The sequence below is a fragment of the Argiope bruennichi genome, chromosome 6 (assembly GCF_947563725.1).
Source record: "Argiope bruennichi chromosome 6, qqArgBrue1.1, whole genome shotgun sequence".
NCBI lineage: Eukaryota > Metazoa > Arthropoda > Arachnida > Araneae > Araneidae > Argiope > Argiope bruennichi.
Genome location: NC_079156.1, coordinates 24580874 through 24650627, shown reverse-complemented (window position 1 = coordinate 24650627; position 69754 = coordinate 24580874). Strand labels below are relative to the sequence as shown.

Below are 69754 nucleotides of genomic sequence, written 5' to 3'. Positions count from 1 at the left end.
GTCACTGCTTGACCACCTCTCAGTCTGTACTTTCACATACTCAAAAATTCAACATTTTAAATAAAAGCCATTTAGCATATGAACATGTTACTAAAACTGTAATTCTGTATCATTTTTATTTATTCGAAAACTATCAAACATTTTCATTTATTCGAATAATATAATAAATATAAAGCTATTTCATTTAATGGAATAATATAATACTATAAAACGAAACACAAAGCGCTCATTTGCAAGATTTTGAAAATAAAAATCTGAGTACTTGTGATCTTTATATTTTTGTCCAATTTTAAATGATGGAAAGATAATATATCATCTTTATTAGAGAGCATGCGGGGAAGTTCAGAGAGGGGCCATTCTCTTTGGTATCTTGTAAGTGGCAATATTGTTTGTGAAAATTTGAAACTGAAATCCTATTGTAATCTAAAACAAAGAATCCATTTGCATCTTTTCTTCCATATAAATTGCCCCTAATGCTTACAAATAATGACGGCTGAATAAAAACAAGCATGAAATCGATGAACTTTGTCTTTAACAAACAGATGTTCGTGACTATTTTAAAACTTTTAGTTCGCTTATGTCAATTCTTACATTTATATGAGTGGGAAATATTGATTTTATGTTGAGGTCTGATCCTATTACTACAGCTATATTCATATTATTTTATTTATTAGCTAGAATAAACCCTCGGTGAACAAGCATTTAATAATAATTGATTCATCCAGAAATAACTCGAATGAATATACTTTGAACAAATTGTATTAAATGAAATGTTTTTTCTTTGCTTAGTTTTATATGAAATACTAACAAAATAAATTTGAAATCCACAAGAATTTTGTCCATGAGATTCTGACCAATCTTCATTTCTTTTTACAAAAAGAAAGAGGGGGAGAGGAAAAAACACAACAAAATCTTTCATAATCATAGTAATTCAGCCAAATGAGTGAAATATGATACGTTGTTACAAATTGCAGGTCTGTATCAGATTGGGGGTGGGGGGTGGGGGTATCAGCAAAAAAATTTGAATGTCTGTTTATCTACCTGCATATGAACGCAACTATTTAAAAAAGCAATGAACCCGATAAATTAGACACACAGTTCATTCACAAAAATTTTAGATTTCTCCCAAATTTGGAATGAAGCGCGTCAGTTAGTTGATTCTCTTATCCATCTATATGATAATAGTTTTAAAACGCAACGAGTCAGTTTTTTAAAAAACTAGATTTGTGTTTTTAATACTAAAATTGTAAATTACATTACAATAAGTTGTATCATTATAGAAATTTTGCGGTGGGTATGCAATGAAAGAAGCCTAACATATTGGATAATGGAAAACAGCATTTTATTTCATAAGAAAATACAAAGTAAAAGTAGCAGAAACATAGCCAATGCGTACAAAAAAGCAACACTTTTATAAGCTCACAACGCAAGTAGATAGAAAATCGTTAATTAAAAAACAGTAAAAGAGCACGATTAGAGAATTTGCTCAGCAGTTAATACTTCTAAGAGATTAACTCCTGGTATAAGCAGTAGGCTTTCTATAACCACCCGACAGGATATGGAATTTTCTAGAAGAAACTTCAGATTTAGGTTTCCGATAGATATATTATAATAATTCTTGTATTTTTCAGTACTCTCATTTTTATCACTAAAAATGGAGACAAATTTGTTGCAAAGGTCAGAAGTTATTTATCTGCCATCCATTCAGTATCCGTTAAGAATAGGGGCCGCGGTGGCCTGGTGGTAAGGTCTCGGCTTTGGAACTGGAGGGTTTCAGGTTCGAGACCCGATTCCACCGAAGAACCGTCGTATAAGGGGGTCTGTTGCACGTTAAATCCGTCATGACCAAACGTGTGGCGTGGTGTGGAGAGGGGGGTGCCAGCTCAGGTGTCGTCCTCGTCATCTGACCGCGGTTCAAAATTACGAGGTCCGTCCCAAAATAGCCCTAGTGTTGCTTCAAATGGAACGTTAATATAACCAAACCGTTAAGAATATCTGCAAATCTCTTTTTTCTGCACTGATACTAACATTGCAGGAAAGTAATATTGCGAATTTTTAACATTACCTAATATTGGTGTCAAAATTAAGAGATCCAAAAGCCATAATCAGAAGCTAAATACAAAGCCATCAATATTGCAAAAATTCGAGGAAAGAATTATTCTTTGAGTTGATCAACTTTTCAAGTACTAGCCGTTTTTTTTTCATAGCATTTTCTTTTTTATCTCCAAAAGTATTAAGAACACGAATTTCGCTTAATAATTCAATTGTTTTTATTCTAAATCTTCAAAGAACTAGTATAGTAAGTATTGCTTTATTTGAAAAATTAATCTGGAAATCTAATTTATGATATAAAGAAAATGTTATTAACGGATGAAGAGAACAGAAACTTTTCCAAAACCATTTCATAACAATACTTTCCTCCAGGCCAAAAATAAAACTAAGGAGTATTCGTTTTAAATCTTAAATCCGAATTTATTGAAATATTTACAGCAATTTAAATTCTTAGACAAAATACCAGTTGAATAATTTCAAAACTTGTTAACCTTTGTTTTACTAATCAGCAGTTTGTGAGAAATGGAGAAGGCAATGCTTACAGCAAGCCCTAATAATTTCAAATGAAATGTATGTTTATTTCTTCAGTCGTTAATTAAAATTGGAGTGCGACGTGACAAAATTACGAAACAACTTTCGCATAATGGTTTAGAAACATGAAAGATGAAACTGGTCGTGTATGAAGTACGAATTCTTACTTTGTTATCCTTAATGCTATAAAACTGATTTTGTGATAAATTCCCTGCTTAACGTTTTAATCTTTTAAATAATATTTACTACATATAAAATTTAAATGCATAAAATACTAGATATAAATTCAGATATGTAAACTAATAAATTTAATAAAAGCGATTTATTATAGTATGCTAAAAAGAAAAGTGAAGATATTAATTGGTCTTTAATTTAAAATTTATTACCGTACAACCCCAGTTAACCGAAGTAAAAAGAGGTGAGGGATTCTGTTTCGTATTATGATTTAATTCACGAACACTCATTATTGTTTTGAATCCAATTGCAGACATAACTACGAAATAGTGTTAACGTAAAATTTATATCAGAACTCTCATTTTAGAATATACTTAAGTTCTTTATTAATGTTAATATTACATTTTTAAGCTAACGGGGCGTTACCAGGAGGGGGGGGGGGGTAGTGAGGTCGATCGTAGCCAAGGAAGCAGGTAGTGAAAAGTGGTCAAAGTGGAAAAGGTAAAAATATTTTTTGGCATGATCTGTACGTGCAATGAACTGTACGTTTTGGCATGTAAGTGCAAAAAAAGAATTCAAAAATAAGACTTCAACGGTTGATTAAAAACTGTTGAAAATTCAAAAATCTTTTTTAAAAAATACCACAATTTTTAATTGCAAATTACATATATTATTACTATAGTGATACGTTTAATATGTTTATCTTTATAAATTTATCATTCGTATTGAACTTTCTTACAAAATTATAAAATTTGCAAATCTATTTTTTTTAAAACTACAGAGAATTGTTAATAGTTTAATTTCTAGAGGGGAGGGGAATCATAGAGATGATAAAATAGTAACAAAAAAAGGAGTGATTGGATCCTTGGCGGTTCTGCCAGGAGTGCCGGATCATCTCGGAACGATCCTCATGACAATAGGTGCATCAATATAGTATGTTTATTCATTGTTTATAACATTTTAATTAATTCCGTAAACGCGGTAATTTTCGTTTGTCTTTTGTGTTTCGAAGCATTTTTCCGAGTTGCCATGTCCCGACATTTTTGCATTAAAAAAATATCGTCAGGTATTGGTTCACTACATTGTCCAACACATCCAAGGACTAATTAAAATAAAGATTATTCCCGTGCAATATCATAAGGCTTTTTTGGGGTGAGAGGTGATATCCGATTTCAGAAGTAACCGAGTTCAACTAATCTGTATTTACTACGTTATAAATATTAAGGCTTCTTATCATCAAGTTTTTCTCAAATTCACCACTAGGTGGCACCGCTCACAGAAAATCAAAATTTATTTAAATCATCTGAATAATTGGAAATTAATTTCAGAATGCAATATATTTTAAGCAAAATTATATAATGTACAAGATCTGAACAATTTTTCAGGAAATAACTGAATATTTATTTATAAATCTCCATCTCTTCATGTATAAAATAAGCTAATTTATATTTAAAAAATAAAAAAACGATTATTAAATATTGAATATTTTTTAAAGAATAGACTTTTTATTTAGACTTTAGCATAAATTTTACAAAGAAATCACATTTGCATTTTCCAAGATTATTGCTTATGAACAATATATATCCTGATGGAGGTATCTTAAAAGTGCTACTCAGAAAATTCTGGTATAGTGGTTGATTCCTGGTATATCGGTATAACAACGTTGTGGGGCCGAGTCACTTCCTGCCAATGATGGGAAGTACCTCTTAAGGGGGGGGGAGGAGGTACAGTGACCGGTGATGGATTAGGATGGATGATAATTAGAATTCACCCATAATTCCTGTCTATGCTATCGGTGTTCCAATCCACTCAATTTAACCATATACCTCCGAGTGAGTTGGAGTGGCTCAAACATTCTTATGAGTAATGCATCATATCTACTAATAATAAAGTGAAATGTGTGTGAATGTCTGTGTATGTATTGAATAATATAGGACAAAATTTTGACTGAGGACTACCAAATTTAGTACAGATTAATAAAAAATATAAATAAATTGTATTTAGTTTTCCATAAAGCTCGATATTTGAATCTAACAATATTTTATCCACGTGACTAAGCAGCGGCTAATCAAAATAACTCACCAAAATCATCCAATCCAAACCCAGAGCACTTATTAGTATTTGGATTTGATTTTGTATACTTATTTTTATTTATTGTTGCTATAATCATGTGTTAGAAAGACATTTTCATAGAATTGATGGCGTCTACCAAAGCATTGGGGGAGGGGGGGGGGGGAATTGAAAGATAATAAAAAAGTAGTACTTCGGGGGGCGCTTGCCAAGAGGATCCTTGGGGTAAAGTTTAGACCACTGTTCGTTGATAGTTACGCTCATATTTATTGTTTGTACGTATTTTAATATACTATACATTAAAAATTAGTAATATTAAAAGTAGCAGAATAAATCAAATATAATATTTCAATTAAGTTGTTATTTTTTGTTACATTATTACTATTTTCGTTACATTATTATTATTAATAATAATAAGTTGTTGCGCCGGCGTCCTGGCATGGGGTAGCGCGTCTTCCCCTTGATCTGGGCTTCCCAGGTTCGAGTCCCGGTTCTGGCATGGTTGTTCTTTAACTGTGAGATGTGTGAATGTACCCCCCTGTAAAAAGGGGTTGTGCAAGCAAAAGTGATACATTAATAACTAAGATGTACTCTTGGCCCTAGTTGGCACTACTAAAACAAGACGCGCTCCCTTTTCTTAAAATCGCTGACTTCATCAGCGAGCTTGTCCATGGCAAATGCCATTATAAACAACAATAAGTTATTGCTATTTTTCTATTTCCCTCATAATCAAATATGCTCATATATGTTTCTCAAATAGAAAATGCATATCTGAGATAAGGGATTAATTATTTTTCAAACTAACTACCGGAGACGCACTTTAATTATCACTTAACTTACGAAAAAACTTAATTTTTCGTGACTATTTATCACGTGCCAGGATGAATTGCATATCAAAATTCACGTTGGCATGCAATACCCTTGAACTTGCTTTTATTACTTTAACTTTAGTCACCTTATAGATGTTATGTATTTGTGCATTGCATATATTATGTATTTGTAATAAAGTTACACTAAGTTATGTTTCATGAAACGAATACTTTCATCTTTGAACTAACTGTGTCTTTTAAAAAAAATGTATAGATTCAATCTCCATTATTTAGTGTTCATTGATGAAAGGTTAATAAAAAATTTGGTGTGTTTATATTTTGCCAGCTGTTGTATGAATGAATTGATGTTTCTCTATGAAAAATATACATATGCTTTGCTATATTAAAAATTTAAAAATTACTAGAATTCTCATCAGTTATTATATAAATAGTAACCATTATATATCCAATTAAAACTTGTGCTCAAAACAAAATGTTTTTCTCATGTGTTTATATATATATATATATATATAAGATATTTTATATGTAAAAATGAGTGTTTTTTTATTCTTCTTTTCTTTTAAATTTCATTTAATTCTTTCGAATATATTCTGTATTTGAAACGTTATTCAAAATTTTGAGAATTCTTTTTAAATTAGATTCTACACTCTTTGACCTTCTAAAATGAAAAATTATCTTTCAATCACCATATAGCATCAAAGGAATAAATAACAATAATGTGATAATAATGCTGCTTTTACTTTCTCATATGATGGGTACAACTAGAAAGTATTGTATTCTTTACGACTGTACGATCATTGTACGACTAGAAAGTATTGTAGTCAGTATTTGAACTCGAGATTTTCACGAATTTCCTCGTTTCATATTCCCCCAAGATTAAAAAGCCTATTTTTGTAGTTATGCATGTCCTACTGTTTCTGAGCACGATGAATCAAAATTACTTTGTGCTAGAAGAATGAAATTTGGTATGTGGTCTGTACACTATATTTGCAAATATCTATCAAACTTTGAATGAAATGTATTCATATGAAGCATGCTTGTTTGTTTGAGAGAAAGTGGAAACGTAATTTCAAAGTAGAGAGCTACATGGATAAAATTTTTTACCGAAGTTCACATCTGAAGTGTAGATTCTGTATTAAATTTTGAATCAACTGATAAAATTTTGACCTCTGATTGGTTTGTACCTACGCATGTATGTAAAAGACATAACTCAAAAACATAGCGACTTTAATAAATGAAATTTGGCATGTGATCTTATTACTAAAATTGTTGTTCAGTGAAAAATAGTTTTAAAAAAACAGTCCAAAATGTATATTCGATTTCTTTAGTATTCTATGAGGTAGAAATCTCTTATGTGTTGAGACTGCAAAAATAAAAATCTGAGTACTGTTGGTCTTGAACAAGGTCCACATTTTTTTTCGAGTGGGAAAGGGATAGTAATTTTATTCAAGAATGCACGAGAAAATTTCAAGAAAACCATCCCTGCTTGTTCTGATTCTCTATTAAATTCGGAATTGAAAAAAATGTAGTCACTTGTTTCAGAGGAAACCTTATTAATGCAAATTCATTTGGGGCGAAATTATTTTTCGGTTTTATTAAATCAATTCATGCTTATGAGTTACACTTCATTTGTGCATCATCCATTTCATTTCAGAAATTTATTACAATTCATTGCTTAAAAATAATGATGTCATAATGTAATATGAGTTTTCGTATCAACCTTATTATCATTAAATCTCTGAAATTTATTACAAATCATAACACAACATCAATCATGTCATGAAATAATGAACGTTATTTACAAGAATTAAATATTTTATTAAATATGTGAAAGAAGCCTCTTTGTCCATTAATAACAATTTATGAAACTAAATTAGTTAAAACAAAAGACGGTTAAGAAATAGTTTAAACAGTTAAAAAATAGTTAAATATTACAGTTTTTAAATATTAAATAAAAATTAAAACGAATGATTCCTTTAAGATAGATTTCTTGTATTAAACTAAGATGAAATATTTTAAATAAGAAGGATTCAAAATAAGTCTTTTGTTTATTAAGATTTAAGATTAGAATCAATTTTTAGAAAAAAAACATTTATTGACAAATATTCCTCAAATTGAAAAGTTTGCTATGCTCTAAAATTGCTGGGATTGCTGAATTCTGTTAATAGCATTTATACAATTCTTTAAAAAATTATGCTCTAATTGGAATCTGTGGCTTTAATTGGATACTTGAATAAAATATCAATACATGAACATAAGAGGGATTATAAGTATTCTTAAGCCACAAAGCTTAATGATACAAAATTCTAAGTTTATTTAATCCCAATTAATAGACATGTACTGAATCTCACGAGTAAAACAGGCAAAATGCTACTTGATTCCCTTCTCCACATAACACTAATCAAATTGTTAGTACCTATTACACACTTTAAACTGGCCGGATTTATTAATTATTTTATTCAAAAAAAATGAATCATGTAATAAAATCTGTCAAATGGTTCTTGTCCCAAAATTTTACAACATTGGCATCCTATAAGATATATCGGGCATTTAAATATCCTGCTAAGGATTCGCAAACTCCTAATTGAAAACGCCTAGCACACTTTTTTAATCAAATTGACAAAACTTTCAATTTACATCTATTCTTGACTCATATTTACTAGTATATGTATTCAAACTTAAATTACCTGATGGAAATACCATTCCATTTGTTTTGTTGAAAACTCGAAAATTAATAACCATATTAAAACATGTTTCTATATAACCCCAAAAGAGGTCCTTACTCATGTTTTAAGGGATATTTTTATATAACTTTGCAATTAATTTCCAAATTCATATATCTCTGTAAATTCGAATTGATTGGCTTAATTACGTTTTAAATAACATAAATAAAATAAGATCTTATAAGGGATTGAAAAATTTTTTTAAATATTTCCTATCTATTCAGAATAAAAATAAACGTTTTGAGAGGACATCTAACTGAAAAATTGAATCTACTTTATTTTATTTGGTATCTGTGTAAAATAATCAAAACATGTCTCTATAGGATACCAAAAGAGATCACAATAAAAAATTTTCTCTGTAAAATATAAAGGTTTTGCAATGATATTGTTGATCTCTAAGCAGATAAACGATACGCTTTGTAAATTAACATCTAACGATAAAGTATGTCCCCATAAGGATCACAAATTACAGTTTAAGAACTTCTATATACTCTGAAAGATAATAAACGGCATCTAATAGAAAAAAAATATGTACGTTGACTTTTAATAGATACTTGAGTAAAATAAGCAAACCACGTCCTTGATCACAAAAGGGGTCACAAAAAAAAATTCTCTACATGGATCAATTATACAATTTGCAAATGGATATCTTTTCGAAAATTTGAGTGGATTGGTTTAACTATTCTCTTTACTCAGAATGATGATAAATGTTTTGAAATGATATCAAAGAGGGAAAATTTGAGTTTGTTGGTTTTCATTGGATCCTTGAGTAAAATAAACAAATCATGCCTCTACATGATCCCATAAAGGATCTTAATTATATTATAAGAACCCATATTTAAACAGAATGATAGCAAATGTCTTGAAATGATACCTAATTGGAAAATTTGAATTTGTTTGTTTTCATTGGATCCTTGAATTAAATAAACAAATCATGTCTCTATATGACCCCATAAAGGATCGTAAGTTAGAGTTTAAGAACCCTATATCTAGTCATAATGATACTAAACGCTTTTCAATGACATCTAACTGGAGAATTTGAGTGTGTCTGCTTTTATGTAAAATAAACAAACCATGTCTCTGCATGACCCCAAAAGGGGTCACAAGATATAGCTTTCTCTGTATAGACAATAATACACTTTGCAAATTGATATGTAACGAAAACTTCGAGCCTGTTGCCTTTTGCCGGCTTCTTGGGAAAAAGTAAACAAACCCCTGTTGCGCTTATTTTGAATCCAGGAAGGCACAATTAAATTAATGATCGCCTGTTAATCTAGTCTATTCAGCACAGATTAATGAATGAATGAATCATAGACATTTTTGGACTCACGTTTCATGTGTTCCCCCGTCGTGTTTGGCGCGTGGTATTTTCTTCCGTGCGTTTGGCCATTGAAACTGGAACTTTGTGTTCACTGCGACCTTAAGGAAATCCATGACGACGATGACGTCGGGATTTTAGAAAAGTCAAGATGATGAGAAGCCAGACCCTCGGGAAGACATGGGAGATTTTTTTTATGGTGGGTTTTTTTCGAACGAATTAGAGTCAGGGGGGCCCATCAGTGGGCAACTTTGCCCGCAGTCCTGTCGCAGCCAGCAGCATGGTGTTGAAGAGAAGCGGCCACGCGGAGCCTTTCCCGGCAAGAAAGGATCGATTCGAAAGTCCCCCATCCCTCTGTGCTCGCCCACCCCCAAACCTCACCCCGTCTCGCTCCGAATCGTTCCCCCTCATTCAGATCGGTCGGAGCACTTTTGTGTTTTGGCGGGAAATCTCGGGGTATCGGTACCGGATAGAACGTCCTCTGATTCGATGGATGGGGGTAGCGTTTCATGCGGCATGACAAGAGGGTATGTACCAGCCTGCCCTGCCACCTGCTACGGAATTCTACAACTGTCAGATTTATTTGTAGATCTGTCACAGTTAATGTGATTAATTGATTGCAATTAATAATAACTGGTAAAAAATTAATTGATTCATCAAATTGATCGTTATTAATAATATAACATAATCGCATTGGTCAGAATAGATCTATAGATATTATAATACGATGAATTCTATGAATTATAAATGTTTCTAACACCTATTCAAATAGTTTCATATGAAAAAAACAAAGCTTGTATCAGAAATCATAGCATACATATCTAATAACAATAACAGAGAGAGCAGTATTTTATGTATATTATTATTATTATTTTAATATAATTAAATAATATTATTAATACTTTTCTTCGATTGATTTTTTTTATTTGCCTAAATTTTAAGAAAAATTATAATGTGCATTAAATGTTCTAATAATGCATTTTATGCAAGTTTTCAAAAAAAATCGTTAATGTATTGTAAAATAAATTGATATCAAGAAAGGAACAGAAGGATAAAACTCGAGTAAATTTTATTGCTATTTTCTAACAAATTCAATAGAGGAAGAAATACTTTTTTCTTTTTGATTTTAATGTAGAATTTCTTTCCCTTTTAACTTTCTGTCCCCAAATTATATGGGAAAAAATGTTATAATCGTAAAAAGAAAAATCAAGACCTTGTGAAACTTTCCACTCTTTGAGTCTCTCTCTCACACACATATACAAACTGGAATTGGGCCTTTTCCTTGAAACTTGAGTAACTTGAAAACGCAAACAGCTATTTGTTTATACTTAAACTAAAAGCCAGTAGGACCCAATCTTTCATTAAACAAATTTTTATCTAATAAACAATCGATTTCATTCGTTACTAGTGCCCTCTGTTGACCAGTTGGTGTCACGGGATTAATAGTTGCTAAAAATTTCAGTTAAATAGTTTTGGTTACTACAAGTTAATTTTTGAGTTAAACATCAAAATATTTTTATCTTCAGATCTCGAGAGACACATAACTGACACTATTTTAGAAGCTTTACATTATTCTATCTATTACACTATGCAAGAACCTAATATTTTGTATATATCCTCATGTATACAATTGTGTCCCACAGGGGGGGGGGGGCACTTCGTAATTAAGGATGAGAATCCCTCGGCATGGTGGTTGGTTCTCACCACCCTTGTGAGAACACGAAAAGGGGGCGGTCTGGCTCCTCTCAACGATGATGGGACATACTTCCATAGGGAAAGGTTGTGTTGTGGCGGATGATGGTCCATAGAACTCAACCACAGTTCCCACCAGTGTTGCTGTTGCGGCGGTTAGGTCATTCAGATGTGTGTGTGTGTGTGTGTGTGTGTGTGTGTGTGTGTGTGTGTGTGTGTGTGTATCCTGTATGTATATATCCTTCGTTTGGGTCCATTTTTTTTCTCTACTTCAATATGCAATGAATATCAAATCATTATTATTAAAAAGCTTTTACACGAAGAAAGTTTTATGCATGTAGATAAAACCGTAGATATTTGAAAAATATCAGTTGTTCATTTGGCATAAAATAATAAACATTATTGTCAGAACGAGGCACTCTTATGTTCCTAGACTTAAGAACACATCTTTTTTATAAAATAAATTATTCAGAATGCACGAAAAGTATAGCCATTTGTTGCATTAATTATTTACTGTTCCTAATTCTCCCTTGATGAAAACTGCCATAGATAATTGGGGACATTATCCTATTTCTAAGAAGAAAAATCTAAAAGTAAAAATTAAATCTTACTCTAACCGTTATATCCCATAGATCCTAGAAATATGTAACTTAGGAACTTGTCTTGCAAATAACAGATTTGGGACACTTCGAAAAGTCTCGGTTTCACTGTTTGAAACACTGTTTCAACAATAGTAAACAAACGTTAGGAAATTTCATTGAAAAAAAAATTGGGGAAAATGTTGATTGTCTTAAAAGTAGAAAAAATTATTCAGCAAAATAATTAATATCATTGAAAGGAATACTTTTTTAACTGTAAGTTGATGTAAAAATCATTTCTGAAAATTTTATTGAAGATATGCCAAAATTTACAAATTGCATTTTCTTTTAAAAAAAATAGCTTACAGGTGCCCTTTCCCGTTTTCCAAAGTATATATGTGCCAAGTTTTGTAGCTTTAGATATGGCGGTCTAATCTGTAGAACGCTAACACACACATAAATACTCATTCCTATTTATTATGGGTAAAGAATCTATGATGCAAAGTAAAAAATTGCAGTAGAGTAAAATCTTATAACTTTAAAAGAGCAATTATATATATATACCTTTTTTTGAATCTCTGCCTGAGGATGACCCTTGAAAAGGTCTTCAGGCCGGATTCTTTTTTTATTTGGTTTAATTTGATTTTCCTATTAACTTGGATTTTATTACTTTTGTCTTTATATATATATATATATATATATATATATATATATATATATATATATGCGCGTGTGCGTGTGTGTGTGCGTGTGCGTGTGTGCGTGTGCGTGTGTGTGTGTGCGTGTGTGTGTGTGTGTGTGCGTGTGTGTGTGTGAGTGTGTGTGTGTGTGTGTGTGTGTGCGTGTGTGCGTGTGTGTGTGTGCGTGTGTGTGTGTGTGTGCGTGTGTGCGTGTGTGTGTGTGTGTGTGTGTGTATGTGTGTGTGTGTGTGTTATAATTTTATATTCAGATAAGATTTTGCTTTTTAATTTATCTGAATAAATGTCTTTCCGAAAAAAAACGATCTTTTACACACACAAAAAATCATTTTTTTTTTTATAACTAAATATTGACATGTGGCTTAAACAAGCGTATCGGAGATGGAATAGTGGTTAGTGCTTCATATTTACATGAATTTTTCTCCTGTTCGATCCTTTTGGTAATTCAATTACATTTCGTCTACAACTTTAAACGAGCCATAGGATATAAGGTTTTATTAACGATTAAAAAAAAAACTGGCGAGCGGTGCTTGGTCTCCCACGTATTATATTTTAATCGACAACAGCAAATAAATGATTTTTCCAAACAATTGCAAACATGATTCTAAAGCATCTCTGTTCACGTTTCTTGATGTTATATGTAGAAATTGCTACATGTGAAGTTCATTGTTTGTAATTGTCGAATTATCACTAACAGTTAAATCATTATACAAGGAAAATTATTTGAATTAAAACAACCACACTTAGTGTTATAATTTAGAAAAATTAAATTGGACTTTCAATTTTATCTTACTTACTACTGTAAGAAAGTTGAACCGTTCTTACTATGATGGGATATGACTTCGAATGTCTGTCTGTCATTAGAGTTTTAAAAATATCCATTGTGCATTCAACGACGCTTCATGAATTCATAAGTTCAGTCTGTAATATATATTTTTTTAATTCTGTAATCATTCTTCTATTTTCGTTACTAACTTTTCTGGCCTCCTTATCGTTTTCTCCCTTATCGATTAATAAAAAGGCGTTCTTTACTATTCTAATTACGCAAGATTAGAATAGTAAAGAACGCCAATGAATTAATTCCTTTAATATTCTACGATACATGAAACGTTCATGTATGAGACTCAAAATATAAAATTCTGTGCAGTTGTGGCACTCAAGGACTTGCCCAGGTTTAACAATTTTTATGAGGTTACGAGCGGTGATAGCACCCTTATTTAGAAGCAATGCTAGAAATGTTCGGTGATACTACTGCTACTGGCTATCTGTTTTGATTATTTATTTAACTATTGCTATTCTGTAAAATGAAAATATTAAACACGTCTATTCACGTATAGTCAAGAGTTTTCTATATTTAAAAATCAGTCCCATAAAAAAATTCTGGAGATCAAAGGAAAAAGAATCCTCGAACCTATCCCACTTCAATGTAAGAAGAGTTTCTTTCATTTTGCTAAATTTAAAAATAATTCTTTTTTTCCTAATATTAACTTCCGAAATTATCCTGGAATGCATTTAACCCTTTAACTGTTTTATTTTCTTTACTATCTAATAAGTTCCCCCCGGGGGGGCACCTCGAAATGAGGATGAGATGCTTCTGGCATGGTGGTTGGATCTCGCCACCCTGGAGGGTACACAAATAGGTGGGGGATCTGACTCCTCCCATCGATGACGGGACGTACTTCCTTCGGGGAGGGTTGTACCGTGGCCGGTGATGGCTCTTAGGACTCAACCATAGTTCCCGCCAGTGTTGCTGTTGAGGCGGTCTGGTCATTCAGCCTTATGATTTAAATCCGTGTGCCGTCGTGGCGGGTCGGAGAGTCAGATGGTTGAGCTTACTATCTAATAAGATGACACCTTCTATTTTGATAATATTTTCTTTTTTTATTCAAATGAAAATCCATTGAATACTTGACTTATCTATATGTTCGAAGTAATTTTAATATTGAGTTATAATCGTTATGAATGGTTTATCTTTTGCTTACAACTATCAACATTCGATAAATCGATGCACGTATGGTATTCGCGCAAGTTAACTTTGTGACTTAACAGTTAAGCTGTTAAGTCACAATGAAATAAAAAAACAGTCGTCTTTGCCTGTTAAAAAAAGCAATTTTAAATGCTTTTAAAGGATTTTTATAGTTGCAAATCTTGGATGTTTGGTTGCATAATATACTGGTATAATCACCTTTGACTGCTGCTCTTAGAAACATTCTTAAGAAGAAGTATACAAAATAGTCGAGACTTTCCGAGAAAAAAAGATTGGTTTGGGGATGGAAGAATTTTTATTTAAAATGCAATGTTTTTCAGAATCATGTTTCATTTAAACTTTTTCTCAGTTAAATTAATCCTTTTTCTTGCTGTTTTCCTGGAAAAACACTTGAAGTACGACTTTTCTTTTCTTCCTCTATTTTGTGAACATTTTTTTTGTTGTTAATGGCTTCATCTCCAGTCTAATTAATGTCTCTTGTTTCCTTATATATTTTGAATACATTTGATATTATTTCTCCTGGAGAATTCTGTATTGCGTCACGTCCTGTCGAGTGACTATAAAAAATGAGATGCTCACACTATGTTTTATTTTTTCTCCAGAGTTGTGTTCGTGGAGTGAGTTTTCGAGCTAAATATTTTACTATTTCTCTTTGCTAATTAGTGATTTGAAATTCTGCGTGCTTAATTAGTAATTTAGATTCTGCTTACTTCCACAAATGCTGTTATTTGTGCACCTCTCAACCGTATTTCCGTTACTCTTCTTCGTATTTTTTTAGAGGAATAAAGCGAAGTTTTCCTTTAATAAATCTGTCGGATATCATACGTATACACTCACCAGAAGAATTCTAATAAAAATATATTATTATATCCTCAGAAAGAAATTTGTTTGGCAATAATTTACTAGAAGAATTTACTGATAAGGTTAGATGAAATATTTTTTGCATAAAGATAAAAGTTTTTTAAATTGGAATGCAAACAATTCTCTGAATTATAATAGTCCTGACAAAAGTTATAAAAATTAATTTGAGGTCTTAAATTGAAACTGAAATAACTCAAAGTAAAAACAAACTGTATTTTGAATGCTTTCTTGAAAACTACCCGTTTTCTTAAGCTTCAAACTATAGCTTGCTGAGCATCTTAAATTCTTAAAAACTAAAATAATACTCCAAGCATTTTAGAATTCCATCGGCTTGTTTATTCTTTTAACTTAACAGCATATATTACAAACCATTGCCAGATTCCAAAAGGTTTATAATTGATCATCAGCTATTATACAAAAAAAATAAACGAAATAATATTAATAAAATATGTTTATCAAAGAAAAATCGTTTGCTTTTACCTTTTAATAATATTTTAACTGAAATAAAAATAGTAGCAGTTATAAAATGTCTGAAAAGGAATCGTCTTCTAAATGTCTATCAATAGATTTAGATTATGATATTGGTACGAATCTGTAATTCTGCTTCCCAGCATACATAGTTGGTTCCATCATCAGAAAGACAGTTTTACAGTCATCAATATTGGACGGAGTCCGGGTGTCGCGTCAGAGGTCCCGGAGCTTGGCGACCATTTGGCGACTTGGCGACGAATTTGGCGCCAAAATAGATTATTCCCGAAACATCGAGAATTTTCCCGATCCGTCTATTGGTAACCGAGATACGCCTCGAAAGTTCCTTCTTGGTTGAGAGGCTTCCAGCCCCACCTCCTGAGACCTATAAAAGGAGGCGGTCTGCAGCTGCAAGAGTAGAGTAGTAGGAAGCGACAGAGAGGAGTAGTCGGAATCAACGGTAAAGAGCGAGTCTTCCAGAGATTAGCAGAGCAGTGACGGAGTTGAGCTAGTGTTGAACTGGGCTGTGCGCTACTGTCTGCAGTAGAGTCTTGTTGTGTACACGTCTCGCAGCTGAAAATAATTGTCTTCTATGCTGTATGTAGTTGTAGTATGCTGTATGTCATCTAAGCTGTATAGTCGTCCTTGTGCTGTCATGTGTGTCTTCGTGTAAATAGACGTCGTTTTTTTTTTTTTTTTTTATACTGCCGCCTGCTGATTGAGCGTTCTCCACACCATATAACTTCCACTATCCAAACGAATCCGGGAAATTTGTAACAATATTTACCGAACACTGTACGAAAATGAAAACACGTCAAATATTAATTCAAGAATAAAAACGGAAGTTATCTAGTTTTATGACATGTGAGAAAAATAAAAGAATAAGAAATACTATAATGCATAAAATGAGATCTTAAATTATGTACTGGTTTGAAATTAAACATCCAAAAATACTTCTATTTTCATTGGGCTAATTATATTCATTGGAATTTAGAAAACCAATTTATACTTTCGCGTATATATACATTTCGCATAAACAAAAAAAAATTTCTTCAAGTTTTTTTAAACTTTATTTTAACCTCCTCTTCAAGCTTATTACTTTAAAATTTGTTAGAAAACTACTAAACTCGTGATCCGTCGGCTAGCGAAGACATCGAATAAGTTTTAAGTTTAAAAAATTCTGTTATCTGAAATGCTACAAGCTTCGAGATCTCTTTTATATTTCTCCATTAGAAAGACACGCAACCGGGTCGAAGAAATTGAACTCGCTAGCCTGCATTACCTCAAGTAAGTGCCGAGCAAAATTTTCTAAGGAAAAATAAGGTTGTAGCAATTATTATTTTTTGTTTTGTTTTGTTTTTGTCGTTGTTACATGCGTGTGTGCATGGATATATGTAAATAAGCCCTTTTGCCTAAGTTAGAAATATTTTTTGTGTTATTTTAGTTCTTAGTTCTGAAGGGAGAAAAAATGAAGAAGAAAAGGTGAAATGTTTTTAGTTTCTGACCAGACTTATGTGAAAATGGCCGTAGAGGTTTAGAATATTCGTTTTTTTTTTTTTTTTTTTTTTTTTTTTCACTTTACGTTAAGGTATCTTTAAACAATTCATTTCACATGGATGGACAAATTCTGGAAAAAGAAGGTAGGAGTCACCAGTTCTAAATTTTATCATGAATATATTTCAAAAACGTAAAATAGTAAAAGAGCTGTTGCCTAACTGTAACAATATTTGTAAAAATATTTCAATTTAAAAAATATTAAAGATTTCTCACTTGAATCCTTGCCTGAGGGTGACCCTTGGAAAAGTCTTCGGGCCGGATTCATTTAATCTTTTTTTTTTTTTTATTCTTTGGCTGTTAACATAATATTTATTTCTAATTTTAATTTGGTTTTTATAATATAACTATTCACACATCACATGCAAAAAAAAAGGAACAATCAGCAATTTTAATGATTTTATCATAATAAATATTTTTCAAAGCAAATCAGATATTACTTGGTACCCCCGCTTTTTGGTGCCTATCTGTAAAAGAAAGGGATAAGTTACAACAAAAAAAAAATTACTATATTTAAAAATATTTTTTCCTTAACATTCTTTAGTTAAGAAGAATTCAGCTAATTATTTTTATTTAGAATACTGACAATTAATGACATCCAGTGGTTTATAGCGAAACAAATAATAAAATTATTTAAACAATAAATCTAAAAGTCGATCTTTGGCAGAACTGCAATTGAAGTAAACGAATGACAGTTCGTTACTTCTCACAGATTTGAAAATTGCTTATTGCATACATTCTTCATCATCAGAGTTTATTAGCTATTTCGTGCCAAAAAGAAGGCATATTCTGAATATCAATTCTAACAACACTCTGATAAGCCAGTTTTCTTACTTCCAGAGTCCGAAGGAAATATCCGTACATTTCAGCGAAGAATTTTTTTCCTCTTCTACCGCATTTGGGTTACCTTCGGTACTTTTCCATTAGCCGAGCGCAAATGTCGCCAATTGTGAACCAAACGCTAATTTGGCGTAAGAAATTTGACGGAATTCTACATTATTTGGCGATTTTTCGCTTGCTCCCGGCTAACGGATTGTGAACCAAACGAGAATTTGGCGGAATTCAACATTATTTGGCAATTTTTCGCTTGTCCCCGTCTAACGGAAAAGTACGCATATCCAACAGAAAGAGAAACGTTGCGCTTTTTCTTTTCAAAATACCAATGCAGAGACATCTGACAAATATTGAATAGCTCAGCTGTGTTTCTAATACTCAATATCGTAAAAATCGCGTAAAAATTCGAATTCGAGATGTTCATGAATTACTTTAACAAGAAAAAAGTAATTGAGGTGGTGTCACTTAATTACTTAACTGTTTTATTTTCTATACTATCTAGTAAGATGACACCTTCTATTTTGGGAATACTTTCTTACTTTCTTTCTATTTTCTATTATACTTTCTATTTTGATTCAAATGGAAATACATTGAATACTTGACTTATCTATGTATTCGATGTAATTTTAATATTGAATAATAATCATTAAATACGGTTTATTTTTCGCTTACAACTATCAAAATTCGATAAATCGATGCACGTATGGCACTCGGGCAAAACAGTTAAGCGGTTAAAGCAGGAAATCTTAATTGCACAAATCGATACACGAGTCAAACGCGTGTTACAACTTGCTCCATGATTTTATTACGTCTTGACCCATCGTATGGTTTCGGATATTTACACTGATTTAAAAACTAATATCGCAATTATTTAAAAAAAATTTAAACTCTATTTTATAACCCGATACATGAACAAAACAAATAAATTCAAAAAATTATGGGATCAATTAATTTATCTTAAATCAAAATTTAAGAATTTTTTTTTTGTTGTTGTTTTTGTTTTTATTCAAAAAATTTTCTAACTAGCTAAAATGGTCCATGTTTTCATATTTTTTCGCTATTCGTTCTGGAAGGGCATTTACTGTGTTTATATAATAGATTCAGTCATAAACTCGTGTTTAAAAAATTTCTGATCAAAAATTTTATAAATCGCTACGTTAAGTGCATGTTACAACATACCAATGTTATAATTAATATAATATGTATAATATGTTCTCTATAATATGTTTTCATGTATACTGAAAAAAAATATAGAGAAGATTTTAAATTCTGCCAATTGGAACAATTTAAGTATTTTGCTTTTTAATCCAATCTACGATATGTAATTGTGAAATAAAATTAATAAAAGTCATTTTTAAGCACATGTTTTTATTGTTATGCTAAAAAATTATATTTATTTTAAATATTTTCGAATTTTAGTCTTTAATTTAAAATTATTTTTAATAAATATCATGAAATAAAATAATTGCTTTTTTAATGTGCTGATATTTGACAGCGTGGTATGTAAACAAATTTTTATTAAATTTATCGATTAATATTAATATTGTTAAGTCTAAATTAGTATAATCATGTATTGTCATCAGGAACACAATAGTGGCCAAATTTTGAAAACTATTATCACATTAGGAAGCGAGTGCATAACATGCATAAACATGGTTTTGCGCAACAGTCAACCAAAATAAAATAAAATATTTTGTGTAAAATTTGCCGTTTTTTTTCTTTCTTTAACTACATTAAAAATCTGTAGATAGTAAGACCGAGAATACGCATATACCAGAAAAGTCACCCTTCCCACAATGTCTCGCATTATATCTTATTCATAAGCTAAACGTCTTCCAGTTGAAGAGGCGAGAAAGTTTTTAGTAAAAATACCAGCTCAGTTCTCCTCGTTATCATCTGACCAAGTTTCAAAATGATGAGATCCATTCTTAAATAATACTCTTGCTCCCTTACGAAATGTTAATATCATTAAAACAAAGAAAAGCCATAACCTCTATTCGTATCACATAAAATATGACCATGCATTATTAAAATTATTAAATTCCGTAAAAGTAATCTATTATATATATATATATATATATATATATAATGATAAAGTTCATAAGCATAAAAATTAAGGACATGAGCAAAGCCGCGAACGCCATGAGTGCTAATATTTTTATTTTCAGAGTCCCACACATAAGCGTTTACAAAGAAAATCCAATATGCATTTTCGAAACCTTTAGATCTGCAGATTGAAATGTAAATTTGAAACGGAACTACAATTTTAGTAAAAAGATCACATACCAAATTTCACTTGCCTAGGCCATTGCATTTTTGAATTACCGCATTTACATGCATGTGAATGCATAAATCGTAAAATAATCAACCTTCTAACATGTTTGGATCAAGATTTGATCCAGTTGTAAAATTTAGAGACTAAAAATATTTACCTAATTTATCTATCATAAACTTTACATTTCGTAATTTTTATTGTAACTTTTATTGGATTCCATTATAAGTTTGAAATAAAAGCCAAAAATTTAGAAAAGAAAAAAACCACATACCAAATTTCATTCATCCAACTCGAAGCATTTTTGAATTATGATGTTCACGAATACACAGATGTCTGAAAATGTTTTTCGAACTCAAGAAAGTGTAAAAGGGGGAAATTCGTAAAAATTTTGATTTTGTGTGTGTGTGTGTAAAAATTACAATACTGTATATATTTCATATACAAGAAAGTAAAAAAAAAAAAAAAAAAAAAAAAATGAAACATGCTGTTCAAGGAAACACTGTTGAACTATTTCGGAGCGAAAAATGTTCTAAAATTCCACCACGTCTGGATTTCAAATTCTACCTCTACCCCACTCCATCTCACACCCTTCATTCATTTCCTTGTCCCTGGGGAAAGGGTTGAAACGCTTTGTATTCCACTCTTAGATTTTTGTTTTCGCAGATGATCATTAGCAAAGGTAGGGTATCGCGTATCAGTGGGCAAGCCGGCAGGCGACGGCCCTCTTCGATTCTCCATCGATTGAGCCATCCGTTATCATCGTCATCAGTCAAGAGACTCGGATGTCCTTGTGTCGAGAAGGGAGCTTAAAGAACCGCTTTTGTGATCGGTCACGATTTAATGACGCGAAAGAAACTCACTGATTTCTGAGGCCTAGAGAATGAATTAAACTGAAGAAAAGAGGATTTTATAAATAACCAGTGGGATTGATTTCATTGAAGTTCTCTTTCATATTTTCTAATAAAAGTTTCAATCCCTGTCTACCCTCATAGTATTTTGGGCCATGAACGCCCTAAGAGCTCAGATTTTTATTTTCAGATTCCCATATGAAAATTTTGGGCTTCATAGAAGTGTAGTGAAGAAAACCAAATATATATTTTGGATGCCATATTTGGCAACCAATTAAAATCAAAATTCAACACTGATCTGCAATTTTAGTTACAAGATTACTTAATAGAATTTATTTATTCAAGATGTTATTTTTTTTAGTTATCCTGTCAGTATGTGTGCAGAAATACAATCGGATAGACCATCAGTCATTTACATATCTCATTTAAAATTTGAAGAAAATGGGCACTTCAGATTTTACTAATATGTAATATCGCTTTCTTGCACCGTAAATTGCAGGAAGATATAGGAAGATAGTTTTACAGATAACTCTAACGAATGTTGAATGGCTATTATTTCAATGGCATCCACCCCTGGCATCAAACTTGGCGAAGACTTTGAAGACAAAAAGAATAGCATCCGAACTTTCAGGAATCTTGGCGACATCTTACTTAGAAAAGAAAATATCGGGGTTTTTTCTTGACGTTTTATTGTTTTATCGCGTTAGCTATAAAAGCAGAGGCGTACACACGAGAATAATAATATAGTGAATTCGCTCTTTGGCCAATTTTTTTCTTGTGAATTCTGGGCAACGTTTTTCTACCTGTGTTTTCTTGTGGAATAAAGCATCGTTCCACCTTAGTGAATTTGTTATATTTCTACAGTAAACTCGAAGAATTTTCCTAACATTGCTGCTAGCAGTGAGACTCTGCAATATATGATACTGTCGATGATAGTTGAGAATGTCTAACCGATTGATTTATTTTCAAATGTAGAAGAGAAGGAAAACCATGAATTCTGGATAAGGAAAAATATTAGGTATATAAATGGGACCCGGCTTATAAAAAGGTGTCAGCTGAATATGATGAACATAATCTGTACCAGAAACGAAAAGAGAAGAGAACTCATCAAAAGTCAAAGTAAGGAAATTAAAGATAACTTGTGCAGTTAAATAAGAAGAATAGAAGAAGATGCCGAAGTAGTGAAAGAAAACAACCAAGATGCGAAGGCAGATATTTAAAATATTATATAGAGATTACCTTACATGGTATTGGCGTACAACAGTTGCGAATTATAAGCCATTGACATGAATTTAATATCTTTACAGAATTTATCGTGTAATCCTTGGCGAGTTTTTTATGATTAATTCTTGTTATACTTTTCGTATTATCCGAAAATCAAATTTGTGTTTTAAGCGCATTTTTTTCTATCAATTTAAATAAAAATTCGACACAGAACTACAATTATAGTCAAAAAATTCACATTCAAAATTGGATATATTTAAACCATCGTGTTTCTAAGTTATCGCTTTTGTATATTTTTGAAAGTACGAACGGACCGCCGGTCGATCTCTTGTTGGATTTGATAAGTATCTACACCATAGATGTTAAATCTATGTACTGAATTACAGTCATCTCACTCTCTTTTGTTATTTAATTATACTCGAATTATTTATACTCAAAATAATTTAATATTAATTTATACTCGAATAGTCGGATAGGCAGACTTTCCGTAAATGATTTTGCTCAAAATTTGTTAGAAATCTAAAATTTAATGTAAAAACTGCATACCAAATTTCATCTGTCTAGTTAAAAATATTTTTGAGTCCATTATAGATAGGTAGACAGACACGGACTAACAGGCAGACATAATGCCAAAAATTTGTTTTTCGAATTCATGGAGGTTTAAAATTTGGGAGATTCGTCGAAATCTCGAGTACGAATTTTTAAACTCAATTGCAATACTTTCTCTATATTTCATATACGAATATGTGAAATTGAAGATACTAGGTAAAACTAAATGCATTCAACAAATGTGGATCCGGTAAACTCCAACACAGAGTCTATATAGCTTATTTCGCCAATCCCTATATTTGCAACCTCCATTTTCTTCAAAAACTGTGTGTTAAACTGGTTTATCTTTACTGTGGACCTAAGAAATAATATGATATGGGCAGGAAAAGAGAAAATTCTTTTTATTTTCAAACAGTGTATATCAAAGCAAACGAACCGCTTCCGAAGTGGTTTTGAAGTTAACAATTTTTACCAAATTTCAGTTAACTAAATCATTGACTTTATGAGTTTTCACGTCTACATACAAGTAATTGTGAGTCAAAGTATTCGCAGATAAATAGACAATTGCAAAAATAAGTTTTTCAGGCTCAATAAGTTCTGAAATGTAGAAATTCGCGAAAATTTCGTATTCGAATTATTTGATAATTACAATATTTTTCCTTTTTAAACTTCGTATAGTACGAGAAAGAGAAAATGAGGGTTTTCTCGTTGAATTTAGAGCAGAGTTTCCCTCGACACATTATTATTAGGAGCTTTTTAGTAGAAACTGTCGTGTGTAGCTGGCTAATTTTCCAAAAAGTAACAAAGAAATAATTCGGGTGCGATTAAATGCAAACAATTTTCTTATCATCTAATGTATTTACTTGAATTTTTTTTTTTTTTTTGAATAGTTTACCAAAATATTTTAATGACTTCTCAATGTCAGTGGGCTTGACTAGAACAAGTGCCATTAGAAACAGCAACAACAACCAAAATATTTTAATCCCAGTAACTTTCACGTGTCACTTTTAGTAACATCATCCAGTTTAAAATTTTATTATGATTTTTATACTTATAATAAGATAGTCCTTATAATTTTCATATAAATTCTGCATAATTTTTATACATTATAATTTTTATACACTTGATGTTTCCACTCAAAAATTTGTTAAGAAAATCACATATAACATATATCGTGCAACTAAATGTTCTTGATAAAAGTACATTTGAAAAATTGTCTATTGGAACAAATGAAGCGTTTTCCATTATCTAACAAAGGAAGGGCACGACTTGAAACATTGACTATAGGATGAGATTTTGTGTGATGGCAGGATGTTTTTAAGGCGTTCATACAATAAAATCTTACATTCAATAAAATTTTACGTTCAATAAAGTATTAAAGCACAGTAGCCAGATACCTCAGAGAAAATAGACATCAAATTTTTCGCATATCTTATATAATAGTAAACAATACAGTCGTTATCAGGCAGTGCACTCGGTAAGACATTTTATAGAAGCTAGGGTTCAATCCTAGTTTTTTTTTTTTTTAATTTCTTTCAAAAGTATTTCAAATTAAAATGACAATGTACAAATAGCTTCAATTAATATGTTGTTAATTTTGCTATGCAAGACTAATTGTTTATGAACATGGAATTAGAACTATGATTATAATTTTATTTTCAAACATCAAGATAAATATAACTTTAACGATGATAAATAAATAACATTTATCATCTTCAAGTCCTTAAAAGTTTTGAATTTTTAGATTTTTATAGAAAGAAATAATTTGTTGCTACTCCATTAAACTGTAAGGCATAGGTTCCCAAAGTGGTCCAGGTGGACCCCCAAGGGTCCATAGGAGACCACACGGGGGTCCACGTAGACGTGAAAAGAAAACAGGGGTTCACAAGTTATAAGTGGGGGTCCACGAAACATTTTCTGGCTTTCATAATAAGGAACAAAAATTTTGGCTTGGATTTACCTATCAACGTAGGCAGGTAGTATCATTCACTAGGTACGTACTCAAAAATATAAATATAATTTTGTATAACCACAAGTATTATTTTAATGAATAGGACACAAGAAAATGTGGGGTTTTTTTTTTTTCTTCTTCTTCTTAACACCTCCAATTTAGGGTGATATTTTTTAGGAGTTTTGGGAATACAGTAGAAATGTAGCAGCAGGTGGTCTACCGAAAATAGTAAAACTTTGAAAGTGGTCCACGAGAAAAAAAAGTTTGGGAACCTCTGCTGTTAGGAAACTCCGTGTTTAAGCAAATGGTAAAAAACAGTGTTAATTCATGGAATGTTTAGGTGGATTGTCCAAGATTTTAATAACACTTGATTTTTATACAACCAAAGAATATTTCCCAAATACTGTAAAGAGTTTTAAAAAAACTGCCGTAAAAGTAATGATGCAAATAACGGGGTATTCAACCAATAAGCATAACAAGATGCTGTGGGCTGCGACAATATAAGACAAAAATGTTTAAAAAAGTATTATCTGGATTTCCCCGCTCATGCAACGGCTGTCTATGAAAACTTAAGTGACTTGAAATTGATGCTACAGTTGGCGGGCGGGAGATGAGAAACTCCGAAATAAGAAGAAATTTCAATTTGTAAATATGATTTGTACTTTCATATGTGTATTGTGAATATCGGGTACCCAATAAAACATCACATTTCCAATATTGGTGCTCCTCGAAAAGGAATTTGAAAGAAAAGGCCATCGATCCTTAAATGAGATAGGCTAGAACCCTAAGTTGTTAAGGATTCGTAAAATTCCTGCGAATTTCAATGTTGGATCACCAGCAAGCATAGTGTCAGTGTACGAACTTTCCAACGATAGATAATTCGAACTGTTTAATGATTATGAGAACCCCATTGATATCAACTTTCGGAGTCGAAGACCTATTCATGTACCGTTGCTGCAGTATTGCATAAAGCTTTAGACCACGCCTGACACGGCTAAAATGTTGGGCGGTACTTCATCTTCATCTATAAGTCTCATTACCAAATGTTTCAGGCGGATAGACAGATACGGAGAAAAACCCATGAATCCATGAGCCCTACATACCAACAAGGGATTGTTCAATCTGGTGGAACCTTTGTGAAATTATGGGGCTTATACAGGTAGTATGATATGTATGATATGGAAACCACTCTCACTGCTATCAGGGATAGGTATATTCATTCACAAAAAAAATGGGACACCTCTGTAACTTTTCTAATTATTATGTCATCTTCACAAAATTGGTGTCGATGAAAATGGATTAAAGGGACAGTTTTGTTGAGATTAGCAAACTTATTAACCGGTTTAATTAACATGGTTAATTAAACCGGTAGTAATTAACATGGTTGATAGTAGTTAATTAACATGTTTAATTAACTACTATCTCGGGGGAAAAAATTCCATTACGGGAACCGATGTTTTTAGCTGAATCGATTTATCAGCTTATAATTAATTTCTAAATAAAATTTAATGAAATTCTGATGACAATTTCGATCATTATAGGCTTTTGAAAAATGACGCTTCCAATGTTAAATGAGATGTATGCATTTCCGGTGATATCTTGGAAACTATAATATATTTTTTCCAAAACTTTTTCGGTCACTAAAAGAAATTTATAATTTTTCATTAGATCGCGAAATGAACGTATAAATAATACAAATTTAATATTTTTATGAACTTTTAAACATGAAGGTGGGGAAAGGGGGAATAGTAAAATAGTAAAATTTTTACATGGGGGCAAAGCTAGTATAACAAAATGCAAAAATCAAAAAAAAAAAAATGTGCGTATACCTCAAATAATTATCATAATATTCAAGAAAATTGTAAAATTTCAGTAGTTGGTTTGGAATGCCCACTTTTTGAGGGACCATATTATAAATTTATTTGTATTTATAGATCTACTTTTCACAAACCACGAACTCTAATGGTCATTATAATATTACAGTTAGTTAAATATTAAATTTATTTTCAGATCAGACAATTTTAATGCAATATGAATTTTAATTTAATAATGAAAATAAATGCTTTTTGACCACGCAGACGACATAAAATGTGACTGCAGGACAGATTGACTGTTGGGATGCTTAATTAATTTTTATTCTTTAGCGGCAGCTATCATTTTCAAGTAAATGAAATAGTGATCCAAGGAAATCAGGGACATTTCTTACCATTCAGTATATTAACTAACTTTAAAATAATAAAATTAATTAAAACCTATTATTTATATCCTTAATGGCTCAATATTCAGCACTCATTTATAAATTTATTTAATTAGATTGAGAATATTTTTTAAATGATTCCTTCAGAACTATGAAATAAATTCCTCTTTGATATAGCGTTTATGAAAATCATAATATTCGGGCCCTTTGTTCGAGAATTTGTAGCATGATATTGTGCCTCGCTCAATTCTTTTGTATTTATTTGTCTTAATTATATCATCCGATGTATCACAGAAAAAATTTCCAACATTCCTTCATTCTTATAGCAGCTTAAAATAGTAAACTTAATAAATCTTCTGTCCGATTAACAACTGTTCCCGCCTAAAAAAAAATCTATCCTTTTATATAAGATAATTTCACTGGCTTAAAATATCTTTATGGTATTCGCATCTCCCCAATCAGCGATTGTTTAAGGAAGAGAAAATAAAAATAAGATATTTTACCCCGTAATGGAAACATTACGGGGTAGTAGTTAATTAATTCGGTTAATCAGTTTAACTATCTCAACAAATCTGTCCCTTTAATTCATTTCCATCGACATTGTGAAGATATGACACTAAATAATAAAAAGTTACAGAGATGTACCCACCTTTTTTTTTCTCGTTCACGACTATACGTAAGCGCATGTATGATAATATACATCCATTCATTCCATTGTGAATTCTGAAGGATTTGGACAATCTCGGTTGGACAATACCACACCCCACACGTCGATAGTTGCTACCGAATGTTTCCAGGAATATTATCACTTCTAGGCACTTCCATTGGCCATCTAAATATCCAGATATGAACATTATAAGACATGTTTAGGATATATCTAACGTGCTATTCAGAAGACATCTTCACCATTTCGTACTATAATCACACCTAATACTATAGTATTCTCGTACGTATTTATAGACTGCTTTGTAAGGTTCATGGAATGAATTGCGTCCAGGATAGACCCAGATATTAGTCCAATCCATATCACAGAGGGTTGAAGCACTTCTGCCTGCTCGTAAGAATCATACATGATGTTTGACAGGTGTACCAGGTTTGCTGACTCTTTATTGCATGAAGCTTTACACTCTGTGGACTTTCTGCCTTTCTAATTGCTCGAAAATTCTGAAACTTTTTTTATGTTGAGGGTTACCCTGAATTCATGGCCAAACTTTAAAGATAGATAAAATAGAAGTGAAGAAGCCTTTTTTGTATATCAGCTTGGGGTCGGAATTAAATTGTGGAGGAAAAAGCAAGAAATGCTGAGAATCGAGCGACCCACATTCGGTTTCTTGACTTGAAATGAGCGGCTCACGTTTAGCGGACTATGCAAACGGGATGAAACGTTTGTGGTCTTGTTTTGTTCGAAATGGGAAGCGTTCATAGTACAATTTTAGCTGCCATTACAGTTTGTAGAACGGAAATAAACTGCATTCTCAGAGAGCGTAAATCGCTTCATCCCTCAAATGTTTCTCCAATAGCAAAGAATGCTCGCGGAATGCCAATTCAGTAAAATTGTTTTGCAGACGATTTGAGGATACAAATTAAATGGATCTCAATAACTCTACGTTATTTTTCTTCCCAAAAATTCATCTTTATTTAATCCAAGTCACTAAAACTTGTATATCGTCTGCTTTAAAAAATGTTATGTAAATAAGGAGCCTTTTTTTTTTTTTTTTTTTTTTTCATTTCTTTGGCATTTATACTTTTTTTCACTCGCACTTTTCATCTCCTACCCCTTGTCACTATACAAAAATGCTTCTGTATATGTATTTTATATACCCATAAAGTTGGCCCATGAATTCAGGAGTACCTTATATATATACAAGGCGCTTTTGGCAACCTGTTGTTTCACCAGGCTTAATGCTCCATTAATTTTTCCATTAAATGTTTTATGTAGTTTTGTCTTAATGGCTTCGTCAGTAAAATATTTTAAAGCTTCACATTTTGATATTCATATAATTCGTACTACTTTAGAAATTTTACATTGTTTTGTTTGTGCATTATGCATTTCCTTAATTGTCTATCATCTCCCTTAAAATTTGAATTTTAAATTAAATAATTAAACTTCAACTAATACCAAAACTTTTTTTTTTTTTTTTTTTTTTTTTTGCTCAAACCAAATTGGTTTTTAAAAATATGAGAACAGAAAAGAGAATTCTTCAGAATTGAAAACTTTTTTGTGCTATAGAATATATTTCATAAATTGCACAGCATATCAGAGGATAATTAAATGAAAATTTCAACATAAATTCAGTGTTTAACTTTAATTTCAAAAGAGTTTGAATGGCATAAATAATAACATTTTATTTTGTTTCGGTCAATAAATATATTGTTGAAAATATTATGCTAAATTTTATATAGTACTTCGGTGCTATGAATTTTATTCAGTAAAATTTTCTCGACTATTTTTAAATCAAAAAACGTTTCAATCTTTTACGACCAAGACTGATCAAGTTATGACGTTTCGAATATCATTATTTTAGGACAATCAACAATTTCATCATTTTTAATAAACTAGCATTGGAGGATTCAGAACGCTGCTTTGTATATCTTCTTCGAGTCGATCAATAGTGTGGTCTAAAATCGCATTGTTTTTATAAAATAATGATAGTTAAAGTTTTTATAAATCAGTCAGTTTTAGTCTCAAAAGAATTAGGCTCTTTTATTTAAAATATTAGTACCTCAAGAATATTTTATTAAGCATGACTTATCGGACGGAGGGTTTGTATAAAAATTTGAAATTGTAATTCATCAGAACTTTCATCGACTCGAATTTCATAAAATTATAATTTTAAATTAATTAAAATGCAAGATTTTTTTAAACTTTATTTAGACCAATTTTCTTATTTGATGCATATGCTCACTATACAGAATTTTTAAATTATAAATTTTAAGTAGTTTAGTATTGATTAGAGCGGGTATCATGCATATATAAACCACATTTGCCTTAAATAAAACTGATTTAATGAATTAATAATATAGACATTGTAAAAAATCATAAAAACATTTTTTTTATTTACTTTTTTAAAAAAAATATCATCATATGTCATATTTATTTCATTCCATACAGACTTGTGCCAGAATTATTGTAATTTATGCCACATTCAGCAACTGGTGACTTGACGTGACTTCGCAAAACAGCAAAACAATTGAAGAATTAAATGTTAGATAACATAAAAGATAGCATTTATCGTGTAATTAGGACATTTTTTTTAAACCAGTGAGAGTGGTCTCCAAGAACTTTCTCACAATAAAGGTATTATCCTGAGAACGCCTTGCATAGCATTGCCGTTCACAATAATTACAAAACCTTAATCTTTGCCGTGAATTTGACATTTTTACTGAATCTATCGTGTCATCATCGGCGAGTAATTTAGCGATTGTGTGAGATAAATAGTATCCGAAAACTGAATTTGTGTTTTGGAAGCGTTTTTACCGACAGGTTGAACAAAAAATTTAACACAAAATTATACTTGTAGTCATAAATTCGTAACTTAAATTTAATATATTAAATTCATTGGATCTTTGAGTTACAGAGTTTACATATTTATGAAAGCACAGACTAACAGATGGTCAATCCCTTGATGGATTTGGATTAAAATTCGACAGGCATCTAGATTATAGATGTTAATTCTGTGTACCGAATTTTATCTGTCTAGATCTCTCCATTTTGTAGTATCGTGTAAACTCATATTGGGATAGACACACTTCCCCTGAACGAAATTTGCTCAAAATCTGATAGAAATTTAGAAATTCGGTAAAAAGACCTATATCAAATTTCAACCATCTAGCTCAAAGTGTTTTTGTGTTATCTTTATCACTGACAGATAAACAGACGGGTATTTTCCAAAAATGTGTTTTTCGTACTCAGGGTTTCGTCAAACATAAATCACCACAGTTTCGAGATTTATTTCAAAGAAAGAAAAGTTATCGACAGTAACACTTTCGGGTGTTTCATCTTGAAAATTTAAGTAATTCGATCTGCCTTTCGTGACTTTCTTTCATTTAGCTTGTTCCGATTGTCTTGAATTATATAAAAAATATAGGAATATTCATCATAATTATATATGTTTAAAGCGTTGTCATTTACCAAGACATAATTATTGTTCATTTAATTTCAAGAATTAAATTAAGTTATTCTTTTTATGTTCGTTGGCTTCGGGTCAATTTTCTCTTTAAATATTTCTTTGCAATTTAAAAGAAAGCATGTGAAATAATTTTCATAAACATGTTTCTAAAAAATTGTCATTGATTCGCAAATTAACAAGCTTGTAAAAAAGATGACCTCTGATTTACCGTTATACATTTTTTTTTCATACTAAATAGCATCTCATCTGATTAATTTACATTCAAATGTATCAAAATAAAAAAATGCGAAAAAGGCAGCTTCAAAAGTAAAATAGTACTCATTTGTTCTATCAAATAAGCTTTATTGTTACGTTTTTATTGATATAAATGCTCCTTAATAATTAATTAAAATATCTTGTAATCATATATTTTGTAACTAAACTTCCGTTTTTGTGTAAAGAAATCATTCAAAACCTTCATTCACTTTTTCAAATTTTGGAGCTAGGGAGCTGCAAGTTCAAAAAGTACTATTCCTCCAACGGGCCTTTTAATTTTTCTTCCAAACTACTTTATATACCGCAAAAACCTTTTTTAAATTAAAAATGTGATTGAAATGTGATAATTTGTGACATTTTTTAAATAAAAAATGTGATTATTTGGAGCAAACATTTAAAAATAATAATAGCAAAAATGTTTTTTATTCCAAAAATCGTGGATAAGGCGTTCTACATAATAGCGTGCAACACTTCAAAGAAATTCGAAGCCAATATTTGCACAATGATTAATTACAGTGTCATATTTAAATATTCATCTTAGAATTACACACATTATAGTAATCACGTATTTAAGATAATCGTTTTCTCCCAATAAAGCACAATCGAGGGACACCGGTTGTCTATAACTGGGTGAAAATTTTTATTGGGTTTCATCGTCATCATTGGCGCATTTATGCTTTTTTAAAACAAAACTTTATAATTGAGTGAAAAAAATGGTGATATCTTCTATATTTGCCAAGTCATTAACGAACGTTGAAGAAAGATGCATCACGATCTTGCATGGCATTGTTTTCTCTTGCAACGCTACGCCACTCAGGATAAATTATGATAAAAGCTCTAGTGTGATCTTTATTTAACAAACTTTAAGTCAAAAATTAGATTCCTTTCAGAATTTTTGCGCTGAAATGTTATGTTAATTGTATTTTTAAATGTTAAATGCTTTGTTATTACGCATTTTATATGTATACATTCAAAATATAAACAGCAACGATGCTAATACTGCCATCTCAACACTTCTGTTGCTATTTGTATTCTGAAGATATTGTAAATGAAGTGAACTGAATTATTCTTAAATTTTTTGTAATGCTTGTGTCTTTATCCTCCATTTCTAAAATAGACGCACTTTGCCTTATTTAATGTATTCATCGAATTAAGATTTTCTATTTTATTAGAAAATGACGCAGTTTCTGCCACCAAATTTGCTGGCCCTATTTAAGCCAAGAGATCCAATTCCTTATTTACCTCCTGTGGACAAATTGCCGTATGAGAAACGAACTTCTGGATATACAGGTCTTGCTGATTTCGTCCAACACTTTGAGGTAATATTTTCATTGTTATATTTTGTAACGATTACATATTAAGACAGTTACACCTAAAAAAATTTTTGGTTTAAAATATGATCGTTTCTCTCTCTCTCTCTCTTTTAATTGAATGGAATGCTTTTGTTGATGACGCCGGCATTAACTTCATTAGCAGAAATTTTATTTATATTATTTATTAAAATTAGAAGTTACGATATAAAATTAATAAACAGTTGCCTAAAATTTATTTTGATTATGGTTTGAGTTAATCATAACTATTATTATCATTTAGATGCAATTTTTTTATTTATCATTGATTAATGTGTATAATGAATTAATTTACATCACACAAAATGCTTAATTTTTATATATTTAATATTTCTTTGTTCTGACTTACGAATAGAGTAGTACTCCCTCTATTAATATTTATAGTTGATAAAATGCTAAATATGGTAACCAACCAAACGATTATCTTTAGTTCATATTGGCGAGTTTCCTACTGTTTGGCGCAGTTTGGCTACTTATGGGTGAAATAAATTTTTTTGAAAGTTTGATCTATTGATTTTTATAATGAACCTACGAAATTCATTCTTTTATGAGGAAAAATTATAGCTGACTTAAAAAAAAAATTCTTTATAAAAAAATAATTTTAAAACAATCATATTTAAAAGAAATTTTATTTTTTAAAATTGTTTTATCGTTTTTAATTGTGAGGTTTATTGAAATCTGTTTATTAGATATACAATTCTAGAGTAAAAAACAAAAACTTTCAATTTTGTTTATAATTAGTCTATAATCAATTCTTGTCTTGATTGTTTGGTCTTCCATTGTAACAGCAAATCCAAAGGTACCAACTTCTTAATCCCTCTTCAATTAAGGCAATAGGTCATATGAAATTTAACTGAGCTTAACTTAGTTATGATTATTATGTCTCTTAAATGTATGAATAGAATTTTTTGAGCAGTTAAGACAGCATGGATTTCTGCATAACTTTTGTGAATGAATAATTTGTTACATATTGCACACATTATATAAAATAAAATTAAAAGAATTTTATTACTTTGAAATTTAATTGGAGGATTATAGATAATTAACAGTTCCTGGTTTATTTATGTTCAGATTTTTCCAATGTTCAGATTTTGCCAAGATTATCAAGCTTTATTATACATAATGCAAATCTTAATATTTCTCATTTAGTAGGCAATAAAACCTGGACATTTATAAATGTCCACAAGTATATTGTATATTTTTTATATCACAGTTAAAAGTCCTACTGATGGAATAATATTGGATTCTATTTTCACATTTCTTTCCTCTTATCCTGAAGTTATTTAGCCATTTCCGGCACAAGTTATTAAAATTTTTGAAATATAATGGGAAAACATAACAAATAGGATTAGTTGGTAGTCTAAATATATACTATATAAAAAACATGTGCAAAAAAAATTCCCTTTTCATTTAGTCATACAGCTTTATCTAGAACAATCAATTTATAAAAAAAAAATTTTGCAGACGATTACAAAAATTTCTTAGAATAGTAAATATAGGTTCCTAATAAATTTATTTATATTCTAGAAAATTATTTTTTAAATGCACAGTTTTTTATATCTTTTACAAAAATTATTCTGAATTTGATCTAATCTATGTAAATTTTTTAAAAATAATAAAATATTTCAATTTATTATAAATTTTAAAATAACAAACTTCATGTTATTTTAAAATTTATAATAATGGTAATATTTATTAAATGCTAAAATTAAAAATGCTTTATTATTTTGAGTGATATTACAAATGATAGGAACGTAATCTCAGTGCAGTTAGCAATATCTGTTTGCTTCAAATATAAAGTGATGTTGCATGTTTTGCACATTAAACATGCATTCTGCATTAAATAAATTTTTTTACATGCAAAAGAGATGTTGTTAATGAATGGTTTTCTGAATGAAGACCAGAAATGCCTGTAAAGTTATAAATATAGATACCACAAAGATGTTCAAAGAATATGAAGGGTTGGTTTTGTTAATCTTTAAAAGTTTTCAAAAATTCCCAGAAAATTGGTGTATTTTAAATATGAAATAAATCTCTCCAAGGAAACTGTATTCTACCATCTGTATTTCTGAAAGGAAATATGATACTGCTCTTTCAGTGATTTTGAGAGTATTAAAATAAAAAATGTTATAGAAAAATTTAATATTGACATCTTAATCTATAGTGTCACAAGATTGCATTAATAATATTTTCTGTGATCTCTAAAGTAATTGCCATGTATTTCCTTTGTGTTTGTTTTTTAGTTGTCAAAATTAGATATATTTAATTTGATGAAAAAAATTTCTGGAATAAAAATTTAGTAATTATTTTGAAAGTATTGATGGTACTTTGGGATTATCCCGTCGATGTGTCAATGCTCGCGAAAATGCGCCAATCCAATCCTATCCTTTTGTGCTGCCTTTTAACGAAAATGGTCAATGGGATAATCCCAAAGTATAATATTGATTATTAGGAGTACATTAGTGAGTTTATTTTTTAATTCCGTAAAGATACAATTAAAGCTTTGTAGTTTTATATTTTTTGTGTTATTTTATTCAAATATGTAATTGTTTTTTTTTTTTTTTTTTCCTAGGATCCTGCTACAACGCCTGCTCCTGTAAAAATAAAAACAAGAGAAGAGCGTCGAGCAGAAAAGGTAAAAAATTTTATATTCCTATTATATTTTATATATTCCTTAATAAGAATAACAGTTCTTATATATTTTCAAGTAAAATATATAAGATGATGATAGCTTTGATTTAATCACTTGAAATTTATAAATGTTACATTTCTTTTAAATTTAAGGACTGTATAATTTAAGTGGTATCTTCTTATTTTGCAGATGCATTTTATTGCAGACACATCTTAATTATTGATATTTTATAAATGTAATTTATTGGTAATTATTAAAAAATAAATTTTAAGCTCAAATTATGTTTAAAGATTTGTATATTGTGTAATTTGTATGAAGCAGTGCTGTTAATTCTCAATTTCTTTAATATTTAACTAACCAATAAATTTAAAAAAATGCATTGTTTGGAAACTCATTTAATTTCAGTTAGTTTGATTGCTACATGACTCACCTGCAATTTCCACTTACTATTTAAATGCATTGAATTATCTGCTTTGCTTATTTTTTTTCTATTCTAGTTAAAAAATATCAAAGAGAAGGCCATCGAATTAAATAGATGGTCCAAATAGCAGGTGCAACTTGTGAAATATTTTATTGCCAAGCTAGTAAAAATAGCACCAAAGTAAAATATGATGAGAAATGTTGAATTTATTTTCTTGCTTTATGTGTATTGTTGCATTTATGCGGTGCATATTAAATATCTGGCAGTTCTATATTCTCTAATTGATGTGGCATGGAAACTATAGAGGAAATATTATATGTAGTACCTGCATTGCCATCTGATTCTAGTTTAGAATTTTTCGACTTCAGCTTCGTGTTTAAAAGAGTTTAATGATACTTTTTCTTTTTAAAAAATTCCATTTTGAGGAATGAAGACAATAATTTTATTAGAAGTGAGGTTATAAACTTCCATTAGGTTTTGATATACTAGGTGAAATAACTGTGTTTATGTAATATTTCCTTATTTGGATACAATTTTTTAAGATTATTGTATGTTTTAGAACATTTCGAATAAATGATATTTTATAGAATTGAGAAGTTTTGAATGGCATTGTTATTTGCAATTAAAAAGTTGAGTGTAATTCTTTACTGAAAAATAATGATATATTAGAAAGACAGTAATGGTATTCTTAAATAATACCATTGTGAAAAATTTCAAAAATAAACATTTTTCAGATAAATATAATGTAATGGGATAAATTTCTAAACAATCATTTTGTTATTTTTTATAAATATAAAAACTAAGTACAAAAATTTTTTTATTTTTTTTTGGTAAGTGTCTTAATTATTATAATCTGATTGCATATATTCATTGTGCTGATCTGTCCTTGCTTATGAAATGCTAAAACTTCAATTACAGATTGTTTGACATAGTGATCAGTATGAAAGATATTTTATCAGTTTCAAAACTTGATTCCTTTCTTTGGGTCATGATGGATTTTACTTTTTAAAACAACTCAATTGCCTTATGTATGGTGGATTCTGAAATGAAGAACAGCTGAGGTGCCATCTTTCATTAGACTTCAGTTCAAAAAAAAATGAAGTCTGCTCTTTAAAAAAACATCCCCCTCATGATGGGCTGTTTGCAAAAATTAGAGTATCCTTCATGTTTCTACTTAAGCAGGGTTTTATGAGCTGTAGACAAATTTATATAATAAATATTAAGCAATAAACTTATTTGAATCAGTTATTTTTTTTAAACCCTAAAATCGTTCTTTAAGTGTGAATCAATTCTTTAGAAGTAGATATGTAATATGAAGCAAAATCCTTTAAGTCAAGTTGACTTATATTGCCTTGGTTAAAATTTTGAAGACTTTTGTGTCAATTTATGGATTAAAATTGTTCTAACTTAAATATAAAGATAAGGCTAGATAAATCTTAAACTTAAATATAAGGCTTCTCTAGTGTGCATTAGCCTGCTTGAGTAGGCTTATTATAATAAAAAAAATGAATAAAAGAGGGCATCCAGAAATGATTAAATATATTCCAAGTGAATTTAAAAATTTTAACAGCATCATTAACTGGCCAACTAAAACATCTCTTATTATAAAGATAAGGGCAATTAATAAATTTGTTCCTTGATTACTGAAATTTGATGCCTTTGTTTCTTAAAATTTAAAGCTTTTTTTTTAATTGTTGTTTTGTTATAAGTTTATTTTCAAAGATACTTTTGTTGTTGTTGTTGTTGTTGTAAGAGGCAGAGGCCCTATAAATCTAGAGACTGAAGCAGTTTTATTAACTAGTAGATATTGAGTTCTTGCCAAAATGAAGATTAATAAAGCATTCCAAAGAATTTTATTCTGAAAAAAAAGTTTTCTCAGTGAGAAATGGTACAGTTAATGGGAAAAGGGTATTTGATTTTTTGTGAAATAACCCATCCTTGATAACTATTAAAGTTTTTTAAATAACTGATTCATTTGTATTGCTTTTTTATTTCTCATGTTTGTATTTTCTATTTTTGAGAAACTATTTCTTTATATATATATTAGCATCATTCATAATAACCCCCCCCCCCAAAAAAAAAAATTCTTAAAACCCATTTAAATATCGAGATTGATTTATATGAATAAATTTTATTAACTTATGTAAATTTTTATATTTTTTGGAGTGAATTTTAAATTTGCAATTAAATGTATTATTTAAAGAAGCTGTGGTATTTATATCTTCTAATCAAACAGGGAAAAGTTAGTTAGTAATTGCTTTGATTAATAAAAACCAGCATATTATTGTACGTATATATTCAATGAAGAGTTATGGCCAAAATTCACTATTTAAATTGGCTTCATAGTTTACAATAAACCTATTCTTGCATTTGTTCTTAAACTCGTTTCTATGGCCATAAAAGGCTATAGAAAAATAAAACTGTTAGATTTTTCATAGGAAAATTCTCAAAAGTTTTTTGAGTATTCATGTTTTGAACTACTAGATAAATTGCATTTGCCTTACTCTGTTTATTAATAATGTTAGTTATTAGTTAGTCAGAAAGGCATGAAATGATATTACATATAATTTATTTACAGTTTCTTTAACCTTTCCATTAATTCTTTTCATTAAATATAAACAATTCAGTCTTTTTAAAATGAATTTATTGTGAGTGATTAATTATAGAATAGCATATAGATCTGAAATTATTTATTGTTAGAGTTGAAAAGATTTCATTGAAAAAAGTGTAGATACATTAAATTCTTGTTTTAGCGTCAACAAAAAGCAGAAGCTACCGCATATAAATTAGAACAAGATATTGCATTATGTAAGTATTTTATTTCAGCCTATATTTAAAATATTTATTTTTTTTAAATTTTATTAATAAATTTATGAATATTTGTTTTTAATATAAAATTTTTAATGTGTAATTCCTTCTCTAATTCCTTTTTAATGTGTAAATTCCTTTTCTTATTCCTCTCCTTTTTATATCTAAACTTAAGTTTTAATAAAATTACTCCTGATTTTATAAACTATTATGGAATATTTGCATTTACATCACCTCCTGTATAAGTAGATAAAAGAAATAATTTTTCATTCAACTATTTCCAAAATGCAACAAGTTCAGCAACAGTAATTGAGAAGTGTGCAGTTTTTTATTTTCATTTATATTGTTAATCTACATAATGTTATAACTCTCACAGTTTCAAATTTGTGTTTGGCAGAAATTGCTGCAAATCTATTGGAAAAGTACTGTACATTTTATTTTCCTAAGAACTATGAGAAATAAATGTTTGACTCTATTAATTAAAATTCAATTCAACAAACAATTTAGTTTTAAATTTTTGAGATAATTAATCCTAAAAATTTAATAGTTTCATTTGTTAATCTCACGGGTTATAAGAAAAGTTTCATACCTTGGATTCTGTGATTAAAAGGGGTTTTGTTAAAATTTTATTTGTATACAAACATGATGAAAATGTTTGTGTGTCAATAGAAAATTATATTTTCCATAAAATATTTTCTCCTGAATGTTAATGTTGTTGTAATTAATATGTAAACTTTATTGTAATCATTAAAAAGCATGCAATATTTTCTTGTATGTATGCATATATGTAATATAAAATCTTTTGATGCTCTCTTGAATGTTTTATTTATTTTATTATTTTTCCCCCTAATAGGGAATCCACAGAGAAACCCTAATTCTACAACTGATCCATATAAAACACTATTTGTGGCACGAATTGTAAGTACCTTTTTATCTATATGTTTTCGCAAATTAAACGTGATCTCTTAGCAAGTTGAACTATTTTGATTGTTTTATTCCAGTTTAATTGAATGGCAAAATTATTAACATTGTATTGTATAATGGAAAGTAAACTAAAAATAGCCCAATAATTAGTTTTTTGTTAGACTGCTTATTACTCAGTCAGGCTTGAAAGAAAATTTTTGATTCATTAATTAAACTATTAATTTAAGTATTATATTGTATGAAAAGTAACAAGTATATTTCTTGCATAATGTATCATTTTTCTACCGATATAAATAAAAAGTAGTATGGATGTGCTAATGGAGACAGGAGCTGTTGTTTTAATGGATTTCAAGTATTTTATCCATCCGTCCATTATTATTAAAAACTGTATCTGGGCTTGTTTTGTTTCCTATGCAAAACTGATCCATGTTTCAATCTGTTCATTGTATTAGAATGAAACAACTGATTTTTGATTGGCTCTCAATGTTGTAGGGAAAAAAAATTGTAATGTTTCACCAAGATTTACAGTTTTAAAATAAATGCATATAAATTGGCTCATTTTTAAGTTATTCAATTAATATATTATTGAAATAGATGACTCACGCTTTTTCTTTTCTCATTCATGTATTGCTTAAACAAAAATGATTTTTGGACAAAAAAAAATATTAATAATTTGTAGAAATATTTAAATCGTTGAATTCTTTTTTAAATTGATCAGAAAGTTATAACAAGATCAGAAGAAGAAAAATACATATGATTTCTGTTATTAACTTTAACTGTTTTATTCTCCCCTTTCTTTTCTTTATGCTTAAAATCTAAATCAATAGAAACTGTCACTTAATTTTATTCATTTAACAAAAATTGAATAATGAATTAGATCCCTGATTTTAAAAGAGTTTTTGGCATTGTCTTGTCAGACAATTAAAATAGACTGCATAGTTTTTTAAATTCCTTAGAATCCTGTTAATGTTAATCATGATACATTGCTTGTTGATTCATAGGAAAGTTAGATTTATGCTTTTATTTTAAAATATTTTCTTTGTTCACATTAGTTTTAGCATTGTTTTTAGCTTTTCGATGTAAGTTTTTAAATATATATATATATTTATATATATAAATAGTTCTTTAACACATTGATTGCCATATTGAATTTCTTTCAATGTAATTTATATGGGTCTTCTAGCAGTCACTAATAAATCTTGTGGCAGTCAAGTCGTAACCAAATCTATATTATTCTAAAACATTATAGAAGCTATTGCAATATAAAATTATTTAAAAAATTTATTTTGCAATCTAATTTTAAATTATTGTTTTACCATTATTTCTATTTCTATTAATTATATCAAATGCACCAAAAAAATTAATAATGTTTTATAACTAATAGTTACCAATATGAAGACACACAGTTATTGTGGATTGGTTTCTATTGTAATTTATTTGAGAAATTATTGTATCAGTCAGTGACAATGACAGTTAATCAGGGGTGTTTGTGCTCCGGGGAAACCCCGGAATTCCGGGGATTTTGAACTTCGATACCCGGAAATTCCGGGGATCGTCGTTCAAAAGGAAGTAGGAATAATAATGAATTATTTATTTTGATCTGGGTAATTTTGTTTGCTTTGAAAGCAGAAAGCGCAAGGTCAGTGTGTGTGGTGAAAATTTTTCCTTTCTTTCTCCAAAGGCAGTGATAATGCGTGAAAAGGGGGGGGGGACTTCTTTTTTGTTCTTTCCTTATTGCGAGTTATGACTCATTCCCCCGGTTCTCGGACATTCTCTTCTGGATTCTTTTCGGCAAGTAGGCGCGGCAGAAAAAAAAGGGAGAGACTTCGTTCGACCAGATGTGCGATCACGTGACCTGGGTTCAAAGGTCTTAATTTTGCAAAATTAATGGTTATTAATTTTGCAAAAAAAGTAATTCATTGAACTTTTATAATTAGGTCATTCAATACTTAATAATTGTAATTTTTCATTTCTCCCCCCCCCCTTCTCGAAACTGCAAAATGTCGGTAGTAAGTCCGTAAAAGTTTCCGGGGATTTTTTGGGGTCCCACAAACACCCCTGGTTAATGCAAATGGTTTTGTATTAAACTAAAATATTGGTTATGAAGGCCAATTTTTTCATGAACGCTTCAAGTTTTATTGATTTAAAGTTATGTGTTTTAAATCTGTATAAATATATATCAAGTTGCTAAAAGAATTTCAAATCAATATTTCTTACCTCCATTGATTTCATAATTAATTATACTTGTATCAGCAGCATAAAGGTCACTTTTGTAAAAATAAAAAAAAAATTGTACTTTTATTTTACCAGAATTATGATACTTCTGAAGCAAAATTGAGAAGAGAATTTGAAATTTATGGACCTATCAAAAAGGTATGATAAAAGGTGTATTTAAATTTATATGAAAGCTATATTGTGCAGAAAGTTTATTTCCTTTTAATTTTTGTGCTGTTCTAGCAAATTTTGTATATTTGTATTATTTTAGTTATCTTTTTTTTAAATATTTGAATGATAATTATGTCCATTTCTTGTCTTTAGATATTGTATGTTAAACATTTTTTGACAATCCATAAAATTTTGGTTTAATAAGGAATCATCAATACTTTATGTGGGTAGTGTTTCAGCCATGCAAGAAATTTTATTGAAACTAATTATAATTTTTCTTTAGCTTCCTTTCTGTAATAATCAGCAGCCATGTATTTTTTGTTAAAACTCTATTATATTTGTGTTGAAAATTATATTTATTTACGATATGAAACACTTTCATATTAGATTAGCAAAATGTAAAAGTTTTTTAAATTTAGATTTTTAAGTTTTTGCCTTTGTTAGCCATGCAATATTTTGATGATTTTTGACTAGAAAAAAAAATTATCGGTTCCGTGCATTTTCTTGTAAATTAATAATTACACTTATAGACTTGACTTCAGAAGTTCACCTTAGTCACCATCAGTTACTTCATCTTATTCAATTTATTTTTAGAATCAATAGAAATTTGTCTGCTGTTTTTATTGATAACAAAGATTTAAATAAATCATGCTTATTTAATTAAAATTTATTGTCTGGTCTTTTGATGCATTTGAATTAATGGATTAATGATCTTAAAGAAAAATATCTTTAATCCTGCTTAAAAAGTATAAAAATAGTTTAGACTTATACTATGATTTAGCATTATGTGCACTGAATTTTTTAAAATTTAGTGCAATTCTATTGCTTGATGTATTTTTTAATTATTATTTTAAACAGACTTAGCTAAATTTATAAATATATAAAGTATCTGTTTTTACCTGTAGATAGTAATGGTTCATGACTTGAGTCGAAAACCAAGGGGGTATGCATTTATTGAATATGAACGAGAGCGTGACATGCATTGTAAGTAATTTTCCTTTTGTGGCAGTTCTTTTTTTTATTTTCTTATTTCTTTGCTTTTTACCCAACAATCACTACCGTACTGAAGATTAAATTTTGTTGAAAGTATGAGGAGGACCTCCGTTTTTTTTTATTCCATTATAGGTAAATAAAACATATCGCCAAGTGCAAGAATGGTTGGGTACATAATTGAAAGTAATTCTTTCTGTAATAAGTTCAACATATTTATAGCGAGTATAGGCTGGTTACAAACCTGCAAATGTCTGTTTTAGATTCCGAAACACTGAATGTGTTTTATCCATAATAAGGTAAATTAGACTTCATAAGCTTTTTTTTAATGCACCAATTTTTATGTTTTTGAAAAAAGATTGATGAAGGGAAAAAAAATAATAAAATTGGTGCATGGTTTGGAAGTTATTTTGCCTTATTTTGAAAAGGTCCCATACAGTGTATTGTAATCTTTTCATACATTTGAAAGGTGTGTAGCCAGCCTCTATTTATGTCGTGCTCGTTGTTTAAGGAATACATTAACATTCGCTTTGTCTTATATTCCATAACAGCCCTCCAATATGGCTGGTGTTCCGCAACAGTACCTATATTGCCACTTGTCCTAAAATACTAAGGAAATCTTTTGGTTTGTATGTGTATGGTAAGCTGGTCTGGTAAGAACATTTATAATTTGTTTTTTACCATACAACTAAATGGTGTATTTTTTTGGTCTGTTTAGACCCTGGGAGGGAAGGTTTTAGGCTCTGCCTTTGCAATATTGAAAGGCTGAGGTAAGCAGCCATGTTTGGAAATACTGAGATTAGAACATCTTTGCCTGTGGCTTTCTTCAAGAGAAGTTAAAATTTTCTCCAGGGGAAATTATAAATTATTAAGTTCGAAATTAGTAAATCTTTGTTACTTTCTATTATTTAAAAAATTATACATCTAAAATTTGGTGTGGACTAATGCATGATTTTAAATCTGATAAAATGTGGATTAATTTACTCAAAATAGCACTAGTTAAGTTTTAATCAGCAATTTTTTTTATTAATATGTGGATTTTCCCCAACCCCTCTTCAGATTCTATTTCATCCTTTATAACATTTAAAATATTCTCTACCATCTACTTATGATAATAATTTATTATCAGTTATTTACATGTTTTTAATTTTCTCTTTATTATATTTTAATTTTCAAGAAAATTGCTATGTAATTTCATATTTTTTAAAGAAAAAATCTTGAGTTGCATTTTTTATATCAATATCCATCATCTTATTTTATTTTTAAAAAAACATTTATTCCCAAGAATTAGTTATATGGTATAAATATTTTTTTCCTTCTGAAATTACACAAATCTAAATATTAAAACAAGTATTTCCTATTCATTATGTGAAGTTTAAAAATAATATTCTATGTTTTCTGAAAACTTCTATGTTTAATGCTAAATAGTATGAAACACTTTATTATAAAATCAACTGTTTTCAATAATTGAAATAAATTTTTTAAAGAGATATGGTAATATAGAATGCTGAATTCCTTAATTCTTAATAATTTAAAGAATTAGTTAGAAAGTTTAATTTTTTAAACACATTTTTAAGTTTACACTTCACAAAACAATTTAAATTTTTAGTCAGTCTTTCAAAAGTTTCAAGATATAATTTTCTTTCTGATTTCAAAGTTATTATGAATTAAGATTTTTTTTTTTTTTTTTTTTTTTTTTACTGTTTAAAAATGTAAATATTTTGAATTTGAAACTCAGATGTAAGAATAATTTGATAAACAGTAAATTTAATTGGTTCTATATAACTTTTGGTTTAGAGAATTTTTATTTCATTTCTAAAATCTAAGCTTTTATTATAAAATTGATTTAAAAAAAAGTTTTTATTGCATTATTTGTATTTTAATACATTATTTATGTGTGATTAAATTAGCTGTATTGTTAGAAAATTTAGAGTTTGCTTTTTATTTTATTTCTATTTCTTATCTTAAATTTTAAGTATCCTTTAATAATCTATTTAAATTTCTAATTTTTTTCGTCATATTTAAGAATAAAATTAATGTTGTATATTCTTAATATGTATTAAATTTATTTAAATTTCTGGCATTTTATTTTTACTCTTAAGTTCTCTGATGCTATTATCACCTCCACTATCAATCATTTAATTGTAGATCGTTACATAAAAAAAATCATGTTCTGTTTACCAGTCTAAGTGAAGTTATATAATTTATATTGGATTAGTTGTTTATAATAAAATTGGGATGAAATGGATATCTATATTGTTTGCCATACAGGTGTATTTTTGAAACAGATTTAAATTGTTGACCAAGTTTATAATCATTTTTTTTTCCTTTAAATAATTCAAGTGAATAATTATAATTTTAAAAATATTATTTTTAATATTGCATAAAGCTAATTTATTTGTATAATAAAAAGTTTTGCACTGTTTCATATTGTGCAGTTATACATTTAAAAGAAAGGCCTTTGGCAAAGATAAAAATCTTAAAACAAAGATATCTAGCATTGCTAATTTATATAGAGAGAACTTGTATTTTAAAGGTGGTGGTGATAGTAGTTGAAGCTCTTTTATTTCTTCATTATTTAATATTTGTGGTGTAAGGAAGGTAAAGTATATGTAGTGTATAAAATAAACGAGGTTAACAATGGTAAGGCCCTTTTCAAATTAAGTGGAATTAATACGTATAAATTTGGTATAAATATGACAAAAAATGGTAAGAAATGGGTAAATTACAATTTCCTATGCATCGTTGGATAAACCTTGATTGTTGTTTGAGAACGTATCTGGAGAATAAATATCAAGTGGGAATATAAACAAGAATTAATTGAAGTTGAAGACGACTGATCTTTTACGTACTTCGTTTTATTCGGTAAGTTAGGTAAGTTTTTAACTGTTAGCAATCTTAGGAAATGTTAATAGTTAAAAGTCACATCTCACACAATTAGATCCATGTTAGTCTTTAATAATTTTTTAAGAATATTTAAAATAAATTAAAATTGTTATTCAGTGAAAATGCCCCTTACTTAAAGCAGATAGTTGAGAGATTTATTAGCATGAAGCTTGCCAGTTGTCAACTTATTTAATTTGTTAATTAGGGAGTAATAATATTTTAGATGATTATTCTTCAAAACAGAAAGAAAAAAACTTGAATTGGGATAGATATTTTATTTTTCAAAGTAAATGTTAAAATTTTCAAGTCAGTTTCATATAGAGCAAGCTATTATAATTAGTTCTGCACCAGTTTTAAAAACCCAAATGCAACATCTTTACCTTTCGTACCACAAGCTTTTATATCAGGGTTCTTTATGGAATAAAAATAGCAAAATGTTTTTAGAATTGAAAAAAAAAAAAAAATTATTGCCAATATTTGAATCTGTAAGATATCAATTTTTTTTTTTTTTTTTTTAATTTTTTATTTATTTTGTGGCTTGATACTGACATTAATTATTTGGGGGAAAGGCTTTAAAAAATGTTGTACTTTGTTTTGAAATTATTAATTTACTGTATCTTATCAATATAGGCTAAATATTTTATTGAATATAAAATTTATAGAAACTTGTCTCTTTAGAGAGACAAAGACTTACATGTGCCAAAATTATTGAATAAGTATATTGGAATGGATTAAATTCCTTTGGAACTTTCTGTTAATTCCTAAATTGACTACTAATTCCTAATTAAAGAACCCTGATATAATATTTTCAAAAATCTGAAGTTATGAATTTCTTCAAATATGTAAGTATATCAGGTAAGAATTCTGAAACCATTTGGTTTCTTTTCATTACTATACTTTTTCACTTTTGTCATATTTTTGTTTGGTGCATTTTCTTCCCACTCTAGCTGCCTACAAGCATGCAGACGGCAAAAAAATTGAAGGAAAAAGAGTTTTAGTTGATGTTGAGAAAGGCAGAACAGTAAAGGGATGGCTGCCTCGAAGACTTGGTAAGATATTTTAATAATGGAATAATTTTCAGAATTATATCTTACATTATATAAATAAATAAAAAAAAAATACCTTTTATTTTACTGTGGAAATTCTAAACTTACATTTAGGTATCCAATGGTTGCTATTATTTGTAAAGAATTTTTATTTTATTTCCCTATGTTGTATATAAATATGAATAATGTAATTTGAAGCATCATTGCAAATAGTATTTCAAGACTTGCCATTTTTTAAAACATTGGAGACATTTCCCATCATAGAATTCTTAAAATAGTAATAGCTACTAAATCGAATAAACTCGATGAGTTGATAATACTAAAACCAACTGCTGAGAGGAATTTTCTATTTTAAAATCATTTTGTACTAAAAATACATTTAAAAAGAAAATATTGTTTTACTAGATAGAAATTCAGCATTGCTTATAAAAGAGATGAAGATTTCATAGTCAATAGTCACATTTTCAAATATGTCGTTCTATTTCTATGTAGCTTTAATTCTTCATAAAACTTTTTGATAAGTTTTTTTCAATAAATTTTATATGCTGACAGATTATACCTTCCAGTAATTTAGAAATAAATAAATAGAAATTTATAATCTATAATAAGCTTCCTTTTTTTTTTTTTTTTTTAATAATAGGAGGTGGTCTGGGAGGTACTAGACGAGGTGGGCCAGATGTTAATTTGAAGCATTCTGGGCGTGAAGAAAACCGATCTGATGATAGATACATGTAAGTATTGTTTCTGAGATTATTTACCCTATCAAATTTATGTGCACTGTTTAAAATTCATACTTTATTCTTATAGCACTAAAAAGGATAAGACATTAAGGTATGTGATTATGTTAAAAAATCTTTTTTCAAAATTGTTACATTTTTATTTAATATTCTCAATGTTTGAACAAATTTCTTTATGAAATATAATTTTGTGTCCAAGTCTTTGATGTTACTCTGACTTTTTATATTTTCATTTACATACATCTTAATATTATTTTCTCAAAGTTTAATCTTAGATAGAATTTCCTTATGAAAATACTCATAAGCTAAAATCTAATGCATATCTCAAATACTACTGTTCCTGAAATTCAGGAAAAGTAATCTGTTTATTTAAAAAATATTTTTTAGTTGTTTTAGTGCTTCTTAAAGTGAAAAAATGTCATTATTTCTCAGTTTGAACCCCAATATTTAAAGAATTTTTATTAATATGAAAATATATTATCTTGTTCAAAAAACTATATATTTCTTAAGCTGTCTGCAAAATTTTGATAAACCTTTAAACTTAAAGATTTTGCTTTACACCACTTTTCATGGATGTTTTTTCGGTCTTTCTTATACAAATATTCAAAAATGAGTTTTTTATGATTCTGCATTTCTCATTCTCATTACAAACAGGAAATTTAAGCATACCATCATTTACTCAGAGCTTATATTTTGAATGCAACTTCATGTTTTGTGATTTTTTTTTTAATAGGCAGGGCTGAGGAGTATTTGCTTAAATGGAAGAAATATTTTTGCAATTTAATGTTGAATTATCTTATTATAGCGATCGAGACAGAGACCGTTTGGAAAGACCCGAAAGAAGACGTACTAGGAGTAGAAGTAGAGAGCGAAGACGCAAGAGTCGCAGCAGGTATTACTACTTAGATGTTAATAGAATGCAGATTATAGTAAATGTTTCATCATTATCATTTAATATCATTTTGCCAGCAACAAATTTTTATTCAAAATGAAAATTCAGCAGTGTACAAATGTTTTTTCCTTTTTTACAAAAAATTAGTAATATAATTAGGCTGCATTTATATGTAAATATTTTACAAATATAATAAACATTGATTTCTTACATCATTTAAATTTTTTATTCTGATTCCGAGAGATACACTTAAAAAATAAAAGGTTAGAAAACTTTGATAATTAAGAACTGAAAAAAATTATATAAAAGTTTCTGTACTAAAATTGAGCATTCAGTATTTTGTAGCAAATACATATACAATGACACATGGCTAAATAAAAATAGCCTTCTTTAATATGTTGATCAGACACAAAGCTTGATGCTTTATACATATAAATATTATGAATGAAAACAGTGTTCCACAGTAATAAACAGATTATATCTACCGATTGCAAATTCAAACAAATATCAATAAGTCTATCTAGTATGAGATTAAAAAGATAATATGCTGGTCACTATTTGGCAGATGTTTAAGTATTAAAGCAGTTATGAACACGGCAGGTGACCTCTTCTAATTGCTTGTAGAAGAGATCCCCTGCAGCCTGATCTATCTCTATTGATAAGCATGGCAAGACACTTTTCTTAGATGATTGTGAATTGTAGCTTAATAATATATATGATTAAAAAGATTTAGAAGAAAAGCAATTCTTATACTCTGTTCCACCCTAACTTGGCAGTAGAATATATTCTAGGCATGCCGAATCAGTCGTTGTCAGGGGAACTGGGTTACTGTAAACTACATGGTTTCTAGAAAAGCAGATCGCTGGCGAAACTTTATCTCGCACTTTATTATCATTTTAAATCAGAGAATTAATTTTTTTCCTTATTTTGTCCAATATTATTGATACATTATTTTAATAAATCATTAAAATTATTTCATTTCGTTTAATCGTTTTTCAAAAGAAAATCCCAAATCTTTCAATATTCTGTAAAGCATAATTCGGCTAATGTTTTTCGAAAAGATGTCTGTATCATCATTCACATCTTTTAAAACTTTATCTAATGTTGGAATCTCATTTCTCCAAAAAAATGCATGGATTTTTCGTCAAATACAGGATAATGTAAAATCATCATATTTTATAAGTCTTTCCATGGTTACTTAAAGGACTGGATGCCTTTATTTCTTTTCTCAAATGGAAAACTGTTCTTGGCGAAACACTTGTAAGATGCGAAGCTTTATCGACGATTTGGTTGATAGAATCTTGAGGGTTTTCTTCTCGGAATCGAGAATAAACATTTAATATGTTCCTGCATGCTGCACTTTTTGTTGGTTTCAATCGTCTTGAAGGTGTGTACAGCGCAGTCTGTGATAACACTCTTTCAGACATTTTAGCAGTGACGAATTGAATCAACAATCGAAACTAATAACTACCAATGTCATTAATAGTATCAAAAATATCAGCTGGTAAAAAAGCGAGAATAAAAAAGTACAAGTTTTGATAATAACGGTTGCGAACTGAATGAAGCAAAGTTGGCGGAAAAGTACAAGAAAAAAGCGCCAAATATTTGACCTTGATGACCGGTTCTAGTCAAAGTGGAATTCATTATGTCAAACGCTTTGTTTTATTTGTTCGCTTTATTTACAAAATACTTAACAGATAAGCACATTTAACTTGAGAATAATTACTAATAAAAAAAGGATTTCTGTAATTTATGATATTATTTGATAAATTTCTGCGCATTTTAGCTATTTTAAAGTCAAAATGGATGGGGAACTCTTTCCCAACGCGGAGCGTCACATTTTCTGCCTTTTACAATACTGCCAAGTTAGGATGAAATAGAGTATAGATACTATTCTAGATAAATAGCTATTGAATTTTTTAAAGGCTGATTGTTTAAGTTGATTAAGTTCATCTGGAAAATTTGTCAAATTCTGATTTTTCGTGAGGAGAAATTTCGCCTGCATTTCTTTTTATTTGTAGTATCAACTATTGTCTTTAAAAAAAAAGTATACTTGAAAGAATAATTTTAATTAAGTTGTTCATTCCAAAACTTTTGTGTTTTTGAATAAGCAAACGTCGGAATTTGTGGCACAAAAAAGTAAACTTTAAGGAAAGTAAAATAAAAATTGAATGTATTTGTTAAATTTCAGAAATTTAAATTTTAAATGAATCGTGATTAATATTCTCTGTGTAACTTAGAAAGGTTTTTTTTATAACTATTGTTAATAAAAGTCTCCCGTCTTTCTTTCCTTTAGTTTCTATATGTGTTTATTTCTTTCAGAAGCCGAGATCGTCACCGTAGTGACCGCCATAAAAGGGAGAGATCACGGGATCGCGACAGAGGCCGTGATCTCGCCCTGGGTGCAGGACCAGGTGATGTTAACATGGATGGACCTGGAGATGTCATTCCTGATGGGGAACCACCTCGTAAGGAACGCCGCAGAAGTCGCAGTCGAGACAGGGACCGCAAAAGACGACGCAGCCGTAGCCGTGATCGCAAACGACATGATCGCGACAGGGACCGAGATAGGGATCGTAGGGATAGAGAGAGTAGGCGAGAACGTGGGGTCGTCGAACAACATGAAGAAAGGATCAAGGAAGAACCAGTGGAACCACCAGAACCTGTTCAAGATAACTTTAATAGTACTGGCTATGAGGGGGAATATAATTATAATAATGGTGAGCCTAATGCTTATGAGGGTTATTAGTTTTATGAACTTAAAATTAGGATTAAAAACATTCAAGTTAATGTCAAGAAAGGTAACAAAAAGCTTTTAGTTTATTTTTAACTGTAAAATATTGTCTCTGTACTGTGGAATCATTTGCCATCTTATGTAATTACTGACTACATCTTGATTAAAGAACTTCATCATTCCTTTTTCAGTTATGTCATGCATTAAACTAATTTTGTGTCAATGTATTTTGTTTTATTTAATTAAGAAAGTAATGGATTTGTTTAATTCCAACTTCAGAAAATGGATTCTGAATATAATATTGTACGGTATAAGTCTTTCATACATCTCGTGATACCAGTACAATTTATATTGCTGTAGGGAGAAAAAAATTTGAATTCCATCATTATATTTAAAAGAATTAATGCATTTCTATCTTTTGTTAGAATGTAAAATTTGTCTTATAGTTTAAAAATCTGAATACGTAATACTAAATATTTGTTTAAATTTAATTTTTTTTTTTTTTTTTTTTTTTTTTTTTAAGAAATTAATCTTGAGGATGCAATTCCAATTAAGTTCATCTCTTGTAGCATGTATCAAAAATTAAATTTGTTTTGAAATTTACTACCCAATGGCAATAAGCAAGGGGTCTGTTATTGATATGAAACAGTATTGATTGGCGGATTTCTACTAAAAATTTTCATATATAGCCTCTTGCTCTATGAATGAGATATAAAATTTCAAAATGGAGTTAGTCAAGTGAATTAAATAGTTCATAGATATATCAGAAGTGTAAATATATATTTAATATTATACAAGGTATCTGCTTGTTTTGTGGTCTAATAGTTAATTTTTAAACTATTAGAAAGACATTTAGTTCCAATTAAAAAATGTTTTAATGATGAAAATTAAGGTCTTTTTTAAACCACAAATTTCTCTGAAATAATGTACTTCAAAGATATTTTTTTTCTAAATATGATTGACATAATTCTTCCTATCGTTTAAAACATTGCTCTGGTTAGAACTATGCCCATCTCTAACGATTTAAGAATTATTAGTCAAATATACAGAACCTTTTTTTTTTTTTTTTTATGCTATCAGGTGTATTAAAAATGTAGTAATTCCCTGAATCCTCCATTTTAAATTACTTTTTTTAACCAGGTCTTAATTTTTATACATATTTCAAAAATCTCTTACAAACATGATATATATATATATATTATCAAAGCAGACATGTTTTGGTCTCATTAATAATTTTTTCTCAAATTTATCTTACACATGCTTATCTGCGAGTTTTTCAAAAGCATTTTATTTGTTTTTTTCATTAATGTTTATATATCCCAAATATATTTTCCTTCTTGATTAAGAGTTTTTATTGAAACATTAACAGTATGTAAGAAGGAATAATTTTCATTAGATGAGTTTTAGGCATTTTGTGGCCAAATTATATTTTTAAAAAATACTCTGAAACATGCATTCAACAATATCATTTTATTAGGTCTAAAAGTGTATACAAATTTAAAAATTATTAACAGCATAATGCATTAGGATGCAATTTCTTTTAACATTATCATTTTATGAGGTAATGTTACTATTTTATATAAAAAGTATGAATGTGCTTTTTTTTACATGAAATTTCACATGCATGCATTTTTCAGTTCTGTGTTTTTTATCATCTGTTAACTCATTTTGATTTGTCGATGGCATCTTTAAAAATGTATAGAATATAATTAAAAAAAAGTAGGGAATGAGTGGATCCTCTATTATTTGTATCTGGCATCTTTATATAAAGTCGTTTTTAGTTATAAAGATAACATATGAAAAGGGTAATTTAATTTTCGTTACTTTTACATGCTACCTTTAATAAAATCCTATTATAAAATTAAGAAAAAGGATTTCTTTTTATTCTGATTAATAAGTGATGTAAGTTATTAATCAGTATTAAAAAATTGTATTTCAAGAACCACCATTCAAACATGAATTTCATTTGATGGTGAAAATTTAAAGTAATAGAAATTACCTAAAATGGTTATCAGTTCAACAGAATTTATATTTTCACATGATAGCCTGGAGTTTAATTGAAACTAGTAGAAACACTTATTCATTTGATGAAATAGAATTTAATAGGGAAAGTTATAATTTGTATTATAAAATCCTATACTCACTTTTAAAGGCCAATGTCAGAAAGCTTGAATCTTCAAATGATGTACCTCATGAAAGAAAACTGTTCCAGCTTCAACAGAACATTCTACAAAATATGAATGATAGAGATATAGTCACACTTTTGTAAAGTAAAATAGAGAAGGTGCTACAATTTTTGAAGGAATTCAATGTTGTATGTTGTTCGAATTTATGTAAAATAGAAAAAAAGTAAGTATTATTGATAAAATTACATTAGGCCTCATTAAGACTACATACGATACATTAAGACTTAATTAAAGTATTCTTGTAATATTTTAAATTCTTGGCGCATAATCTCGGGTTGCCATTTTTAAAAAAATTTAGTATTATATCATGATAAACTGTTGTTGTAAGCAAGAAAACATTAAAATTTTTGATATGAAGAATGGTAAAATACTTACAAGAGATCAATCAGTTAATTAGTCAAATTAAAAGTGACACATACTTAATTACCGCTTAATTTTATGGAAATTTGAAACAATATTGAAAAAATTTCCAGCAAAAGCATCATGAAGTTTCATGAAATTGAATTTTAAAGTTTGTTTTTGCATTGTTTGGAAGGCTAGGCAGATTGCTACACTGCATAAAAATAAGACGTTTATTACCAAATTTAATTTTACTAATAACATCGTAAATGATTTGCATCATGAAACAAATTATATATATATATAAACGACAGAATTTACATATTAGTACGAAATATGGGATATCCCAAATTTGAAGAAATGTCTACATCAAATTTTATTACGGTCGGCAAAATTAAACTCGAATTTACAAATTAAAAGAATATTTCAGATATAAGGAATACAATAGAAAGAAAATTTTATATGTTTGGTATATATATTTTCTAATTTTGAATTATGATTATACAAAAGAATGCATGCCTATGCATTAATTATTGTAGCTCATTTAAATACTAAGCATCATTTAACACTTTACAAAGCTGTTTCAAGACTTGAAGAAATAGTTCAAAGATGATAATATTCTAGCAATTTATAATGGATTTAGTAAGCTCTTTATATATATATATATATCGATCAATAAAAATTTCTATACTTGTTACTTTTATTCTTTGTGGATTGATTACATGTTTTATGTACTTGAGAGAGATGCAATAATCAAGTTTTTAAAGATCTGATTTTATATAATTTATTAGTTTGAATCCTGTTAAACATAATGAAATAACCATTTCCTTTGAGATAATTTGATTAACTTTTCTATCTTTAAATGATATTAAAGTTTGTTGGATTAAGAAAACAGAAACAATTAAATAGTTGTTTGTCTTGTACAGAAATTGAAAATATTGGTGTTGGTTTATGGGCTGAATTATTCCTAGCTAAATAATGTTGTGAGGGGCGGGACTATTTTCCCCCCATTAATCCACTTTTGAGTATCCATTCAATTATAGACTGTGCTGCGGAATTCGATCAACAAATTCAAAGGAGTGATAGATATCATAAGGGTGAAAAATGACCATAGAATATGGAATCGCAAACCATGTTCAGTTGGTGAAAATCCAAAAAATTGGCCAATTGAATGCGCGGATTGCCGTCGTTCCTAAGTCCGTCGGTATTGGCTATACAATGGCTTTCTCTACGAAACTTCGAACAGTTAGTTCCTATAAAAAAATTTCGTTATCTCTATGTTGGAATTACGATTCATTATTTATATTGAAATCTTGCTTTATATCAAATAAATGCTTTTTACTTAATGACCATTATTCTTTTATAAATTATTTTAAGAAAGGGAAATTACCGGAAAATCAAGAAGGTAATTGAAATTATTTGGTATGGTTACTTGATCAGATCAGTTAATTGAGCTGTCATGTGACAAGACAAATTGTTTTTTAGAACATCATTGACCCGCAGCAATATCCGCCAATTACGAAATCTGCACTGACAGTAGATGGGATATCAAGTTTTTATTCTAGTATTAAAGCTCTCGAAGACACAATGTAAAAAATCTTACTGAGTTAATTTTGAATCTTGCCTTGATTACGTTGTGGCGGATTGTTAGGAGCGAGGATAGAACCTAGGACCGTGTGGTTCGCAGCCCAGTAACATGACCACAATACAAAAGCAATTGCTCGTGTAGCGTAGCTGTTAACTGGCTTATAAGCTTTCACCACAACGTGCTTTAGAGGATATTTTTAACTTAATTACAAAAATTTTTAATCCTTTTATACTAGGGTCATCCACTGTCTATAAAAAAGAAACAAAACAATTGCCTGGAAAGGTTTATTGCAAAATATACAACAATATTTCTGTTATTTCTCAGTATAATAATTACCTGAATTTCAGGACTTACAAATGTGGGATAAGTTTTTCTAGTCCAATGTTATATCAGCCACCTGAGAATGGAGTCAGCGTGTCACTGTTATCCGCACTGTTCTGGGAGAAAGTGATAACTGTCCAGGAATTTTTTTCAAGTCTTAGAATAGGTGGAAGTTGCTATGGGCAAAATCGGGATTGGGTAATTAAATAGCTACCAACAAAACTTCTGCAGATATTTTTGGAGAAATCACCATAAGCAGGTGAGCTATATCACGGAGCAGCACTATACTTCATACGCTTTTGTTCTCAATTAACAATGAATTTCTACCGGAGCTACTTTCTGAATGTTTAAAAATTATCACAGATCCAACCTCACAATTGACGCTTTACAATAACGCTAATGTAAGAGATGGGGAAATTACAACTACTGCATATGATTGATACACTCGCAATCTAAAGCAGCATTCACATGAGTCCAGCTATTGCGGGCAATGAAAGGTCACACTCGCCTTAGGAAGATCACGTGACTCCAATGAAACAATGGCAAATAGCCCTTTGAGACAACTATTTGCTATTCACCCATTGGAATCACATGATATACCTGACAAGGCGTGATCTTTTACTGCGCTCAATCGTTAGCCTCATGTTAACGCTGCTTAAGAGACTTGTACTTTTGCGTTTCGTAACGCTATCTTTGGATGATATAGGTAACATATTTTTGGCCCACGTACTAAGGCTTTTTAATTGCCGACATGTGTGTGTGCATTTACATATTCATTATATCGTTTATTACAAAATATTTATCACACAATGGATGGTCAAGACAATTAAAAAAAAAGGGGGAACGAATATATGAGCACACTGATGGCCTGAATAGACATCATTTCCTTTTAAACGAAATTGGAAGAGTTTTTGAGTTAAAGAAAAGATTTTAGGAAGAATTTATAAGCTGAATAACTTACCAAAATTCTTTACTTCCCTTGAGTCCTTTTCTTCTAGGTTTCTCATTTCCAGTACTTGCTAAAATGAATTATTTAGATTCTAATCTAATATTGAAAGATTTAAGTGAAAAGACCGTTTTCATCGAAATGCCTTGCTGATCAAACTGAACTTAGCATTTTTCCTTGCAAACAAATGAAACACGGCAGATCCTTCTCTTTTTTTCATCCGGGGGGGGGATGAAACTTGTTTCAGTGATATCGTGAATAACTAAGTCAAAATTGCACTCCTTAGGTAAATGGAGCTGAAAATGCCTTTCTATAGACGTATGTCACGAAAATTCACCTACAAATATAACAATTTTTATGGGTTTTTTTGGTTTATTTTTCTGGTTAATAATATTAATTACTTTAAATATATTTATATGTAAGTGCTTCAAATTTCCTTTGAATTATTCGAAACGATTTCGTATGTTCGTATAAATTTTCACGATGCTAGTTTTCTGTATTTTTGAAATGCAGTCGCAATCGCCGTTGCCTCATTCATTTTACTGCCCATTTTCACCAGGAGAAGATGGACATTGATATTAAAAAAATTTTAACATTCTATTAGTTATGCCCATAGTACAGCGTTCTCTTTTAAATGTTTGTATAAATTTAGTTCTGCATAGTCAGAGATGTTTTCTTTTCATAGTTATCGAATAGAGGAACGGTGCAGTATCAAGAGGGTGGCTGGCGAAATTCTGCCGCCGACAGAGGAAAGGGGTGTAAATATAATTATTAATAAAGTTTGAAAGTTAGATTGGTTTCAGTTACTGTATAAATAAGAAAATAATTTAGGAATAAATTTTCGCTAGCTGATTGAACATTGCAGATAAATCACCAATCTTACAGAAATGAGCATAATTTGTAATTTATTTACTGCACTAGCACAATTAATTTGTTGCGCACACATTTTTTTTATCAATGTAATTCATTAAATTAATATTTTGCAAGATATTTTTATTAAACCTACTTTCAAATTTATAAAATTTTGAAATCTGTGTTAAAAAAAATTATATGATGATAGTTTTCCCGATAGTCATAATTTAAATGGAAAATTAAAAATGTAGAAAATTTGGTACACAGATTTCGCATGTAAAATATGGATAAAAAAATCTATCAAAGGGTAGTCTCTCAATTTGTACTTTCCCATGCATATAAATGCGATAACTGAAAAATGCAACGACTTAAATTGAAAAAGAAGGGAGTGGGGTATTAAATTTTGTTACTAAAGTTGTATTCTGTGTCAAATTTAGGTTTTAATCGGTCAAAAAACAGCATTCAAAATGCATATTCTATTTCCTTTATTGTACTACGAAGTCGAATGCGACTAGTTTTAAATAAAGTAGAATTTGATCAAATGAATATTCAGGAGTAAGCGGCAAAGATTTAACACTTCAGCCAAGTGGTTGGCAAAAATAGAGGAATAAATCTATATTTTACTGATATCTATGCTGCCAGCTATAACTTCGAAAATGATAATTTTCTTTGATACTGTGATTTAATAAATTATTTAATACACATAATTATTAGATTTAATATACGAACTATATAATTTTTTTCTCTTCTCCGATAATACATAGAGACAGTTTAATGAAATATTTAACATTGTCAATTGAAAATTTTTCTGATATGCAAGAAAACCATTGAAGACCAGTGCAATAAAGACGCTATATTTTTTCAATTACTTTTAAGTAATGAAAATACTACAAATCATTTTTTCCAAATCTGTATCGAATGTAAAAAATTTGATTTTGCTAATTAATAATGGTTATTTGTACTCTTTTCTTTATATGGAATAAAATTTTACAATTCATTCGTTGAACAAATAAAGCATTACAACAAAAAGTGTTCAATAATTTGGAACAAAATTATTTTTTGGGTTACTAATATATTACAAAGTCTTTGAGCTACAGATTTTGAACAAAATATCAAGGAAATGCAAACTTTGATTGAAGAAATGGCACTTGATAATAGAAGAATTATTTAATACAAATTTACAACGCTTTTTACATTCCATAACGCCACTTCTCATTTGCTTGGAATTTATATATATATATATATATATATATATATATATATATATATATATATATATATATATATATATATATATATATATATATATATATATATATATAAATGGAACTATCTGTGATAGTTTTGGCTTCCTCCATTTCTCGTCTTTACAATACAAGTGATTTATTATTAAATGCATAAAAAAAGAGTAGCATAGTAGGAATTCTATAATTGATTTATTCAGTCAAAACAGATTTATTCTGAAATTACAATTATACAAGTTTTATTTGGCAACAACTAAAATTCTTCCAGGAATGAAATCGTTTATTTGTTTTATAACTAATAGTTACCAATATGAAGACACACAGTTATTGTGGATTGGTTTCTATTGTAATTTATTTGAGAAATTATTGTATCAGTCAGTGACAATGACAGTTAATCAGGGGTGTTTGTGCTCCGGGGAAACCCCGGAATTCCGGGGATTTTGAACTTCGATACCCGGAAATTCCGGGGATCGTCGTTCAAAAGGAAGTAGGAATAATAATGAATTATTTATTTTGATCTGGGTAATTTTGTTTGCTTTGAAAGCAGAAAGCGCAAGGTCAGTGTGTGTGGTGAAAATTTTTCCTTTCTTTCTCCAAAGGCAGTGATAATGCGTGAAAAGGGGGGGGGAAACTTCTTTTTTGTTCTTTCCTTATTGCGAGTTATGACTCATTCCCCCGGTTCTCGGACATTCTCTTCTGGATTCTTTTCGGCAAGTAGGCGCGGCAGAAAAAAAAAGGGAGGGACTTCGTTCGACCAGATGTGCGATCACGTGACTCTGGGTTCAAAGGTCTAATCTCTCCAGGCGTGGCGCCAATAAGTAGAGAAGGGGGATTTTTCGCCGTATTAGCTATTTGTCATTGATCGCTTCTCAACTTTTTTTTCTCCGCTGTGTAAAATTTTCGTTTCATTTATTGATGCACGTGTGAATTTTTCGTTTTGCTTATTGAAATATATTTTTATTTATGTACGCAAGATAATTTCACTTTGAAATTTCAGCATATGAAACAGAAATTACCCCTTAAAAATTCATATCTAATTAGTTTTACAGCATTAGATCCAGAGCTAAGAGGTAAAACCAGTACAATATTAGCTTTTGAAAAATTATCATCTTTTATGTCCCATATTTTTAGTGATAATGAAAAGTCAAAAGTAGAAGCTGAAATAAGGTTACACCAGAGTGATATTGATATCACCAAAGAAATGCTCTACACATCTGATGAAAGTGGAAATCAAGTCAAGTGTACAATTGATAAATATTGGTCTAAAGTTTTTAATTTAAAAGAGGATTTCACAAATGATTATAAGTATCCTACATTGGCTAAATTGGTCAAAGCCTGCCTTAGCTGCTTCCATGGCCCATTAGTGGAAAGTGCATTCAACTTAATGTATACTCTTGTCACTAACTATAGAACCTCTCTTAAGATTGATTCCCTAGATGCAGTGCAGACTATTAAATATGATTTAATGGCTTCTAAATAAACCTCATGTGAAAAATATGGCTCAAAAAATCCAATGACTGATCCAATTCACAAAGATCTCTTACTGAATATGAACAGAAGTTGGGAAACATATCAAGAGGACTTAAAAACATGTATTTCAGATAAGTCACCTATAAAAGTCTCTGAAAAATCTTCTACATTAGCAGAAAAGCAAACTGCTTCTACCTCTGCATGTGCAGTTCTCGAGGAAATTTCTTCAACTGTAAATGAGGAAAATAAAAGTCAACCTTCCTGCAATTATGAAATTCACCACAAAAGAAAGACAAGCCCACAAACATCAGAAAATAAAAAAAAGCAGCAGAAATTAGATAATTTTTTTAAAAGAATTAATTCAGGTAATTTAAAATATTTGCATAAAATGTAGTAGTTTATATGTTTGAAAGTTTATGGTTTTTAATTTTGCAAAAAAAGTAATTCATTGAACTTTTATAATTAGGTCATTCAATACTTCATAATTGTAATTTTTCATTTCTCCCCTCCCCCCTTCTCGAAACTCCAAAATGCCGGTAGTAAGTCCGTAAAAGTTTCAGGGGATTTTTTGGGGTCCCACAAACACCCCTGTGAATTACAGGAAGGGAAGGACATACAGAATAGCTACAATAACGTGGATAATCGTACCTTTATGGCAAATTTGATTCATCAAAATAAATTAATTACAGCGCTCTATATATGCTTCATTTTTATCCCATTCGATATGAATCAACCTGTACGTGAGTGTTGCTGAATTTTATTAAAAAGAAAATGGGCTGCAGATCTCGCTATTAAATATAGCAAAGTTTTAAAAAAAATCATTCGTGAAAACGAAAATTTTAATTGACAACTCATTCAAAACGTAGAAACAGCATTTCCGCGTAATATTTTACAGGTTCCTCCTTATTTAAAAAAATTTGTTTTATTAAATACTACTGTCGTTCTTTACGTATTTCTAATTCTTACCATTTATGTAGCTTCGTGTGAGAAAAGTTTTAGCAAATTTAAAAAAAAAAAAAAAAAAAGAGTATTTAAGATCAACTATTGTACAACAGCTTATAATACAACCTCAATTATTTCAACAGAATATTTTTAAAGAATGTTATTTCTGATGACGTAATTAATGAACTGGTTGAGATGGAAATATAGAAAACAAAATAAATATTATTAAACAAGTATAATGACAAATTCATGTTATTATTTTCTTCAAATCTAAATAATTAAGAGATATAAAGATGAATTAAAAGGTACAGGCCACAGGAATGGTAAGTTATGGCACAAGAATAATTGAAATACATTTTTTTTTCAGCTGTCATTTAGAAGTCTTTTAAAAATAATTCTACTAGAGTAGAAAACGTATATTTTTTTTATAAATAAGACATTTTTCGGACACTATATTTTTTTACCGGACAGATATACTACAACAAATAATATGTTCACTCAAATTGGAAACGTCTTCGCTCCACACGAAAGGTTGAGAAATAGTTTCTAATAATCTCAATAGATGGCAGCAGCTTCCTGTCTGAGTTTGATAAATGCTAAAGAACAGTCCACTAAGATAATTTGAATTAGATGGAAACCGCAATATATATTTCTGTTTGGAAATATAATTGAAACATTGTAATTGTTTTTTAATATTACTAGAATTATCAATAAATGGAGTTTTAGAGATGCAGGTTCGATTATATAAAACAAGTAAATTTTTTTTTAATTTATAAAATGATTTTTTTCATGATATGATTCATTTATTGATATCAATTCATTATGAATCAGTTTAAATTTTGCAGCACTCTTTAAGTGAATTATAGTTTTTTAAAATTTACTAACAAGTTGTTAATTCTACCTCTTATCTTTTAAAATGTATTATTTTCAGAATTTTTTCCCTTTATTAATGATACATCTTATTTATTGTCGCTGTATTCCTTCTGATAAAATATCACTTTACTGAGAAAATTCTTTAAATCTAAAAAAAAAAAAAAAAAAAACCTGTAGAATTAAGTTTGTCTGTATGAATGTGCAAACACGACAATTCAAAGATGAAATCAGTGAAATTTTGCCGGTAAATTTTGCTTCAAAGCGGTTTCTAAATTAGATTTGATCTGAGTAAATAAAAAGAGGAATTTCTCAATTTATTCATCATAATAAAAAATTACACAGAAAAACACCTAATTTAAAAAATGCTCATTGTCGTTGAGCGTTGAATAAAAATATCATATCCATTTTAATTATTGAATTTCTTTATTTACATATTTCATAGTGAAAAAATTAAATATCTTTATATTTGCACTCATTATCGTATTTATATTTAAAAAATATTTAAGAATGCAGAAATTACCAGGAAAATATCTTAGCAATTTAATTGATATCAAAGTCTTTTTTTATAAAGTAAAAAATTCAGTCCTTTAGTTCATGCAGTTATTTGTGAAGTTAAAGCCAGAAAAGGAAAAAAAAAAAAAACATACACACCATAAATACATAAAATTTTTATGAATGTCATTTATTTAATTTAGTTACTTTAACAATTCATTTTGAATATACATGAAGCACATATAAGGACTGGCTTTACCATTTTAAACGACGGACAAATGATGAAATTGACTAAATAAAACGTCTGAATCACTCTGATAAGGATACAGCCGGAATTTATAAATTCTCACTTTTTGTTCTAGAACGAATATTTGATTTAGAGATTTAAACTATAGCTCAGTTCAACATTCTGTATTATTACTAATTCATATACCCGATATTGCTTTGATTTTAAATACATTCATGTACAATACTTTGCTATTAAAAACTAATTTCGTATACTTTATTACGATATAAACAATTCTTTTACTGAATCTGAGCCTTGGTAACTTAACATAGCTTGAAAATGAAATTTACATCTGCTCTTCTGAGCACTGTTAAATAACTACTTTCAACCACTAAAAAAAAGAAAAGATATGAAGCAAAAATTTCAAAATATAGTGGTAAAATTGATTGAAATCTTACATTATATCGAAAATCGTTTGCTTTAAATTTTAAAATTAATAAAAATTGAAAAAATAATTGCACAGTAAGAAATTTGATATCACAAAAAAAGTAAAATTTTGTATTTGAATATTTAATAAACTCTTGTTATTTGAAAAGTTGACTATAGTCTTTCCTTTATCCTAAAGAAATGAACTTATATATTATCATTCATTAAAAAGTATATAAATTTCTTGAATCCAGAAATCTCTCTGAAAACCTAATGATCAAGAATTTATGGGTATTTTATTGAATAGCTGAACAGATTATTAGAATTCTTCATATTCTATGATTCATTCATTTCCTACTAATAGCTTCTTACCGCGATATATCGATTATTCTTATATGGATCTTGTATTATTTGAAAAGCTTTGAGAAAAACCAGGTTCTACATATAATGCTTTGCTGAATTTTAAAATATTAACAGAGAAAATTAGAAAAAAATTCCATAAAAATTGTCTTTAAAGTTGAACTAATAAGAATTTACTCATAAGTATAATATTTTTTATATCATTTATTATTTACTTTCTTTAATATATAATTCATTATTATAAAATTATGGAATTTGCAGTATTTTTTCTTCAATGCTCTGCATTTATATCGGCATATAAATACCACTCCCTCCTTTTTTTTAAAGTTAAAAGAACCCAGTTATTTTTTATAAAAAATTAAAGAAAGATCTGCTTTCGAAATATTTCCTCTCAGAAACTACAGCCTTTGTCCATCTTCAAACGAATTCTAGAAAGAAAAATGTCCGTTTGTTTAGATGCAATCTAGTTAGAAAAGCTATTTTTTATATCTCAATTTAAATTGAGCCTCTCTCAAGAAAGGACACTCTGCAAGGAGCGAATTAAAGAGAAATCTGAAGGAGCAATATCTGGTGAATTCAACAGGTAGGGCAACGCATCCCAATGAAGTGATTACAAAATTTCTGTCAGTGGTCTGGCAACATGTGGATTAGCATTGCCATTTTTGAAAATAACCTTGTCGTGTCTTCTATTATATTCTCCTTCAATGCTTCGTTCAAACTGATCAATTGTTGCTTGTAATGTTCATCGTTGATCGGGTTGCAGTTAACATAACAGTTCATAATAACTCATGCGTCTTTATCATGTGTATTGAAATCATAATTTCTAAATCACCGAAACCACTCTTTATAAGTTGCATTCGATGGAAATATTCAACAGCAACCGATCTGTTTCTGTGACATTTTTGTTTGTTTGTTTGTTCTGCCATGAATTAATGAAACAATTTTTCTCAAATACTTTTTGTGTGGCTCAAAATTCATTCGGCATATTTTCTAAACTAAAATAATAGTTTTTGTACATATTAACTAGTGGTCACATACTAAATTTTAAATGCTTTTTTCAAACCTTTCAAATACAACCTTCCTGATTTATTTGCAGGTAAGCAATACTATTAACGCCATCTATTAATAATGGATGGAGTCATATTTATTCTTCCAAATAAATGAAATAAATTACGATTCTAATTGATATTTTGAAAAAAAAAAGTTTTTAATGAGTACTCCAAGAACGAACTATTTTCCAATTTTAGTGTACCCAAAGGTAAACCATGTAGAGAGTTTTGAGTTTTCAATTATTAATATTTTTTTTTTCCATCTTCACTTTCAGAAATGCATCGTATACTTATACGATGCGCATCACTTAGGTTACGAATATTATTCAGCTTATATATTTTATCATTTTAGCCCTCCAGCTGCGTATCCCGCGATTTCCGCGTGTTGGCAATAGTCCTTTTTCTGTTGCATCCCGCGTTTTTCGCAGTTTAGAGTATTTATTTTTACGATTACAGATTTTTATTATATTATATTATTATCGTGTAACATATAGTATCAGTTCACCTTCTTTAAAAAATATTTGAACTTATTTGCAAACATGGCATCTAAATAGTGATTTTAAAAAATTACGCTGCCGGAGGGTTAATTATAGTCAAAATAAGGAATACAAAATTAACAGATGTTAGTCACCATATGAAATTTTTGTAAAAACTAGGCATAAAAAAATTAATTTGTATTATTCAATTTATAAATTTTATTATGTTGATTATAGTCAAACTAGGAATAAAAAAGACATTATTTAGCTTATAAACTTTATCGTGCAAATTATTGTCAAAACTAGAAATAAAAAATTAGCCTATAATTCAGCTTATAAAACTTATGTTAATTATAATGGAAATTAGGAATAAGAAATTAAAATATTATTCAATTTTAACTTTTATCAGGCTAATTATAGTTAAAATTAAGGGGAAAAATAACTTTTTAATTCTCAACTTTTTTGCAAATTCAGTTGTTGAAAAGTTTGCGCTATGAAAGCCGTTCATTATAATAAGATGATAATTTAAATAATACAATTTATCTTTCTTCCTTGAATCTCAAGGGAATTGTAAAAAATCGAATATTTACTTACGTGTTAAATAATAATAATTCATCACAAAGACGATCATCATAGTGAAAGTGTTTTGTAAAATAATTCAGAAAAGCGTAGGAATATTTTAAGCTCGTTATTGAAAATTTTGTGGACATTTAAAATCATTTACCATCATTGTAGTTACATTTTGAAAATACAAACTCATTCTGAATAATAATAACTTGAAAGAAAATGACTAGATTATACAAAGAGGAAATCAGTAGTAATAGAATGCGAAAGTACAGACAGACAGACAGTAAATCCTTGGACAGATTTTGTTCAGAAATTGTTATCTACATTTTATATGATAATCCTATCTATGTATTTATGTAGCTCTTTTCGTTTCGTAGTTATATTCACTTATATTCGGACAAGCACAAAGACTTCTATAACAATATAAACAGACAATATAAATAAACAAATGTATTGTATGATCTTTATTCTAAATTTCCTCTATCTAGCTCAAACTACTAGTCACCTTTGTCGACCAGATGATAGTATTGTCTATATTTAATTTTAGTTAAATCGTTTAGATAAAACTTCATATCCATGATTGCATCAAATTGACACACATTAAAGCCGTGTGGTTTTAATAGTCTTACATTGGCCCTTAGGACTCAACCACAGTTCCCGCCAGTGTGGCTGTTGTGGCGATAGGGTCATTCGGCCTTATGGTTTTAATCCGTGTGCCTTCGTGGCGGGTCGGAGAGTCGGTTGGTTGACTTCATAGTCTTACATTGTTTTGTTCATTGAACATACAAATGAACTTTCCAAATGGAGACTATGTTCCATAGAATATTCGGAATTAGACACTATAACATCTCTAAATTTAGTGGTACTGTAACTCAGTTTTTTGTTCTTATAAACTCCACAGATATCAAACATAATCCTTTAGCTTTCAGCAATCGAAAAAAAATCACCTGATCAAATATTTTATGGGACAATGAAAGCGATTTCAGCTTCATTTATAATAATGGAAATATTGTAGCAAAATATACTTAAAAATGCATTTAAAAATTAATTATACTACACCAAAAGTATTAAAAATTTTACAACTCAATTGGGATAATCGAAAAAGATAATGGCTTGGACTATAAAATGATGCAAAAATCATTTTTATGCTGGGAAATTTTTGCAAATTATCGCTAGAAAACACACACACACACACACACACACACACACACACACACACACACACACACACACACACACACACACACACACACACACACACACACATTCTTTTTTTATTACCAGTAGAGATAACATTTCATTCATTTTACTAGTGGTAAGAATAATTTAAAAATTTCAAGTATATATTTGTATTTCCCAGAAATAAAATTCACATAGGGATCCCTTAAGCAATGCATATTTTTGCACTCAACCTTTCAACGAAATTTCCAAAACCAGATATTTATTGGATTTTAATTTAATCTTTATATAAACAACTTTTTAAATTAAAAAAAGTCATGACAAACTAAGATAATTAAATACTTAAGTACCTGCATGACGTTGATTTCAGTACTTAAAAGGATTTATATATATATATATATATAAAAAAGGGAAAAAGGAAAAACACCAAGTTTTTCATTGCTTATGACTTTTGAAACAGTTAGTAGCAAAATTTTGCACCATACTATTCTGCAGAAGAATTTGGAAACATGAAAAGAAAAACTTATGAATTATATTCTTAAGTTTAAATAATTCTTGATTTTAATAAGCTCAAATATACTAGCCGCTTTTGGCGACCAGTTTCTTCGTCTAGATTGTCGTTTTAGGCTGCTAAATGAGTAACATGGAATGCGTTTTTAAAAAAAACATTTCACCTTGTTATTTGATGCGACTGAAGAACATGAATTCAATTTAACTTTTTTACTGTAAATTAAAGAGTGTACATACAATGAAGTAAAACCAGAAGTGAAAATCCTACTACGGAGTGAACGATTGATGAAAACACACGATTGAATGTTTTGTTGGATGAGTTTGAATTCTTTCATAGCATTTGAAACAGCATTGACACAGAGAAGGCATGAAACTGGATTAAAAATAATATAAACATTAAGGGGGAAATTTTACGGAAATAAAATTTATATTTTTAAAATTATTATTATTTTTTTAAGTCTTAAGATAATACAAAGGCTGTTTTTGTAAGATAGGAAGAAGAAAGATATGAACATCAATTTCCATAGGCAAGCGTGCATTACGTATCTGATAGACAGTTAAGCTTATTTTTGCGCTAGGTTAAATTTTCTGTTTGATGCCTATTTCCTCATTTTCCTTCCTAACTTCTTTCTTCTGACTGAATGTTTTTTCTGAGGACTCGGCGATCTATCTCCAGAAAATTTCGAATCCTATTGTGCAGTTCTATTAATAAACCAATCGAAGCATTTGATTCAATGCAGCTGTAAAAGCAATTCAAATTTATATTTATTTTTATATCTGACTGTTGCCATGCGACGATGAGAAATAAGCGCGATTTTTGTGCTACGTGTTAGCTTATATATATTATATATACCATGGGGCTCTGCCCCCTCTTCGCTTTCGTTCGCCAATCCCGATGCTTTCCGATATTGTATGAGATGTTCATCAGTTTCAGTTAACAAGTTTTTAGCCTCCTCCGGCCGTTTGTTCAATAATGGAAGTTTAATATTTCCATCATGAGAACATATATATCCCGGTTGGTATACTTCCGATTCAAAACTCAAACTCCCACAGTGAAAACATTCTTTGCCTGCATCTCCAATACCTAAATATTAAATCAAATTTTAACTTTTCCGTCAACTAAGCTGCGTCAAGATCAGCTTTTCTTTTCATATTGCCAGATTCTGTCTCAATTTTTTTTTTCCATCTGATATCCTGGACGCCCCATTATTATCTAAAAATAAACTATGCAGGGCATGTGTATTTCTTATATATTCAGACGATTTCTAGCCAAGATACGAAAAATTTTTCCTTATTCGAAAAAGGTAAACGAACTAGGAAGCTATTCAATAGCGTTGCCATAAACGATGCGTCTAAAATTAGAATTGAAGAATAATATTGTTTTACACTCATTTGTTGTTAATTTGATATTAATTAAAGCTTTATTTTCACCATTTCATTATCAGATGCAATATAAATACTTACTACGAAATAGTAATAATTTTCATGAAATATTTCAAACAATACTGCAAAACAAACCTCAAATGTCACCGGTCAGGTGACCCCCCCATCTGCCAATCCCAAAGCGAATAAAACGCAATGTTTACATAATCTTGTAACTGAAACTAGATAGATATCGATACTACATTTTGTGATTCCAAATGTAAGTACAAAATTAAACGATCCTAAAAATAATGAAGGTTTCCTCCCGCAGTTATTGGCACCCTTGATAATTGCTTACTGTTTCTATTTGATAACCCACCTGAGAATTTATCTACATCTGTTCAAAATGAAAATGGTCCCCAAATTTACATGAGGGATTGAAGATATGTTGAAATGTTTGCAAAACAATTGTATGGAGCATCCTTATAACATACAAAACATTCTCAATATACACCAACAGCATTTCCAGAACAAATAAAAGTTGCTCAGGCTCTCCCCACCAGACTTGATGTCATTACCGAGTGAATATCCGTTCTGGGCGTTTGCACGACCCCCAAAGATCCGTGAGAACATGTAGGAAACACCCCCCTCCAATCGCTACCGATATCTGAATAGATTCGTCATGGCCGATTTCGGACCTCAAACGTATTAAGACCTCGACTTCCGATAAGCCTGTTGCAGAA

The 69754-nt window shown here is 29.4% G+C and overlaps 1 protein-coding gene across 1 annotated transcript; it reads left to right on the top strand.

Annotated features, from left to right (window-relative positions):
- Window positions 1–32863: 32863 nt before the first annotated feature.
- On the top strand, window positions 32864–51785 carry LOC129971505 (U1 small nuclear ribonucleoprotein 70 kDa-like). The gene is made up of 10 exons (XM_056085333.1): window positions 32864–33118; window positions 35721–35783; window positions 38955–39009; window positions 39863–39927; window positions 42244–42306; window positions 43224–43302; window positions 47142–47243; window positions 47881–47971; window positions 48783–48869; window positions 51192–51785. Exons 1-10 carry the CDS (start codon window positions 32975–32977, stop codon window positions 51616–51618), a joined length of 1176 nt encoding a protein of 391 aa, XP_055941308.1. The 5' UTR covers window positions 32864–32974; the 3' UTR covers window positions 51619–51785.
- The last annotated feature ends 17969 nt before the right edge of the window (window positions 51786–69754 follow it).

Coding starts and splice junctions, on each gene's coding strand:
- LOC129971505 (XM_056085333.1), top strand. CDS start 32,975: ATGACGCAGTTTCTGCCACCAAATTTGCTGGCCCTATTTAAGCCAAGA. Junction 43,303..47,141: donor ACGAGAGCGTGACATGCATT/GTAAGTAATTTT, acceptor TTCCCACTCTAG/CTGCCTACAAGCATGCAGAC. Junction 47,244..47,880: donor ATGGCTGCCTCGAAGACTTG/GTAAGATATTTT, acceptor TTTTAATAATAG/GAGGTGGTCTGGGAGGTACT.